This window comes from Mus caroli, unplaced genomic scaffold, assembly GCF_978045245.1.
Source record: "Mus caroli unplaced genomic scaffold, Mus_caroli_1 scaffold_2, whole genome shotgun sequence".
Classification (NCBI taxonomy): domain Eukaryota; kingdom Metazoa; phylum Chordata; class Mammalia; order Rodentia; family Muridae; genus Mus; species Mus caroli.
This window is the reverse complement of record NW_028227257.1, coordinates 109,621,574-109,693,662: the sequence shown is the minus strand read 5'-3', so window position 1 is coordinate 109,693,662 and position 72,089 is coordinate 109,621,574. Positions and strand designations below refer to the sequence as shown.

Here is a 72,089-nt window from a genome sequence, read left to right as displayed (position 1 = left end):
AACTTCCATCAGGGAGCTGCCTACCCACCCTGTTAGTCTGGGCTGGTGTCCTTCCCCATGTACCTACAACAAAACAGTATTATTCTTTTGCTTGTACTTAAATGTCTTTGTTACAACAATTTGTCTCCTTGTCTGGCTCCCTCACCAGATAATAGACTCCTTAAAGCTAGGAGCTGTAATTTATTTCTGTATCCACAGTGCCTCACAGAACACTAACAACTTGGTGATACTGAAAATGTGAGGAATAATTAACTAATAGTTCTTATTAAAACCCAAACCAAGTGTCCCCACCATCTCAAAATTGCTCGGTGTCAGTTCCTAAGTGTGTGTTCTGTAAAAGTGCTTTCAGCTAAAAATAGTAACATCCATCTTGTTCATTCATCTTATGCACAAGGCTTGGCTACAGGTGACTCCAGGATCGTCCCAAAAGAAGCATGTTCCCTCTGTAGAACAAATTCAAAGGGGCGTGACTCAGGTTTTACAAGTAAGCCGGGAGGAGAACGTGCTCCGCTACGTTCTCGGCAGGAATGACGCTGTTGGAATATTTTTATTGGAAAACCCCACTCAAATATCTGTGGGAACCATCAGACTCAGGGAGGGACCCCTCTGTGCTCCCAGAACACTGTCAACAAACAGTGCCTGTCACATCATGTCACATGTAAAGGACGTGGAAGACGTTTGTCTCTTCCATTACCCGTGATTATTATCAAGAGGACAATTCCGTCCCCTTTTCTGGTAGGGGTGTTTCAGGAAATTTTCGACTATCATAGCAACGTGGGAGAATGATCCTGTTCATGTGTAGGAGCCAGAGATAATATAAGTATCCCAGTGTGTGTAGGATAGCCCTGTACTGCACAAGAATATCCTGGCCAAATGCATACGCTGACCTCCTTAGCAATCAGACTTACTTTCTCTTTGATTTCCCCTGGGCTAAGAGAAGCCCAGGACTAAAAGAAAAGTCACTTTGAAGAAACTGCAAGGCAGTATGAGCAGGAATACTTTGTCATTGTAAGTCACGGGGTTTAAAGAATCAATTACTCTGAAATCGCTTTCCATCGCAACGTCCATGCCACTCTCTTAAACAATTGATGAAATATGAATAATGAAAGAATGGAGTTATTAAATCCCGATATTTCTTTGTTGAGTTGGTCCAGGGAAGGTTAATTCTAGTAGAAATAGCCAACCAGCTCTTCATCGGCACCCTCCTCTTCAGCCCACCCATTGCTGGGTATCTTCTTTGTACTCTCCTGCCCCCAGCCCTCGACTGCCTCCATCTGTACTGTCTTAGAGACAGACATCCTTGCTTAAGTATCTAAGGGGCTACTCTTTCAGAGGCTGAGGTCTTAAATGTTAGATCTAGTAATCCACGTGGCTTCTAGGTAAGACTTCTAAATTTTCTTCCTTCCAAATTTAATACCCTGAATCTATGGCATTAAAAGCATATATGGTCTTTCCTAAACATATTCATGTCTCTAAGCCATTTATGAGCAATGACAGCTTTTAGGCTCTTTTGTTTTGTTTTGTTTTGTTTTGTTTTATTGAGACAGGGTCTCACTATGTAGCTGTCCTGGAACTCATTATATAGACTAGGCTGGTCTTGAACTCACAGAGCTCTACCTGCCTCTGCCTCTCAAGTGCTAGGATTAAAGGCATGCAACACTATGTCTGGCCCAATTACATCTTTTAAAAGCACTGCATTAGGCTGAGTATAGGGGGTGTGTGATATTAATCCCAGCACTAGGGAGGCAGAGGGCAGAGAGGGCAGCACTAGGGAGGCAGATTTCTATGTCTAGTCCCCATAGTGAGTTCCAGTTGAGCAAGGACTACATAATCTACAAAATAACACCGTTTCAAGGTGGCAGGGGCAGTTGGGAGAGCAAACTAATATGGTTTTAGTATCATGAACTGAAGCACAAACATTTTGGGGAAGGGTGCCCGAGAACACTTCATTCGTGTGTGTGTTTGTGTGTGTGTGTGTGTGGGGGTAATTTTTTGAGTTGTTGGCCTTTGAATTACTCCAATCATGGATTTTAGGTCAGCTCTCTACCAGACTCTCGATCCCTTCCTGGTTTTGTTTTTGTTTTTTTAAATAGCATCATTGAATGTTTCTGCTTCTGCTATAATGGCTCCTCTAGGAGAACAAGAAACCTGTTCCTTTATTTAAACTGTGTATCTCTAGAACTAGGAACTGTGCCTGCCACGTAGAGGTGCACGTTAAAAATGAATGAATGAATGAATGAGTGAACAAATGAGTGTATGAAAGAGTAACCTGCAGATAGGCCTTTTTGTTTTGGTTTGGTTTTTGTTTTTTGAGACAGGGTTTCTCTGTGTAGCCCTGGCTGTCCTGGAACACTCACTTTTGTAGACCAGGCTGGCTTCGAACTCAGAAATCTGCCTGCCTCTGCCTCCCAAGTGCTAGGATTAAAGGTGTGCGCCACCAACACCCAGCTCAGATAGTCCTTTTTTATTTTGTTTATTTTTATTTGTGTTTGCCAAAATGTATGTGTGCATGCCTGGTGCCCTCAGGGGGCAAAATTGATCTCCTGGAACTGGAATTACAGATGGTCATGAGCCACCATGTGAGTGCTGGGAATCAAACCTGGGTCTTTTGCTAGAGCAGCAGGTGCTCTTAACAACTGAGCCATCTCCCCATTTAGTTTTCTATAGGGGTTTGCTGTTGCTGTTTGTTTGTTTGTTTGTTTGTTTGTTTAGACAGGGATGCACTGTGTAGCCCAGACTGGCCGCAACTTGCTACATGGACCAGCATTGTCTCCCACTTGTAATGATCCTCCTTCCTGTCCCTCTCAGATGCAGGAGTCACAGGCATGTGCCACCATGTTTGGTCTGAGGTTGAATTATTCAGGATGAAATAGTTTTTTCTACAATCAGAGGACACTGAATAAAGAAAGGAGACTGGATGACACCGAGAACGTTAGACCGAATCATTAGACTGAAGTCATGACAGGGCCAAGGAACAGGGACCCAAAAGCATACCATGAAATAGAAACTAAAAATAACTGAAGTTCCAAGAGAAGGCTCAACAGGTAAAGGTATTCACCACCAAGCCTGACAGCCAAGTTCAGTCCAAAGATCTCATATGGTACAAGGAGAGAACCAACTCTTGCAGGTCACCTTGACTTCCACATATGTGTTGTGGTGCATGCACATACACATCATCACATATACATACATACTAAATACATATAAGTCTTTAAAAAAATCATTGAAGTTTAAGAGCACCGAGAGTAATGAAAAGCCAGATGAAATCCATGTGTCCAATCCATTCGGTTGACACAGGAGAACTCTCTGGTAGGCCCTCAGTAAAATTGTGGTAAGTTCTGAAGCATCAGTCTGAGAGCTCCAAAACACTGTGGCTTATGCAGTGACTGGACAGACTTAAAAGCTCATTTTATAAAGTCCTAATAGGCACATGAAGACCCACCAATATACCTTATTGGGACACAATGCAGAACACTGTTCATGACATATAAAAAAATTACAACAAACTCATCTATATCGTTTGTGTTTAATAATCAATTCTAGCTTACAAGGAGGAAAATGAAGATACATGAAATAAAAAGCTATTGTAAAAATGATCTGAAGTCAATCAGCATTGTATCCTAAGCGAGATTTCCACGTAACCAGACTTGAAAGTCTTCAGAATTCAGAATTGAAGCTGGGACTTTGTGTGCCCTAGACAAATGCTCTGAGCTACACTCCCAATCCTGTGCAACCAGATAGTTGCAATGAAATTTAAATTAAATGTAAAATTAGCTCAACTAGTAGACGTATAATTTTAAGATTTCAAACATCTCTTAACTGCAAAATGTCAATGAGAGATAGATTGGCATATGGGAACACAGCTTATTTATTACATAAACCAATTCATTTATTTAAATGTTAGACGTTCCGTGGATGGCAGCTAAAGACATTCTGTCCCTGGATCCTTAGTCCAAAATCTCTACCATGAGAAATGGTTCGATGTAAGGAGGCATTCATTAGCAAATGACAGGAGATGTACCCTTCCTCCTCCCCCTACATCCCAAGAAGTTGCAAGGTTAAACAGTGACAAAGACCACAGGTTTCCTGTGGCTCTGTCTTAGCATGTGACTTTTACCCTCATACTGTCATTTTGTGGTCAAAAGATGGGTATCTCGTCTTTAGTATGATACAGAAATTCCAAACAAGAAGAAAACAACACAGTGAAAAAAAAAAAAAAAAAAAGAACGTGCTAGCTACAGATGGGAAAGAGGCATGTATCAGAAACCTCCATTAAGCTACATGGATGCAGTGGTGTACAGCCGTACAGCAGCCTTCCAGCACTTGAGAGGCAGAGGCAGGGGGTTGCTACAAATGTGTGTGTGTGGGGGGGGAGCGCCAGGTTTTGCCAAGTCTACATCATAAGACCCCCGCCCCCCCCCAAAGCCTCCATTTAGTGAGGGAAAGATTCTGGTAATAAATTCACAGGTCATATGTTTCTGTCAGATTTACACAATGAAGACATTCTCGCTGCTGTCAGTAACGTTCCGCTTTTTCACAGAAGCTTCTCTGCTACCCTTGGAACGGCAAGGCTACTTGGGAGCTCAGATTATGGGGAAGTTAAACTGAGGATACATTCAGTTTGAATTCAGTGGGATATATTTAGGAGGTTCACAGTCACTTCTGCGCGCACACTTGAGTTAGTGCCAGCCATGAAAGCGCAGGGATCTTTTTCAGGAAAATCCCTGCTGCCCACTGCGGTTACTCATCTGGCCCCGTGGAAGGAAGGTAGAGAGCAGAGGGCTCAGCATAAGCTCCTTCCCGAACTGCAGGGAGAGCACAGAGATAGCAACTGTTAAGTGAGTGTCTTCATTCATCGAGGATTCCATTAGTCACCGACAAGAGTGCTCAAGATGCTCTGAAACCTGACAAAGAAACTTGATACGGGTTTCCAACATCTGACATTAATCGGAAAATTTTACATGACATTCCCATTAACTTAGGATGTTGCCACGATTCGTGCATGATTTATCCACACTGAAACTCACGTGGAGATTTGATTTTCAGTGTAAGGATGTTAAGAGTGAGTTAGGTCAAGGGGCTGTGCCCTCGTGGGTGGAAGAGTGTTTGGACTAGCCACACTAGGGGACTAAGCACCAGCCAGGTGGCCTGGGAGTGAGGTGGCCTTCTTGGGACTGGATCAGTTTCCTTGGGAGCAGACTATTTTAAACCAAGGTGACCCTTCATGCTTAGCCTCTTCCACAAACACACTCTCTACTCTCAAAAACACTCCTGCCATCTGCAGCGAGACTCATACCAGAAGCTAGGCAGATGCTGTGCTCCACCCCAGGATATGAGAACTGAGCTAAACAAGTCTATAATCTTTATTCATTGTCTAGCCTCAGGAATTTTGTTACAGCAACCTAAAGGAACTAAAATAAAAAGACTTAGAAGATTCTCTAAGATTATAGTCCATAATAAAACAAATCCACTAAAGAAAATCTGGATGATCCTTCTACGTTATGTAAGATGCTCTCTAAAATGTGAGCTTTTTACCTGTGCCTGAGAGTTCATGCGCATGCTCCCAGCTGACAAGAGGAGGGTTGCTGCGAATTTGAGGTCAGTTTGGACTCCACTGAATAAGATAATGCCTTAACAGCAAACAAATAAATAAAGGAAATTTTATACAGTGTTGGAATTGCAGATGGTGCCTCCATGCCTAGCAAAGAGCAACATTTGTTTCTAGTTTTGTGTTTTCTTTTCTTTCCTTTTGTTCCCAGTGAATTCCCTTTACCTCTTTCCCTGTAAACCCCCTTAGCTTTCATACCACTGCCTGTGTGCCTCCAGGGTCCCCGAGAGTCCCGAGAGTCCTCATATGTAGAGCAGTCTCCAAGTTCCTTTGGGTTGCTTTCACATTCTTGAAACTTGAAAAGTATTAGTGTCCATTCAAGAATTAGAGCTGGCCCCAGAAGCATCCAAAGTGCCTCTCCTCCCGAGCCATACCCTTAATGCATTTGGTACTCCTAAGTGAAGGAAGACTTTAGGCTTCAAGATAGGCAGAGGCAGCAGCAGCAGCAGCAGCAGCAGCAGCAAAAAAGGAACAGAGTTTTAAATCCTCTTCCTTCTGCCACTGATAAGTAAAACTCTTGGCCCCATTGTCCCTTTAGAGTTCTGTCTTGTTACTGACCCACATAGCAGTCATTCTACCTGGGCACGAGAAGGGACTTACACAGCAAGGCCAAAAACACTTGTCAAACATCAGTATCACGGAATTCTGACTTTTCATTACACGGCACAGGGGAAGTGCTGCATACTGCAATTGTGCACGGTGGTTAGGTCAAGGTTTTGGAAAGCCCAGAAGCAGGTTAACTCTGACTCAGCATTTCCCGATCTAATTTCACCATGGAATCTTTTCTTCACCAAGATGCATTTTGAGACACTTTTCTCTAAACAGATGGACAAACCATTATCATTTCCATATAGTGGAAAGACTTAGATTTTTAGCAAGCTCGAGGTCATATGACAACCTAATTTATACCACTGAATTGTCCAATACATGGCAGCTGGCTGAGAGCTTAAGATGTGGGTCATTTCCAGCTTTAGCTCCTAGGTCTTAAGTGACACATATGTGTGTTGGGGTGTGTGCACACAAGCACACATACCCACTGAGGCCAGAGGCATTGTGTCCCCCAGAACTGGAGTTACAAGCAGTTGTAAGATGACTGATGTGGGTGCTGGGAAATTGAATGGTTTTTACCTACAAACAAAAACACTATTGTTTTTGTTTTTCAAGACAGGGTTTCTCTATGTAGCCCTGGCTGTTCTGGAACTCACTCTGTAGACCAGGCTGGCTTCTAAACCAGAGATCGGCTTGCCATTGTCTCCAGAGTGCTGGAACTAAAGGCATCCACCACCGTTGCCCAGTAAACAGTGCCCACTTTTAGCTGCTGAGTGCCCACTTCTAACCTCTCTAGTCCCAAAGTCTAATGTCTTGTCCACTGTTGTTCTGGCTTCTTTAGAGAGAGTGGGTGTCATGTACTAGGCTGGCCTCCAACTTGCTAGGTAGTTGTGATCCGTCTGCCTTGATCCTGAAGTACAGGGATTGCAGGTTTGTATTTCTATGAGATTATAGTGTGATTTAGAATTAGCAGCCCAGTGGACCAATAAATATTAATAATATATACTTAATTTTCAGGTATGAAATCTGTTGAATGTTAAAATCTTGCTTATTTCCCTTAGTTAACAATACATTTCTTTAAATAGTTAGAAAAGAAACGGTGTTGAAATTAGCTCTCCCGGCCCTTCTGCTCAGGCTTGTATAAGTATCGGTAACCACACATTTGGCTACAGCAAGGCAACCTGTGAACGCAGCCATATGCTGATATAAATTACATCCTTGAGGCCGGCAGCCACACTTAGAAATATCAGCACCATGAAGAGAATGACTCCCACTAGGACCCTATAAACCCCAAAACTCTATGCCTCAGATCATATAAAATAAATCAAATACGTCCCTGTGGTCTGCCCATCCCCCTCTTACTTCTCCCCCCACCCTTTTCTTTCTGGGCTGGAAATAGGCAAGGCCTCATATATGTTACTAAAAACTCTGTCACTGTTTTGTTTTGTTTTGTTGATTTGTTTGTTTGGGTTTTTGGTGGGGGAATTGAGAAAGAATGTTATGCTTTGTTTTGTTTTGTTTTTTTTGTTGTTGTTGTTGTTGTTGTTTTGAGATGGGGTCTCATGTAGTTGGTCCAGTCTGAACTGAACTCACTCTGTCGCTGATACTGCTGCTGGGGTCATAGCCTTCATGCCACCACTGCTGGTTTTGTTTATGGCTTTAATAAAGTAACTGCTATGGTCATGACGTGTGGGGCTTCCCACTTCTTCTGTTCAAAGAAAAAGTCTTAAATATCAGTTTATGAAAAGCATAGGCCAGGCTTGCTACTGTATTTCTGAGGGAGGCTGAGGAGGCTGAGCATCATGACAGGTCCAGGCTGGGGCTGTAAAGCCAGCCAGGCCCCTGTGAGGTCCTTACAGACCAAGTGCCCCTGGATGGTGAGACTAAGGTAAAAGGTATCAGCTGCAGAGCCATTCACCCAAGAAAATATTTCTATAACTTATGGAGGGGTTGGATAGTAAGGTTGTTAAGTTGCATTTCTCCCATGGACTCACACAACCATGAAACTCTGGGAGTTTTATTTTGTTTTGGTTTTCAAGACAAGGTTTCTCTGGGTAGCCCTGGCTGTCCTAAAACTAACTCTGTAGACCAGGCTGGCTTCAAACTTACAGTGATCCATTGGTCTCCTCTCTAAGTAGTGGAACAAAGTGGTGAGTGCCTGGGCTAAGGGTGTGTCAGGCTGCTGGAAAACTGGGATGTGCAGATGAATTTTTTCAGGACCCTTTGTACAGGGAGGTTTGTTTAAAGGCTATTTTGAGAATGTAGTAACTGGACCATGAAACCTTTGAGACATCATCATTAATTAGGCACAGTACTAGAGTGGATGTGCTGGACTCCAAAGATGGACTTCTCTGTATAGCGTCAGGAACCTTGCATGCAAAACAGGGACTGTGGGGAACCAAACGGCCAGCATTCTCAGACCCACACCTAGGCAGAGGTGCAGCTTGGGAAACAGAAGCTGGTGAAGGCCCCCTGTTGGAAGCTGAGTTCCAGAGCCAGTTCCTGGACCCTATGCTCCTGGAGGCTCACCGGGCAGTGTTGAGTGCCAACAAGTATGATGACTTAGACATGACGATGGTTTCCCTGTGACAACATGGGCTTTGTCTTTGTGGACAGGTCTGAACACACCCATGGGGCACACAGAACAGACAGCCAAGACAGACTTGGAGAAGAACACAGTCAAGTCCCTCTTGGATAGCTGGAGGCTGTTTTCCAATGTGCAGACAAGTAGATCAACATGTGGTCAAGTGGGAAATCACCTGTAAGGGCTTAGACTGTTTGTCTCTGAAAACTGAAGGCTCTGCCTGCAGCCAAAACTTCATTTTTGATGGCAAATACACTGCAGATCCAGAGCTGGCCTTTGCTTGTTTTTTTGTCATTTCTGATAGTCTCAGGGTCATCTATCACATGAGACAGCAAACTTGGCCTTGCTTGGCTTTGGAAATAACCTTCTATTTGTCAATCACTCCTGCTGTATTATGGGCTTGGAGATGGAGAGGTTGATATGTAATGGCCTCTGCCACAGTACGGGACAGTAAAGAGGGCTCCCTGGCAGATGAGGCGCCCTGGCTGAACACAGTGACATAGGTGTGGTCATTTGCCACCAGCATGCTTGACCACAACATTCACGTGGAAGAAGCATGGCTGATGATGCCTCTAGGCACCACCTTGGTGACAGAGCTGTGGGTGTTGGATGCAACTTCAGTGGCAGATGACTGTATGAGCCAAAGATCTCACCTCATTTCTCTGTTTGCTGGGGTCGTGAGTGTGTGTGTGCATGTGTGCATGTGTGTGCTTGTATGGGTGTGTCCATATGTGTGTGTGTTTGTGTCTGTGTCCGTGTGTGTGTGTGTCCGTGTGTGTGTGTGTATGATGTGATTGTGGGTTTTTTTTTCAAGACAGGGTTTCTTTGTATAGCCCTGGCTGTCCTGGAACTCACTCTGTAGACCAGGCTGGCCTTGAACTCAGAAATCTGCCTGCCTCTGCCTCCCAAGTGCTGGGATTAAAGGCATGTGCCACCACTGCCCAGCTTGTGTGTGTATTTTTTTATCAACACATTATTGACTTTGTTTATGCTTAGTTGTGTAGTCCAAAATAAGAGATTATGCTTCAGATTCATCTTTCTCTCCCTTTTTTTCCTCTTTTTAGTGAAATACTGGTTTTTAAGTAAAGAAAGTTAAACGACCTGCTAACCAAGTCAAGAAATGTGCATTAAAAAAAAATCCCTATTCATATTGCTATGTAAATGTGTAGGCAAGCTTTGGAAAACAGCCTCAACAGTTAAGGCTCCTACATATGGTTGACTGGTTATGGACTATACAGCTCATACAGCTATACATAGCAGCCCTATGCCACTTCTTCACTGGGGTTCTGGCTTCAACCTCCCATACATACAGAAATGACCAGTCTGAGGAAGAGGCATGCGTGAGCAAGGCTGACTGGGTGGGACATCCAGTCCCACACTCCACCAGGGAATAAAGTAGGTTTCATAGTGAAAAAGAGGTCAGAGACATTTAAGTTCAATAAAAATTAGTGCTGAAAGCCATTGAAATAATTTTTCATGGAGGAAAAAACTGACTCCATTTCGTTAGATTAGAAAAAAAAAAAAAGAAAACAAGGAAGGGAAGCTTGAAGCTCAGCGTTCTTGGCAATCATGGCGTGAATCAGAGCTCAGCCCATTTTCTGCCCCCCGATCTAACTCAGCCCTTTCCTGAATCCATTCAAAATGCAGAGTGTCGGAGGCTGACAAGCTGGAGTCAGCCTCCAGTCTTGCATTTTCATATAGCTGCTGACAGGAGAGCTGGAACTAGCGAAATTCTTCCGTGCCTTGACATCGAAGATACGAAACCCTCTTCCCAACCAGATCATGTCAGACTCGGGGAGAACACACTTCCGTATAATGAATAATGCAGCAGGAGACAGTTCTCAACCTAAATAGTTCTCATTTTCCAGCGGCCTGTAATGAAATCCGCCTTTGTCTCTTGCTCCTGAAATGGTGCATATTGTTCCCAAATAATCACCGTTCGTTTCTCAAGACACTGTTGTTTTATACTGTTTGTTTGCTCCTGTGAACAAACACCTCGGAGTGATTCTCATTAAGATCACAATGAACTAAGAGGCATAGGAGCTGCCTTACTTGAGCTGTGGTGGATTGATTTCATTTTAAATGCAGGATGGGGAAATGTCTTCCATTAATCACAAAACACAGAATATACAAGTCTTTCTTTCTTTCTTTCTTTCTTTCTTTCTTTCTTTCTTTCTTTCTTTCTTTCTTTCTTTCTTATTGCTCTAAAAAAATTGTCCTGGCTTCCTGGGTTGTTAGCCAAGATACTTGGTCTCCCCCCCCAAATTTTCCCATGTCACAGCCCTCCCACTCCATTGAGTTTTGAGAATAAGAGGTTCTAGTGAAGGCAGAGCAGGAGAATAGAGCTCCTCTCTGTGGGGTGAACAAGGACATCCCTTTAATCAGCTCTGAAGGCTAAGCAGCTTTTAGTTAGAATAACTCTCAAAAGCACAGTGTCTAAGAGTAATCTGGAGGCCACTGGCTGACACAAGAGACTTCAGAATTCAATGGGAAAGACTTTACCATAGGGTTAGAGGGGTTTGAATGATCAAACTTGAAGTAAGAAAATCACTTGTCCTAACCCCTTAGGATTCTGAGGAGGGCAAGCCACTTGAGCTCAGGAGATTAGGGCCATCCTCAGCAACATAACAATACCCTGTCTCATTAAAACAAAACAAAACAAAACAAAACACAAAGATCAGGGCTGGGGAAACAGCTCAGCAGTTAAGAGCACTGGCTGCTCTTCCAGAGGACCTGGTGTTCAATTACCAGCAACCACTTGGTGGCTCACATCCATCTGTAGTTCTAGTTCCAACTGATCCAATTCCCTCTTCTGGCCCCTGAGGGCACTGCATGCACATAGTACAGATACATACACGTAGGCAAACACTTAGGCACACAATAAAAATAAATGCTCTTTAAAAACTAAAATGAAAACCAAGAAACAACAGCAAATCGTGTGTGTAGCATGAACATGACCTTGGCTCTGGGAGTTTACTTAGTGAGGTCATTTCATGTTTTTCTTCATGAAAACTTATTTTCAGAGTTGTGGATCTAGCTCATTAGTAGAGTGCTTATGTAGTGTGCTTGAGGCCTTAGGTTGAAGTCCCAGTACCACAGAGAAGAACACAGAGCAGCATGGCCCACTTTAGTCTTAGTATTTTTCAAAGTAGCAAGCATCTTGCTAAATGCTTACATCACATTTGGGCCTTTAGTTAGACTAGAAAGGCTAAATGTTTCTTATTTTTCAGAAAGCAAGATCCCCAAAGTATGATGGAAGAGTTCCAGGCCTGCCAGGGTCCTAAACATGGACGTCTGAACTTCTGTGACATAGTATCATAGTAGACACTTCTATCAGAACCACTTGGGAATTAGCTAGAGCATTCAGGCATAAGAGGCACCAGACATTTCTCTTGGATATGCAACTGTTTTTTGGTGTGTTTATTTCTTCATCTTATAGGATACTGGCGAGCAGATAACTTTTCAAAACTTTTTGGTATTTTAAAAGGAACTAGTCTGAGTGGGAGAGTTAAGTTAACCCACAATGACTAGTAACTGCCAAGTAGCTGCACAGCTTGGACATTGCTTGCAGTGGTAGTCAATGACCAACAGGCTCCCTTCTTTGAGAACATGGGGACTGCTAGGGTAACAGGGAAATGGAAAAAAGGTTGGTTGGCTTTTAATCAGAAACAATACTGTTTAAGACTAAAGCCCCCTTTCAACGTATACATAAGCATACTGACTTTTTGGAGGCTATGCAAATCATTATTGATGGGTTTAGGAGGCTACAGTGATAGCTCAGTAGGTTAAATAATTCCAACACTTGGGGGAGCTGACACAGGAGGATTCCTGGAGCTTGGTGGCCAGCCAGCCTAGCAGAATCCACTAGTCCCAGGTTAAATGACACATGTTTCAAAGAATAAAGTGGAAGGCCAGCCTGGTCTACAAAGAGTTCCAGGTCTACCAGGGCTACCCAGTGAGACCTCATCTCAAATAAAATGAGATGAAATGGTCAATGGTAAATAGGTAGGAAAGGCTTTAAGTTGTCATTAGTAACCTTAGCAACTAAGGAAGAAACCTGGTACCAACCGCTGACCTCCACACACACAGGTACATGCATGCAAACAAATACCCATCATGGAAGGCTCACACGGGAAGGACGAGATTTTTCTTCCTGAGATACTGAGGTGGACATATTCCCAACACTGCCTCACCCGACTTAAAAGTGTGTTTCACTCCAGCCTGAATATACATTAGTTCGCTTTAATTATCTGCACACTGCTAAGTTTCACTGTTTAAAAGGGTTTATAATTTCAGTCTGTGTTTTGATGGTGTTTGCAATTGCTTCTAGTGCGTGGCCTGGAGTCTATGCTTCATTCTCCACATTGTTAAGATGACTGGCATAGAGCACATTTTACAGTTTTGGTCCAGTGACCTGGGGTGCATTAAAAAAAAGTAGGCTTGGCCTTAGAAATTTAAATTTAGGCAAGGCAATGAAACTGACAAAAGTTAAAATTATTTGTGACATTTATAGGAGATATTTTAAAGTCATCATCAATATATGAGACTCAAGCAGCTTTTAATTTGTATTTCCTTACTTTTAAATTTTTCTTTCTTTATTTGTTCATTTATTTAAGACATCATCTCACTATGCAGTAGTCCTGATTGGCCTGGAATTTTTTATGTAGGTCAGGCTTGCTTCAAACTCAGAGAAATCAACATGCCCCTGCCTTGTAAGTGCTGAGATCAAAGGTGGGTGCCACCATATGTAATCGGTGGGGGTTTTAACTTTTAAATTATTAATATTATTTTATTTTATTGTATGGATGTTTTGCCTGCACATGTGTACATCTGCGCATCATGTGTGTGACTGGTGCCTTCTAAGGCCATAAGAAGGTGTCAGATTCCCTAGAACTGGAGTTACAGATGGTTGAGAGTCATCCAGCAGGTTCTGGGAACCAAACCTGGGTTCTCTGGAAGAGCAACAGATGCTCTTAACTGCAGAGGTATCTCCCCAGATCCTGACTTGTATTATTCTTAATCTACATAAATAATTTTTAATAAGTCAAATTGGGCCCTTGAATGAAACTTTATATTCCAGTACAAGGATGAAACCCAAGGCTTCATGACTGTCAAGAAACTCTCCTTCAGTCCCAGCCCTATCTGTCTGTCTATCTGTCTATCTATCTGTCTATCTATCTACCTATTATCTATCTATCTATCTATCTATCTATCTATCTATCTATCTATCATCTATCTATTCATCTATTTATCTATCTTTGTGTGTATGGACTTGTTTATGTGCACATATGCATGCCACAGCGGTCATGTGGAAGTCAGAGGATGACCTACATAATTCTCTTCTATCATGTGGGTTCCGGAAATCAAACTCAGGTCATCAGGCTTGGCCGCAGCAACTCCTGACTACTGGGCCCCCTTAAGCCCCATTTTATTTTATTTTATTTTACATTGTCTGTCTCTTTCACTCTGGTTCATCATTGTAAGTTCTTGTGTACTTACAGTTTGCAATTCGTCCTGAATTCACTTCACCAGTGTTTGTGAATTAATTATTGTTTAAATGTGATTTCATTGTTAACTAGTTTGCAGTTAATATTCACCATCCATCAATCATTATCAGACATTCTTTGAAATCATCACTTGAAGAGACACTCTTTAGTAAGAGCTACTGACTCAACCCAACGTCACCACACAGAATTTGAGAGGAGAACTGGGTCACATGTAACCATTTGGTTAGGAAAAGCCCTTCGTGAAATACTTGACAGGTGACTGTCCAACCCACCACCTAGGCTCGGCTCACGGGATCTGTCGGCTGCTCCAAGCACTAAGAATTCCCCTCACAGTGTGCTGAAGTTTGTCCCCGAGGCACACTCCTACCTTCCTTCCAACCTTAAGTGCTCAAGTGATGTTTGCTTGCACCTTGTCTTCATTCTTGAAGGAGAATTACTCCACTATCCTGAAGTCTCACTTTTTCTCCTGCTCGGCTCATGCTGTAGTATGTGTCCACAGAAGAGGATAGTAAGACCCTCAGCATCTTTGGTCTAGATACAACTAACACACCCATCTGTCTGTCTGTGTCTGCCTGCCTGCCTGCCTACCTACCTACCTACCTACCTATCACCCCTCTAAACAATTTACCTCATACTAAGGCTCACATAGAAACTGGAGTTTGGGCTTATTACAAGGCTTTGTTAATCTTTACTGAGCTCCTTCTATACCAAAGGCAGATAAAGTATTGGAGTCAGTGAGAAAGTTCGGTGGATACAAGTGTGTGATTCCTGGAACCCAAATGGTAGAAAGGGAGAACTGATTCCTGCAAGTTGTCTTCTGATCTCGTGTGTATTTCTGGTGTAAGTTTTTTGGGCCCTGTTTTTTGAAATCAATTTGATAAGTCCTTTATTAAGTGACTCCCAAGTGGCTTCCTTGGTCAAGGAATGGGGAACCTTCCTTCTTTCAGAGCCCACAGTTGGAGTTTACAGTTGGGAACCTCCCGATAGTTTGGTGTAAGTAGCTTTGTCAGACACTCGATTGTTAAGTGTGCCCCAACTTTGCCTTTGGACCACTTCTTTTTGGCCTTGCTCTAAGATTTATTGGCTGGGTCTTTGTCTTTCTTAGGCAATTTCTGGTTTTTGGTTTTTGTTTTGAGACAGATTTTCACTATGTATCCCTGGCTGTCCTCTAACTCGCTCTGTAGAATAAATAGGCTGACCTCAAACTCAGAGATTTACCTGCCTCTGCCTCCTGAGTTCCGGAATTAAAGGCATGCACCATCAGGTAGGATGACATTGCTCAGAGAAGCAACAAACCCTGCAGCCTTGCTAATATATCAGACAAAAACAACCCATCTCTTGGTTTTTGAGACAGGGTCTTCTTATGTAGCTCAGGCTAGCCTTGAACTTGTGGTCCTCCTTCTGTTTCCTGAGTGTTGATATTACAAGCATTATTACCATGCTTTGCCTCTTATTTCTCCAAATGGTTTCACAGTAGGTGTGATTAAGCCAATGTTGTATTTAGGGAATTAATTTAAATATAAAACCCAATTTCATATTTATCTGATAAATTTTTAAGTTTGGCCTATTTTTGACATTATTTCAAATTTTAGTTCTGGCACATCATAAATTTTGTTCTTGTGTTTTTATTGGGCAAAATATTTATTTAATAGCTAAAGTCACTTTTGAAGACTGCTATTTCTGCAGAATAATAGCTTTTAGCTTTTTTTAGGGCCACATAGATTTTGAGTGTTCGATGTAAGCCATGACCTTTCTCTGCGGAGGAGATGTTATGCAAACATCCCATGCAGTTTTGAACACAATCTCATTCAGCAATGCATCAATACATCTAAAATACAGTGAGCCTCCAGATTAATAGGCCATTGCTATAGAATTTGTAACACTCCATTGCGAAACTTGCTAAAAGAGTTATGGGGAAATTGAGCATGGCCACCTCTTCTGTGTAAGTTCTGAAAACTTGGGAAGGTGAAAGCACCTCTTGCATTATAGAAGTGTCCCATACCAGTGAAAATATATTTTAAAAATGTTTTAATGTAGTAAAAGTTAAAACTAGTCATCAGTTACTGTTAGGGTATAAAACAGGTTGAAGGTCCCAAGCTGTTGGTGGTCTGGAGAGGTGACTGGGTCATAAGGGTGCTCATTCAATGGATTAATCCTCTATTGAGTCCATAACCTGGTGGTTCTCAGCCTTCTTAATGCTGTGACCCTTTAGTTCCTCATGGTGTGGTGACCCCTAACCATGAAATTATTTTTGATACTTTGTCATAACTGTACTTTTACTACTGTTGTGAATTGTGATGCAAATATCTGATATGCGACCCCTGTGAAAGGGTTGTTCAACCCCTCTAAGGGGTCACGACCCACAGGTTGATAACCATAGCTATAGCCAAGTGGGCTCTTTGGAGGTCTGCCTGGCTGAGTTACCATACCCCTGCAGCAAGGCAGATTAGATCCACATTGTAGTATGTCAGAATTTCCTCTAAGGAAATTCTGAATTCTATAATGCAAGAGGTGTTTTCACCTTTCCAAGTTTTCAGAAGTTACACAGAAGAGGTGACCATGTTCAATATCTCCATAACTCTTTCAGCAATAATGTTGAATAACGTTCTATTGCATACTTTACTCTTAGTTTATCCATCCACCTGTTGCTGGATACTTAATTTACTTCTACATTTAGCTATTGTGAATTCTGCTGCTATAAGTATGAGTGCGAAGAATGTGAGCTTATTCTAAATCTCTTGGAGGAAATTTGACGGTGTTGATTAAAATCGCTACAGGTTAGTGACTGGTGAAAAGGGGGTCATAAAAGTAAAGATAGCTACAAGTTAATATTTACAAGCAGAAAAAAAAATTAAAACTCACTTGTTAGAGCAGAGAGGTTTTGAATTAGATTGGAATATCAGTTACATGTGGAAAAAAATCAACATTCAAGATTTTTGGGAAAGATATGTTTTCTAGCTTTGCCATCAAATTGGGGTAGTAATGCTGTCATCCTGGGCGCACAGGAACTGAAAAGGAACACTCTAATTTGGAACCTTGGTGTGTGCCCAGATTTTGGTCTTTAATCCTCATAAACACTAGAAATATCTAGTGTCATGTCTGGTAGGAGAGAGAAAAAAGTAGGCTTGAAGCAGCGTAATGGTTTTAGAAAGCAAGGATGTTGTTTAAATGTCAGGGCCATGTGACACAGCAAAGAAGCAAACTTAAAGGCATGTTTGATCAAATTATATCACCTATATCTATCTAGCTCTTACTTTCTGTATAATTCTACATGGCTGAAATCAGTTACATCTGTGACGATCCATGGGTCTGTTAGAGTCCACACAAAAATTTAAAACCACATGTAGAAATTTTTATTGCAATCATGATGCTAAATATAGTTGGCACAAAAGAACATGCATAATTTTAACATATTTTAATAAACAATTGACCTTCATAGTGTCTGTTTCTTGTATTAAATATATAATTACAGATTTATTGATTCTAAAGCATCTGTCTACTCATTTGTTTTTACATTTTAACATCTCTGAAACTGAGGTACAACTTCTATACTGATGACAATGTCCATATTGTCATCATTGGTTTGGTTTTTGAGATGAGGCCTCTGTTGCCTGGGCTTGTCTTGAACTCTTTCTTATACTTTCAAGGAGCTAAGAATACAAGTGTGGGGGCTGGAGAGATGGCTCAGTGGTTAAGAGCACCCGACTGCTCTTCCGAAGGTCCGGAGTTCAAATCCCAGCAACCACATGGTGGCTCACAACCATCCGTAATGAGATCTGACGCCCTCTTCTGGAGTGTCTGAAGACAGCTACAGTGTACTTATATATAATAAATAAATAAATCTTAAAAAAAAAAAAAAAGAATACAAGTGTGGGCCACTGAGCCCAGCCTGAGGGCTTTTTTATTGCAGTTGGTGGAGAATTGACTTTTCGTACTTGGAACTAGCTGTCTGCCATCTTCTCACGTAAGCTGAGGGATGGATGTGCATTGTTGGTACTTGCCATGTTAAGTTTAACCACTATTTGAAATGCTAAGGAATTGCATGTACAGGCAGGCAACAAAACAGGACCATGGATATGTAGATGTTACTAATGAAGTAAATTATCTTCAGAGGAATGTCAATGTATTTCCATCGTTTCTTTCAATGAAGCAACCAAGTGCCTTATGGGATCTGAGAGAGTAGTTAAGGGCTTACCTTAGAGCTTGTTACTGACATATGCATGAAAGGATTCTTATTATACAACAAGTAACAGCGCTGAAGGCAGAGAAAATGACCAAATGCACCACAATAGATAAAACCACTCAGAACAATAAGCAAGTGTAGCTGACTCTTAGGTCACAAAATCTGTCACAACCTAAGTAGGTCTTTCTTTCTTTCTTTCTTTCTTTCTTTCTTTCTTTCTTTCTTTCTTTCTTTCTTTCTTTCTTTCTTTCTCTCTCTCTCTCTCTCTCTCTCTCTCTCTCTCTCTCTTCCTTTCTTTCTTTCTCTTTCTTTCTTTTTTAGAGGTACACAAAATAATGAAGCAGACAATAACCAACAGGATCTTATGTTGGGTGAGGTATGACATGTAATTTTCTGAATTTGATTAAGAAAGGCAAGTCACAGTCATATTGAAATGAAAAAGTAAGAAGTCTCCCAGGGACAGTGGAGAGATAATGGCTTGGCCAAATGCTCTAACAAGGGAGGCTGGTAGCACAATCTCTGTCTTTTGTCACCATGGAGATGAAACTTTTAACAGCCTGTTGCTTCTAGAGCTTTGTACTTCTTACATAAGTCCCCAAAGTGCTAGAACACCACACACTATTTACCAGGAACATGACACTGCTTTATGTAACGCTGAACAAGCAAACCCAAAAGAACACATTGTTGTCTTACTTTCTTGACTCTCTCTTGCCTCTTGCCCCCTTGCTCCCCCTCTCTCCCCATTCCCTTCCCCCCTCTCTCCCTGTGACCATGGCCGGCCTCTACTTCTCTGCTCTCTCCTTTTCTCTGCCTTTCTCTGCCTCTACTACTCTCTTAACTCCCCCCCCATGCCCTACATAAACTCTATTTTATCCAAAAAATCAATCAAACAAACAAAAAACCCCATACACATCGTTTCAGAAAAAGGGATTGGCTCCTAAGAAACTAAAATCTGTGTAACAATGTGGGCATAATAGCCCACCTGACCTCACCAAAGAAGGTATAAGGTTGGAAGATAAACGTGGAAAGGCATTCAATATATCATTGCAGAACTGCAAGTTTAAACAACAAACATCACTACACACTTATCAGAATGGCCACAGCTCAAAATACCGACAGCACCAAGTGTTGATTTGAGTGTGGAGCACCTGGAACTTCATTCACTGATGGGGGTGGGGGGTGGAGGGGAGATTGCGGGGTGGGGGTGCTCTTGGTCAGTAAGATCTGAGTTTGTGCCTCTACAACACAAGCATAATGGTACACACATGTAATCCCAGCACTGGCAGAGCCAGGTGGCTCTGTGGGGCTCACTGGGCAGCCAGCCTAGCCTACTTGGTGAGTTCCAGGTCATCACAAAACCAAGATGGACTGTGCCTGTCCACCACCTGGAGTTGACCTCTGGCCTCCACATGCACACACATACACATGCATGCACACATACACACACAGACAAACACACACAAGATAGTTTCTCACAAAATTAAACATACTCTTAAACATAAAATTTAGCAATTCCATTCTTTAGTGTATATCCAAATGAATTGACGTTTACCCCCCAAACTCTGCACATGGTTGTTTTTTAGCAAGTTTATTTATGATTGTTAAAAACTTGGACACATGGGGTCGGAGAGATGGCTAAACTCTTAAGAGCATTGGCTGCGCTTTAGGGCACAGGGCTTCAATTTCCAGCACCCACATGGTGGCTCACAACCATCTGTAACTCCATTCCCAGGGACTCTAATGCACACACATGGTGCACACATATACATGCAGGAAAAACATCGATACACATAATAAAAAAAAAAAGAAAAACTAAAAAAAAAAAAAAAAAAGATTAAAGACAAGAAAAATGTATCACATCCAGACAACAGAATCAGATGCAATGCTAAAAACAAAGGAGCTGTCAAGTCACAAGAAAACATGTGGGAAACTTAAAATATATTATGACATGAAAGAAGTCAAATGAAAAATAAGACTTTGGGTTGAATGGTTCTATCTACATGACAACCCAGGAAAGGCAAAACTATGAGAACAAACAAACAAACAAACAAACCAGACCATCGAGCCATTAAGTGTAGAATAGGAAAACAGAGAGGGCTGGGGTGGGTGGGTCAGAGAGTCTGATGCTTTCAAGGTCACCATGTACAACCTACATGGCATACTAGCAGGAGGTGGCCCCTGATGTAGGCTATGGACTTTGGATGAACAGGATTTGGCAAAAGTTAAGCGTGACAAGCGTGCCACACTGGTGGTGAGCAGCCAGGCCAGGTTGTACATCCGTGGTTGTAGGAGGGTAGACCGTAACCTCTGCTCCATTCTTTGTGAATCCAAAGTTACTCTGGGGAAGAGAGGCGATTTAAAAGGGGCTGGGGCTGGGAAGGGTTGAGTCTGCAGGCAGAAGATGCAAGCCTGAGTCACCACCAAAGATGTAAGTACAACTCCATTCAGCTGACAAACCCTGGCCCAAAAGATCCTCCTGCTTCAAATTCTGGATCTGGTTTCATTTTGGTTTGTTTCTGCTGTGTCGCTGGATACTGGAAATCGCCTTCGGCATATTAGGCAAGTATTACAACACTAAGTTTCAGCCTCAATAATTTTTAAATTAATTGAGACAAAAGCTTCAAGAGGTTGTCCTGCGTGGGTCTGAACTCACCATGTCACCTAGTCAGGACTAGAACCTGTGACCCTCAGTCCCCCTGAGTAGATGTGATTGTAGGCTGGTGATACCAGGCCTTATCTCTTTCTTTCTTTCTTTCTTTCTTTCTTTCTTTCTTTCTTTCTTTCTTTCTTTCTTTCTTTCTTTCTTTCTTTCTTTCTTTCTCTCTTTCTCCCTTTCTCCCTTTCTCCCTTTCTCCCTTTCTTCCTTTCTTTCTTCCTTCCTTCTTTCTTTCTCCCTTTCTCCCTTTCTTCCTTTCTTTCTTCCTTCTTTCTTTCTTTCTTTCCTTCCTTCCTTCCTTCTTCCTTCCTTTCGCTCTCTCTCTCTCTCTCTCTCTCTCTCTCTCTTTCTTTTTCTATAGCTTTCGGTATTGGTAAAATTACTGAAATTGTGGGAAAATTTAAAAAAATAGTATTATTAAAACCTTTAGAAATAAAGAATAAATATAGAGAGAACATTTTGTCATGAGCTTAACTCATGCTGTTGTTATTTTTAGGTAGTAAGTTTAGGTTTTATTATTACTGCTGTTTAAGGCATTTGAAATATCATAAACAGTCCTTCACTCTAAATTTACAATTCAGGGCCTGGAGAGATGGCTCAAGGGCTAACAGAGCTTACTGCTTTTGCAAAGGACCTAAGTTTGTCCCAAGCACCCACATACGGCGGCTCATAACTGCCTGTAATTCTAGCTCTAAAGGTGATACGATGCCTCTGGCCTTAGAAGGTACCTACACACACACATACTCACACATGCACGAGCGTGCATGCACTCCCAAACTCACGCTCATACACATAATAGAAAGAAATATTTAAATTTACAATGAAATGCTGTCATTGAAGGGATTTTAATTCAGTTTAGAATCAGAGTTAAAATGCTCGCAGAGACTGACCTTCTAAGTTTATTAGCCCCCTGCATTTGCAACATTAGTTAGATGATAGACAGCTCCCCTCCTAGCTCAGTAGCCAGCTTGTCAGGAAGCTTTCCACGGTAGAAATGAACACTGGTAAAGACACACGTATTTCTAGATCAACACCATCAATGGAGAACTTTCTAAAGGAGATCGATAAAATAGGATCAACAGTTTAGCTAGAAGGACATCAGCTTGATGTTGCTAACTGTGGTAAAAATGGAAACTACCTAAATGTTCAAACGCCCAGACATCTAGTACCTACAAATATACCACCATTGACCTCTCCCTCTCCCCTCCCCCGCTGTGTGTGAGTGTGTGTGTGTGTGTGTGTGTGTGTGTGTGTGTGTACCTGGAGACTCCTGGTTCAGCTAGGTTTGCTGTCTAGATCCCTCCAGGGATCCTTTGGTCTCTGCTTCCCGACACAAGGCTCATAGGCATGTGCCACTACTCCTAAATTTCATATGGGTGCTGGAGATCCAAACTCAGATATCTAATGGTGTGCTACAAACACTTTGCCAACTGAGCCATCTCTCCAGCCCCTGACACCCGCTCTGTAGGGGAAGGTGTGAAGCATCAGCAACCTTTGCTGCCAGCAAGATTGCAAAATGGCAGGATCCCTCCTCCGGAAACCTGGGCGTGCCTATCAACCCTACAAAGGTGGTGTGAATTCAGCCTGGGAATTTATCTTAGCATTACATCTGCACTGGGAAGAGATGGCACCTGCAAGTTTATTCTTTGCCCCTCAGTTCTTAAAAGTAGAAGATTAGAAAAACCTTGTCGGGGTCACTGGCTGGATTAAAAACTAGAACACACACACACACCCACACACACACACACACTCGCTCTCCCTCCTGGGAGAGAATGGGGAAGCCCCCACAATACTGAAGATGCAGAAGCTCCATAACTGTGCTCAGGTCTTTAGAATGGAAGGTGCTGAGCACGGGGAAACAGCAGCTTCCTTTTTGTGTAAGAAAGCGAGGAAATCAGAGCGTGTTTGCATTTGCTTTTATTTGCATAAGAAAATGCTGGAAAGATACACAAGAAACCAATAAAAGAGGTTGGTTCTGAGGACAGGGAAGGAGCCCGAGGCTTTGAAACATTTACCTTTCACGCTGTTTTAATTTTGAAACCGACAAATGCTTTTCCTATTCAGAAAGTGGCATTAAAAAGAAGATAATTGTTTCAGAAATACTTATGCATTTGTATCTAGAATACTAGATAGTGTCAAAAATGGAGGAGGTTGTGTTTAAATCTACAGAGATATGTTTAAAAAACGCCATAATAGGCAGGAAACGTACAAAATATTCTGAAGGATTCTTTTTATTTCTTTAGTAGGGTTTCTTAAAAGTACACTTATCTAGCATATTTACAAAAATATCCTTTTGTAAGTCCATCTGTTGAAGTCCTAACCTCTAGGATCTCAAAACACGACTACAATCAGAGACAGGATCTTTAAAAAGGCCTCTACATTAAAATGAGGTCAGTACATGGCGAGGTGTGTGTGTGTGTGTGGGGGGGGGATTTAGCGATGTGCACAGAGGGAACACCGCATGATGACAGGGGAGAGAGGACCACACTCAAGGAGAGAAGCAACCTCTCTGAAGAAAACAATCCTGCCAGGCCTCAATTTCGAATGTGAAGCCTCCAGAACTGAGATAAGAGAAATTTCTGTTGTTAAGCCCTCAGTCTGCTGGACCATTATCTGTGCCCTAGGGAACTGGCACACTCTCCATACGCACTCTCAAAACACTCAGGAGTGTGGGCCCATTGGAGACAGAGGGGTGTGTGCTCTTCATACCTTCTGCTAGCTATTATACCTAAGGGAGTCGAAATAAGGGATCGAATCCTCATTTGCATCTATTTACATTTTCTTTATGTTAAAAGCTGGATCTGAATGTCATTATGCTGCCATTAATAAGTGAACCAAAGGATTCTTCTGAGTCAAATAAGCGCTGTGTTGGAAAGTGACCACTGAGGTATATATTCTAGCACCCCCAACAAAGGAGCAAGAGAGTCTTACTGCCACCCACACTTTCATGGTCAATACTGTGCTCTTTCTGGGTGACTCTGGCTGAACAAGGCTTCCCATCTCTTCCCAAAACCCCAATCCTGACTCTTAACACTTTGGCCTTTAGCTTGCTCTCCCTGGGACCATGCTTAGGTGATGTTTTAGGATTGTCTTAAAAACACGCCCCATCTTCAGAATGGACAACAACTCCACTGTGCAGATAAAGGCAAATCAAACAGCCAGCCAGCCTTAGAGCCCAGGGATACACACTCTGCAGCTTCTCCCACATTCTATCTTTGCATCTGTACAATCTAGAGACTTTAAACTGGACCACTTTACCGGGCAGAACTTGATGGCTATTTAGTTGGGGCAAGGTCAGCTCACTAAGCATGCTCTGAAATGTCAAGAGAGAAGCAAGAGACTGCAGCGAGAAAGGGCAGTTAGCTGCCAGTCTGGGAGAGCAGCAGTCTGACCCAGCAGGAAGGACAGCAGCCGCCAGCCGCCAGCAGTCAGCCTGGAAGGCAGTTCTTCACATCCAGATCCATCATCTCTGAGGATCTTTTTTTTTTTTTTTTTAATATTTTTATTACATATTTTCCTCAATTACATTTCCAATACTATCCCAAAAGTCCCCCATAGCGCCCCCCGCTTCCCTACCCACCCATTCCCATTCTTTTGGCCCTGGCATTCCCCTATATTGGGGCATATAAAGTTTGCAAGTCCAATGGGCCTCTCTTTCCAGTGATGGCCGACTAGGCCATCTTTCGATACATATGCAGCTAGAGACAAGAGCTCCAGGGTTCTGGTTAGTACATCATGTTGTTCCAACAATAGGGTTGCAGATCCCTTTAGCTCCTTGGGTACTTTCTCTAGCTTCTCCATTGGGAGCCCTGTGATACATCCAATAGCTGACTGTGAACATCCACTCCTGTGTTTGCTAGGCCCCGGCATCGTCTCACAAGAGACAGCTATATTTGGGTCCTTTCAGCAAGATCTTACTAGTGTATGCAATGGTGCCAGCGTTTAGAAGCTGATTATGGGACGGATCCCTGGATACAGCAGTCTCTAAATGGTCCATCCTTTCATCACAGCTACGAACTTTGTCTCTGTAACTCCTTCCCTGGGTGTTTTGTTCCCAATTCTAAGAAGGTGCACAATGTCCACACTTTGGTCTTCATTCTTCTTGAGTTTCATGCGTTTATCAAATTGTATCTTATATCTTGGGTATCCTAAGTTTTGGGCTAATATCCACTTATCAATGAATACATATTGTGTGAGATCTTTTGTGATTGTGTTACTTCACTCAAGATGATGCCCTCCAGGTCCATCCATTTGGCTAGGAATTTCATAAATTCATTCTTTTTAATAGCTGAGTAGTACTCCATTGTGTAAATGTACCATAATTTCTGTATCCATTCCTCTGTTGAGGGACATCTGGGTTCTTTCCAGCTTCTGGCTATTATAAATAGGGCTGCTATGAACATAGTGGAGCATGTGTCCTTTTTACCGGTTGGGACATCTTCTGGATATATGCCCAGGAGAGGTATTGCTGGATCCTCCGGTAGTACTATGTCCAATTTTCTGAGGAACCGCCAGACTGATTTCCAGAGTGGTTGTACAAGCTTGCAATCCCACCAACAATGGAGGAGTGTTCCACTTTCTCCACATCCTCGCCAGCATCTGCTGTCACCTGAATTTTTGATCTTAGCCATTCTGACTGGTGTGAGGTGGAATCTCAGGGTTGTTTTGATTTGCATTTCCCTGATGATTAAGGATGTTGAACATTTTTTCAGGTGCTTCTCTGCCATTCGGTATTCCTCAGGTGAGAATTCTTTGTTCAGTTCTGAGCCCCATTTTTTAATGGGGTTATTTGACTTTCTGGAGTCCACCTTCTTGAGTTCTTTATATATATTGGATATTAGTCCCTTATCTGATTTAGGATAGGTGAAGATCCTTTCCCAATCTGTTGGTGGTTTTTTTGTCTTATTGATGGTGTCTTTAGCCTTGCAGAAGCTTTGTAGTTTCATGAGGTCCCACTTGTCAATTCTCGATCTTACAGCACAAGCCATTACTGTTCTATTCAGGAATTTTTCCCCTGTGCCCATATCTTCAAGGCTTTTCCCCACTTTCTCCTCTATAAGTTTCAGTGTCTCTGGTTTTATGTGAAGTTCCTTGATCCACTTAGACTTGACCTTAGTACAAGGAGATAGGAATGGATCGATTCGCATTCTTCTACATGTTAACAACCAGTTGTGCCAGCACCATTTGTTGAAAATGCTGTCTTTCTTCCACTGGATGTTTTTAGCTCCCTTGTCGAAGATCAAGTGACCATAGGTGTGTGGATTCATTTCTGGGTCTTCAATTCTATTCCATTGGTCTATTTGTCTGTCACTATACCAGTACCATGCAGTTTTTATCACAATTGCTCTGTAGTAGAGCTTTAGGTCCGGCATGGTGATTCCACCAGAGGTTCTTTTATCCTTGAGGAGAGTTTTTGCTATCCTAGGTTTTTTGTTATTCCAGATGAATTTGCAGATTGCACTTTCTAATTCGTTGAAGAATTGATTTGGAATTTTGATGGGGATTGCATTGAATCTGTAGATTGCTTTTGGCAAGATAGCCATTTTTACAATGTTGATCCTGCCAATCCATGAGCATGGGAGATCTTTCCATCTTCTGAGATCTTCTATAATTTCTTTCTTCAGAGACTTGAAGTTTTTATTATACAGATCTTTCACTTCCTTAGTTAGAGTCACGCCAAGATATTTTATATTATTTGTGACTATTGAGAAGGGTGTTGTTTCCCTAATTTCTTTCTCAGCCTGTTTATTCTTTGTGTAGAGAAAGGCCATTGATTTGTTTGAGTTAATTTTATATCCAGCTACTTCACCGAAGCTGTTTATCAGGCTTAGGAGTTCTCTGGTGGAATTTTTAGGGTCACTTATATATACTATCATATCATCTGCAAAAAGTGATATTTTGACTTCATCTTTTCCAATTTGTATCCCTTTGATCTCCTTTTGTTGTCGAATTGCTCTGGCTAGGACTTCAAGTACAATGTTGAATAGGTATGGAGAAAGTGGACAGCCTTGTCTAGTCCCTGATTTTAGAGGGATTGCTTCAAGCTTCTGACCATTTACTTTGATGTTGGCTACTGGTTTGCTGTAGATTGCTTTTATCATGTTTCGGTATGGGCCTTGAATTCCTGATCTTTCCAAGACTTTTATCATGAATGGGTGTTGGATCTTGTCAAATGCTTTTTCCGCATCTAACGAGATGACCATGTGGTTTTTGTCTTTGAGTTTGTTTATATACTGGATTACGTTGATGGATTTCCGTATATTGAACCATCCCTGCATCCCTGGGATGAAGCCTACTTGGTCAGGATGGATGATTGTTTTGATGTGTTCTTGGATTCGGTTAGCAAGAACTTTATTGAGGATTTTTGCATCAATATTCATAAGGGATATTGGTCTGAAGTTTTCTATCTTTGTTGGGTCTTTTTGTGGTTTAGGTATCAGAGTAATTGTGGCTTCATAGAATGAGTTGGGTAGAGTACCTTCTGTTTCTATTTTGTGGAATAGTTTGTGAAGAACTGGGATTAGATCTTCTTTGAAGGTCTGGTAGAACTCTGCACTAAACCCATCTGGTCCTGGGCTTTTTTTAGTTGGGAGACTATTAATGACTGCTTCTATTTCTTTGGGGGATATAGGGCTGTTTAGATCATTAACCTGATCTTGATTCAGCTTTGGTACCTGGTATCTGTCTAGGAACTTCTCCATTTCATCCAGGTTCTCCAGTTTTGTTGAGTATAGCCTTTGGTAGAAGGATCTGATGGTGTTTTGGATGTCTTCAGGATCTGTTGTTATGTCTCCTTTTTCATTTCTGATTTTGTTAATTAGGATGCTTTCCCTGTGCCCTCTAGTGAGTCTGGCTAAGGGTTTATCTATCTTGTTGATTTTCTCAAAGAACCAGCTCCTTGATTGGTTGATTCTTTGAATAGTTTTTCTTGTTTCCACTTGGTTGATTTCACCCCTGAGTTTGATTATTTCCTGCCGTCTACTCCTCTTGGGTGAATTTGCTTCCTTTTGTTCTAGTGCTTTTAGGTGTGTTGTCAAGCTGCTAATGTGTGCTCTCTCTAGTTTCCTTTTGGAGGCACTCAGAGCTATGAGTTTTCCTCTTAAAAATGCTTTCATTGCGTCCCATAAGTTTGGGTATGTTGTGGCTTCATTTTCATTGAACTCTAAAAAGTCCTTAATTTCTTTCTTTATTCCTTCCTTGACCAAGGTATCATTGAGAAGAGTGTTGTTCAGTTTCCACGTGAAGGTTGGCTTTCTATTATTTATTTTGTTATTGAAGATCAGCCTTAGTCCATGGTGATCTGATAGGATGCATGGGACAATTTCAATATTTTTATATCTGTTGAGGCCTGTTTTGTGACCAATTATGTGGTCAATTTTGGAGAAGGTACCATGAGGTGCTGAGAAGAAGGTATATCCTTTTGTTTTAGGATAGAATGTTCTGTAGATATCTGCCAGATCCATTTGATTCATAATTTCTGTTAGTTTCACTGTGTCCCTGTTTAGTTTCTGTTTCCATGATCTGTCCATTGGTGAAAGTGGTGTGTTGAAGTCTCCCACTATTATTGTATGAGGTGCAATGTGTGCTTTGAGCTTTACTAAAGTTTCTTTAATGAATGTGGCTGCCTTTGTATTTGGAGCATAGATATTCAGGATTGATAGTTCCTCTTGGAGGATTTTACCTTTGATGAGTATGAAGTGTCCCTCCCTGTCTTTTTTAATGACTTTGGGTTGGAAGTCAATCTTATCAGATATTAGAATGGCTACTCCAGCTTGTTTCTTCATGCCATTTGCTTGGAAAATTGTTTTCCAGCCTTTCATTCTGAGGTAGTGTCTATCCTTTTCTCTGAGATGAGTTTCCTGTAAGCAGCAAAATGTTGGGTCTTGTTTGTGTAGCCAGTTTGTTAGTCTATGTCTTTTTATCGGGGAGTTGAGTCCATTGATATTAAGAGATATTAAGGAAAAGTAATTGTTGTTTCCTGTTATTTTTGATGTTAAAGTTGGCATTTTGTTCTTGTGGCTGTCTTCTTTTAGGTTTGTTGAGGGATTACCTTCTTGTTGTTTCTAGGGCGTGGTTCCTGTCCTTGTATTGGTTTTTTTCTGTTATTATCCTTTGAAGGGCTGGATTCGTGGAGAGATAATGTGTGAATTTGGTTTTGTCGTGGAATACTTTGGTTTCTCCATCTATGTTAATTGAGAGTTTGGCTGGGTATAGTAGCCTGGGCTGGAATTTGTGTTCTTTTAGTGTCTGTATAACATCCGTCCAGGATCTTCTGGCTTTCATAGTCTCTGGTGAAAAGTCTGGTGTAATTCTGATAGGCTTGCCTTTATATGTTACTTGGCCTTTTTCTCTTACTGCTTTTAGTATTCTATCTTTATTTAGAGCATTTGTTGCTCTGATTATTATGTGTCGGGAGGTATTTCTTTTCTGGTCCAGTCTATTTGGAGTTCTGTAGGCTTCTTGTATGTTCATGGGCATCTCTTTCTTTAGATTTGGGAAGTTTTCTTCTATAATTTTGTTGAAGATGTTTGCTGGTCCTTTGAGTTGAAAATCTTCATTCTCATCCACTCCTATTATCCGTAGGTTTGGTCTTCTCATTATGTCCTGTATTTCTTGGATGTTTTGAGTTAGGATCTTTTTGCATTTTACATTTTCCTTGATTGTTGTGCCGATGTTCTCTATGGAATCTTCTGCACCTGAGATTCTCTCTTCCATCTCTTGTATTCTGTTGCTGATGCTCGTATCTATGGTTCCAGATTTCTTTCCTAGGGTTTCTATCTCCAGTGTTGCCTCATTTTGGGTTTTCTTTATTGTGTCTACTTCCCTTTTTAGGTCTAGTATGGTTTTGTTCATTTCCATCATCTGTTTGGATGTGTTTTCCTGTTTTTCTGTAAGGACTTCTACCTGTTTGATTATGTTATCATGTTTTTCTTTAAGGATTTGTAACTCTTTAGCAGTGTTCTCCTGCAATTCTTTAAGGGATTTTTGTGCTTCCTCTTTATTGTCTTCTGCCTTTTTATCAGTGTTCTCCTGCATTTCTTTAAGTGTGTTATTAAAGTCCTTCTTGAAGTCCTCTATCATCATCAGGAGGTATGCTTTTAAATCCGTGTCTAGCTTTTCCGGTGTGTTGGGGTGCCCTGGACTGGGCGAAGTGGGGGTGCTGGGTTCTGATGATGGTGAGTGGTCTTGGTTCCTGTTAGTAAGATTATTACGTTTACCTTTCGCCATCTGGTAATCTCTGGGGTTAGTTGTTATCGTTGTCACTATTTAAAGATTGGAGCAGAAGCTGTGTTCCACTCACCAGCAGTCTCTAAATCCTGCGGCGGGGGTCGTGGGTAGCTGACGGTACCCCGGTGCTGGTCCAGCCGGAAGAGGCCTGTGGTCCTACTCAGGCCGTTTTTCTGCTTCCCTAACTAATGTAGTCTCTGGTCCCGCGTGCAATTGGATTGGAGCAGAAGCTGTGTTCCACTCTCCAGAAGTCTTAAGATCCTGTGGTGGGTGTTGTGGGTAGCTGGTGAGTGTCAGCTGACCCTGCGCCCCAGCTGCCCAGGTGCTTTTCTGACCGGAAGAGGGTTGTGGCCCTATGTAGGCCGGATTTCTCTCTCCCCAACCAGAGCAGTCTCAGGTCCCGCGTGATTGGACTGGAGCAGAAGCTGTGTTCCACTCACCAGCAGTCCCAAAATCCTGCGGCGGGGGTCTTGGGTAGCTGGCGGGTGTCAGGCAACCCTGCGCTCCCGCTACCCTGGCGCTGATCCGGCCGGGTGAGGCCTGTGGCCCTACTCAGGCCGGTTTCTGCTTCCCTAACTAATGCAGTCTCAGGTCCCGCGCAATTGGATTGGAGCAGAAGCTGTGTTCCACTCACCAGCAGTCCCAAAATCCTGCGGCGGGGGTCGTGGGTAGCTGGCGGGTGTCAGGCAACCCTGCGCTCCCGCTACCCCGGCGCTGATCCAGCCGGATGAGGCCTGTGGCCCTACTCAGGCCGGTTTCTGCTTCCCTAACTAATGCAGTCTCAGGTCCCGCGCAATTGGATTGGAGCAGAAGCTGTGTTCCACTCACCAGAAGTCTTAAGATCCTGTGGCGGGTGTTGTGGGTAGCTGGCGAGTGTCAGCAGACCCTGCGCCCCAGCTGCCCAGGTGCTTTTCTGACCGGAAGAGGGTTGTGGCCCTATGTAGGCCGGATTTCTCTCTCCCCAACCCGAGCAGTCTCAGGTCCCGCGCAATTGGACTGGAGCAGAAGCTGTGTTCCACTCACCAGCAGTCCCAAAATCCTGCGGCGGGGGTCGTGGGTAGCTGGCGGGTGTCAGGCAACCCTGCGCTCCCGCTACCCTGGCGCTGATCCGGCAGGGTGAGGCCTGTGGCCCTACTCAGGCCGGTTTCTGCTTCCCTAACTAATGCAGTCTCAGGTCCCGCGCAATTGGATTGGAGCAGAAGCTGTGTTCCACTCACCAGCAGTCCCAAAATCCTGCGGCGGGGGTCGTGGGTAGCTGGCGGGTGTCAGGCAACCCTGCGCTCCCGCTACCCTGGCGCTGATCCGGCCGGGTGAGGCCTGTGGCCCTACCATCTCTGAGGATCTTTGCTGTGACATCCTTTTGGTGCATGGAAACCTCCCTTCAGGTTGATTTCCCTGCTTCTTGTCCCCTGTCACATTCTTGGAAACTAAAAAGTTCTTTGAGAGAGACAGCTCTACAGTTCAGAGAACTTGAATTCTGCCAGGCTGTACACACACACACACACACACACACACACACACACACACACACACACATATATACATCACAGTTTGCATTGCTGGAGTCTTTCATGGGGGAAAAAAGTCATAGCTGTTGTCTTAACACAAGTATCATTTTACTACCTGGTCTGATTGGTTCACTCTCTAGAACAGGTTTTGCCTGTAGGAAGGCATTTGGTTCCTGTCACGAGTTATTTGAAATATTTTGTCAGGGCCAATAGTCCCTCTTCCTTTTCTTGCACAACTAGGATCACCAATGTAGTTGTGCGGCTTCCCTGTATTTCTATGCACCAGAAATGTACTATATAAAGGATTTGAACCCGTGAACCCTTTCGATGCTAGTTTCTGTGGACCACCCTCAGCTCAGTAGTCAGCATGATCAGTCCATCCAGAGATACCAATTTAAATGGATGCTGTCTCTTTTTTCCCTTGCTGATTAAAGACCAACAAACCTCGCCAGTGTGGAACTCCAGAATTCAGTTAGCCTCTTGTTAACTGAAGCTTCCCCTCCCTGAAAAAGGTCATTTCTACATGAAACAGTCTTAATGACTGAATGAATGATTAAAATAATTTAATAGTTGTGGACAGTAGGAATCACCGCACACTTATCCCGGGCTAGCTTCAGCCTACTTTTGGTTTGGCCTATGCTTGTGACTACTAGGAAAATACTTTGAGAATGTAGAAACTGAACCCCAGCTCAGAGCCCACGTATGTCCCCAGATGGCCCTGAAGGCCGATATCAGACATCTGCTTTGCTCTCGCTAACCCCTTGCCTCTTTCCACAGATGTATTTTAAAAATGCTTTGATTTCTAACTTTCTTCATTCTGTTCCTCTGGCCATTATCAGTTTAGAATATGGTTTTACAGGTGACCTAAGTTTGTGTTCCTAGCTATGGATGCTCATGTTTGGCTAGAAATAGTCTATTGAGGAGGGAGCCTGTGTATATTTGTGTGCGTGTATGTATGTATGTATGTATGTATGTATGTATGTATGTGTCAGTGTGCATGTATGGACTGGAAAGAGGTATTCTTGTCTCTCTGCTTCCAATCTCTGTTCTGGCTTCTACTGCTTTTGTGACATGTGACGCTGACCCTCCTAAATTCCCCAACCTCTCTTCTGTTGGAGTTATCTTCCTATCTGGAAATAAGTTCTTCCTGTTGGATCTCACTGACTATATCTCGCCTAGGTAAGCAAGCACTTTCCCCCAAAGGCAGAAGGAGCCATTCTGCTACCCTTCCTGAGTCATCATGAGTGTGGTGTGAGGGAGAAAGATTGAACATCGAGAGATTTCAATTCCAGCACCACTCCCTGGACGACCGGCTGGTGTGTCCTTGGAAAAGCAATTTCAGTCCTTTCTACCTCACCCTGCAGTTTTCTAACTGTAAGAAATATCATAAATCCATTTTGTCCTCATCATTTCTTACCATCAAAGAACATTTATCAAATGGCTTCCTGGTGACAGCAGCTTGCAGGGTAGGGTAGAGAGCCGAGGCTCCTGTTCCTCAGGGACCTTGCCTAGGACCCTGGGCCGCCTCATGTAATTATTCAGAGAGCTGCTGTTCTGTGGGAGGCATCACACAGTAGGAAGCTTTATGGGGAAAAGCTACATTTATTAAATATCTTTTAAAGCCTAACCTTTATCCTAGTGGTATAGCTAATATACTTTTTTTGGTGTAAAAATGTCATTTGTTTTATGAAAGTATGGCTATAGCAGATGATATTTTGTAAAATTATCCTTTTTACCAAAATGAAAAAAAAAAGTTTTGCTCTTTTAAAACAACATTTTTCCCCTAAAGAGGCTTTGCTAGTGGGGGCTGGAGAGGTAGTTTAGTTAGTGAAATGCTTGTCACGCAAATCTGAGCAGCTGAGTATGGACTCCCAAATCGAGGGTGAAAAAACAGACATGCTGGTGTGTGCTTTAAAATCCTGGTCCTGATGATATAACACAGGAGGAGGATGGGAGCTTTCTGCCTGACCATCTCACTGAATTCATGAGCTCCAGGTTCAGTGAGAGACCCTGTCATGAAAAATAAGATAGAGAGCAATTAAGGAAGACACCTACCCTGACCTCAGCAAGCACCGTTCTCCCGTGGATTCTGTATGGTTCCCACCTTCAACTCCTGCCTTCAGCTCCTGCCTTCAGCTCCTGCCTTCAGCTCCTGCCTTCAGCTCCTGCCTTCAGCTCCTGCCTTCAGCTCCTGCCCTCAGCTCCTGCCTTCAACTCCTGCCTTCAGCTCCTGCCTTCAGCTCCTGCCTTCAGCTCCTGCCTTCAGCTCCTGCCTTCAGCTCCTGCCCTGACTTCCTTTGAGGATGAACTGTGTGATGTGAGGGTGTAAGTGAAATAAACCCTTTATTTCCCAAGTTGCTTTTGGTTATGGTGCTGTTTTATCCCAGCAATAGAAGTCCTAACTAAGACATCCTCTGGCCTCCAAGTGTACATGCATGTGCATGTGCACACACACACACACACACACACACACACACACACACACCACAAAGATTGCACACGGCACATCTCACAGTGACTATATAAGGGCTTTGCAGATGAGCTAATTCAAGTCCAAGCTTAAAGACACAACTGTGATATTGTTCTGTCTTTCAGAAGACGTTTGAATCTCTTATCTAGATGCAATCTTCCTTTTGTGACTCAACAGGAAGTAACTTTAGAAAATTCTGAGCTGGTGGTCTTTAGACAAAGTAGGACCTTACATCTGCCCCGCCTGCTAGTTTCCATGTGCTTGGGTTAGTCACTCATTCCTGTACCTCAGCTTCCTCATCTGTAGAATGGGTTTTGGTAAGGTCTACTAATAATTTACCCTTTCTCCTAGTGAGATGGCTAAGAAGGACATGTCTGCTTGAGTGATCCTCTGCATCCCCACTCTGTTCCCCAAGTTCTGGTTGTATGCAGCTCCAGAGCCCTGTCACTGTCCCCACTGTCACAGTGAAATCCATCTGAAAGCCAACTGGCATAATCAGAAGCTATGTCGACAGTGGTGAAGAACCTGGGCAGCCACCTGCCACTCACAGGCACAGGCACACAGAGGAATGAGCATTCTTCCAGCCACTTTCTAGGAATGAGAACTGATCACAAGAATACTCAACTCAGCGCATAGTGAGTTCCAGGTTACCCTGGGCTACATGCACAGTGGGACTCTGCCTCCAAACAACAACAATCAACTTCTGTATATAAGAGTGCTCAGAGAGACAGAACCAATGAACTCTGTGCACAGACGACACAAGGGACGTATCCATTTAGACAAATTGGGGTGATGAAATTTGAGTAGCTGACGAGTCCTAAGGCAGGTGATACCAGGATACTCTAAGTAGGCTCAATCCAAGTCTTAGAACCAGGGAAGCCAACAGATAACTTACAGCTCAAGACCAAAAGCCTGAGAACCTTGGCCGTAAGTCTTGAGTCCTAAAGGCCAGAAAACATGGGGTTCCAATCCAAGAGATTATTGCAGTCTTTGGGCAAGGGGAGGGGTTTGTGGAGAGTGGAAGCCAAGTAACCTCTGTGTTTCTTCTCTTTCCCTTTGGGCAGCCTATGGAATGGCACCTGCCCACTCTGAGGGACAGTCATCCCTATGTAGCCCACTCAGACACACATGACCCCCCCCCCCCGAAACACTCTTACAGACCTCCTGGTTCTGTATTCAGGTCTCTAGATGATCCTAATCTAGTTAACTCGACGTCAGAAAGCTAACCATCACAGGCATTCTTCCCTTTTGTAGACCCACCTGACACAGGTGTGTAAGCTCCCCTGAGTGGCAGAGGGGGGCATTTTCTGGATTAATCGTCCTTTGAGGGAGATCAGCTGTGGTGTGGAGCTACTCTAGCAGCCCCACGAGGCATCAACTTGTCCATCATGTCAACATGGCACTTTGGAGGTGGGACATTCAGGATCTATGACCGTAGACAAAGAACTGATCAACAAGCTAGGCAAGCTTCCTCACCTACAAAACAATGAAGATAATAAAACAATAATGCCGTTACTGGGGTTTGAAGGCCTTAAGTTGGGAGGGTGATTTATGGCTGTGACTTGGAATTTTGTTACTTGGAAGAAACTTTTTTTTTTTTTTTAACAGAAAGGATTTATTTTGGCTCATGGTTTCATAGAATTTAGCCCATGGGTAGCTGGCTTTGTTGTTCATGAGCTGTGGTGAGATAGCACACCACAGTGTACATCTATAGTAGAGTGAGGTTGCTCATTTCACGGTGGCCACCGAATTATGAAGTCATCAGTGGGTTAACCCACTGAGCAGTTCAGAGCCCTCATGATCCAATCACATCTCAATGGCTACATCTGCCATCTGGGGACCAAGCCTTCAATAAATGAGTCTTGTGGGGTAGGGATTACCTCACATCCAATTAATAACAGGACAAGAACTAGGGAAGCATAATTGTGCAGCCCCTGGACCCACTACTTAGTAATCCAGACCCACTGCTTCACTAATGCACACGACCAAAGCCTCTCAGTGATGCCACCTGGCTCCTCACCTGAACTTCAGATCGAGTATCGATGGATAGGTTCTTTTTAAGTACTTGGACCTCAGAGGTCGAGTGCTTGTGTGGCACGCTTCAGACCTTGGTTCATCCTCGAATGCTGCAGACTGTTTAAAAACATCCAGTGATCCATTGCCTAACAACCAAACCTCAATTTAGTGCACTTCACAATCCAATCCAATCTAAACTCTCGAGTGTCCTTGACCCTCCACCCCTTTTCGTGGCTGAGACATTAGATCACTCAACTCCAGCTACGATGCAGGATGCTAGGAGGCTGGGCTGCTGCTAGGAGACATTTGTGGTCTCCCAGCTGCAGAGGCTGGCATTGCAACATCAACACGGAGCCCTGTGATTTTCAGATATCTGCCTTCTCATATGTCCTCACATGACCTGTGCGCATGGACAGAGACTGAGATTGATTGACCTCTGCCCTTTTTCTTCTTCCAACGACATTAATCCTGCCAGACTAGGGCTCCGTGCTTACCAGACCATTTACCTCTAGTTACTTCTTGAAAGGCCTTAGTTTTACAGTGTGGGGAGGAATTCAGTATATGGTTTTGAATGGAAGCAGTTCAGTCACTAACAGACATTTACTTCTTGCCAAATATCCATGTACTCAATGCAATACTTTCCAGGCTCCTTAGAGCCCATCGGGGTTATGGGCACTAAGGAACATCTCTGAATATCTTGAACCACTTGGCTGTTAGCTGTTTCTCTTTTGAATAAAATCTGTGAGAGCTGGTGCATGACACTTCAGTTCTATTTTCTGTTCTCTTCATGACCTGGAAGCTATGCAGATTCAGCTGGAAGGGAGTATAGCCTTCTATTAGCCTGAGTCAGAGAATGGATATGTTGGAACACAACCCCAGTTTACTTACACTGAATACACGCCACAAACATACCTTTGAGATTTCAGCGTAAATTTGTAATTAATTGCAACCTACCATTTTCTTCCTTAAAAACAAACAAACAAACAAAAAACCCCCAAAAAACCAATTTATTCATTTTTCTATGTGTATAATTGTTTGGCCCAGATGTGCATGAGTGCATGGATGTACACGGGTCCCTGATACCTGGAGGTCAGAAGAGGTCACTGATCCCCAGCAACTGGAGTTATGGATGGTTGTGAGTTATCATGTGGGTGCTGGGATTTGAACCCAGGTCTCTGCAAAAATAAGAAGTGCACTTAACCACTGAGCATCTTGTCAGGCCCTCTGCTATTTTCTCAGTAATCATTAAACCCATCCTTTGAGACTAGCGAACTATCAAGAAAACAAAAAGCAATGTCACATTCTTGGCTCTGTGTTTCTAACATTGTTAATGTGGCAATATTTTCCCACATTGATATGTAGTTACAATAAGATTCTTATTAAAATTTCAGCTTTTTTTTTTTCTTTCAGAATTTGACAAACTAATCGTAAAATGTATGTGGAAATCCAAGGGACACAGAAGAACTAGTGACCCTGAGCAAACAAAGTGGCAAGATTCCCATTTCTCAATTTCAAATTATACCACAAAGCTACAGTAATCAAAAGAGTGTGGTACTTGACTCAACAGTAGACACTGATGTTAATGGAGTAGAACTGAAAATTCAAAAATGAATCTTCCTATCTACAGTCAACTGATTATCAACAAGGGTTCTAGAAAATTCAACAGAGAAAAAGAGCCTGTTTAATAAATGATTCTAGAACAATCGGAGAGCCACATAACAAAGAAAAAACCTTCACTTTGTACCTCACAGCACTAAACAAATAAACAAACAATGTTTTAAATTAACTCGAAATGAGCCCAACAAAGTGACTCATCCCTCTAATTCTACTGCTTGGAATACTGAGGCAAGAAGATCACGGTGAATTTGAAGCCAGCCCAAGTTACAGAGTGAAACTCTGCCTCAACAGACAGACAACTTACTCTAAAAGAATCAAAGTCCCAAATGTAAGTTCTAGGTGCAATCCATGAGAGGATAAGCCACAAAAGAAAAATAACCTAGGCATCAGTAAATTAAATTGTGTTCCAAAGAATACCAGTACTTTTCATATGGAAAGTACATGCCTTAAGGCCATCCTGGGCTATGTAACAAGACCCTGTCAAAAACCACCCTGGCTCAGTGGTTAAGAATGTTGTTTGAACTTCCAGAGGACCCAGGTTCAACTCCCAGCATCCACATGGCAGCTCACACCTGTCTGTAACTTAAGTTTCAGGAGAATCTGAGACCCTCACACAGACATATATGCAGGTAAAACATAATGAACATAAAATAAAAATAAAAATAAAATTTAAAAAGATACTTAAAAAAAACAGGTATGGTGGCACCCAATCAGAGGCAAATAACTCTTTGAGTTCAAAACCTGCCTTGTCCACATAGCTGGCCTTGGGACAGCCAAGGGTTATATTTTAATTGGGTTATATTTTTTATTGTCTCAAACAATAAAAAAATGAGAAGCAACTCGTACACCATAAGAAAATGTTTCCAAAGTATATACCTAAATATGTCTTCTATATAGAATATACACAGCCCTCTTGTATATAGAATATATATAGACTTCTTGTACATAGAATATAGACAACTCTCTTATACATAGAATATACATAGCCCTCTTAGGATACAACAACAAAAAGAAATACCACTCAGCCGGGCATGTAGTGGCACACATGCCTTTAATTCCAGCATTCAGGAGGCAGAGGCATGCCAGCCCAGTCTACAGAGTGAGTTTCAGGACAGTCAGAGCTACACAAAGAAACCCTGGTTTTTTTGGAAGGGGGGGGGCAAAAAAGAACTCTATTTAAAAATGAGCAAGGCCTGGGGCTATAGCAGAGTTGCAGAATATGTACTTACTATGCACAAGCCCTTGGTCCAGTCCCCAGAACACACGTGCATACAAAGGGGTAAAGAACAGTAATTTCTCCAAAAAACAAATATATGACCTACTAAGTCAGTGGATAGTGGCACACGCCTTTAATCTCAGCACTTGGGAGGTAGAGGCAGGAGATCCAGGCCACCTTGGTCTACATGGTGAGACTCAGGCAAACTAAGGCTACAGAGTAGGACATTGCCAAAAAAGAAAAAAAGAGGAGGAGGGAGAGAAGGAGGAGGAAGAGGAGGAAGAAGAAGAGCAAGAAGAGGAGGAAGAGGAGGAAGAGGAGGAGGAGGAGAATGGGAGGAGGAGAAGGAAACAAAAGAAAGAAAAGAACTGAGGAAATAGTTCAGTGGGCAAAGTGCTTGCTACAGAAGCATGAGGGCCCTGAGTTCAGATTCCTATACTCATTCAAAACAACACAACAACAAACACAACTGCACATGACGGTGTGTATCTGTAATCCCAGCATATACAGACATGAGGGTTTTAGAGGCCTCTACAGCTCCAACAGCTCTACAGGAAATGACTGTCTCAGAAAATAAGGTTGAAGGGCCTGGAGAGATGGCTCAGCAGGTAAAAGCACTGGCTGTTTTCCCACAGGACCCAAGTTCAATTTCCAGCATCTACAGATGGCTCATAAACATCTGCAAACATCTGCAACCCCAGTTCCAGGGAATCTAACGATCTCCTCTGGCCTCTGCCAGAATATCATGCATGTGCTGCAGACACACATACAAGCGCATACATTTTCACATAAAATAAAATAAAGAGGGGCTGGAGGGATGGCCCAGCAGTTAAGAGCACTGGCTCCTCTTCAGAGGACCCAGGTTAAATCCCCAGCATCCACATGGTAGCTCACAGCTGTCTGTGGCTCCAGTTCTACAGGAGCCAACACCTTTCTGGTCTCTGAGGTACATGCATGTAAGGCACAGGTATATATGTAGACAAAACACCCATATATAAAAAATGAAATAATTTTGAGAAATTAAAAAAATAATTTAAAAAAAGGTAGAAAGCAATAGAGAAGTCACCTGACCACATATACACACACAGGCGAGTACATCCACTGACATTCACACACACACACACACACACACTTAAAACTGAAAGAACACCAAAATGCATAATGTCACTAGTCATTAGGAAATACAAAAATAAAAACCACAGTGAGACAGGATCTTACCCGCACTGGGACAGCTAAGAGAAAAAGGGGAAATGACAAGTGTTGGGAAATGTATGAGAAAATCGGAAGCTTCACACACAGCTAGGAGAAGGAGAACGTTGTGCAGCGCTTTAGAGAGCAGCCAGACAGCTAGCTCCCTTAAAACTCAACCACAGCGTTCGCATGACCCAGACTGTCTACTCCACAGTGTACAGCAGAGAGAATCAGAGGCTGTCTATTATAAATGATGTAATGCACATTACAATAATGATTGTAATACACATGATAATAACAAATAAAATAACAATAAAGATAATAATTTCTAATAAACAAAAGTAGGGAAGCCCCCAGAGACCCACTGATTTGGTGAGCACACACACACGTTGCTTTCTGCCCTTACAGTTTCTCTGTTTTGTGGAACAATCATCCCACAGCCCAAACCTAGGAACCAGTGTCTCTTGAGGAGCCGTTTATCATTTTATCATTGCTAAATGGGGTTTAGAAACCAAGATCCAGGCATGGGTGTGCTCACAGCTACTGAACATTATCAGTGGGCACAGCTCGATATTCTGGTATTAGTTTAAATTTTAAAAAGAATCCTAATTCATTAAACTTATAAAATACTCTCCTACAATCTCCTTAACACTCTCTCTTCATAGATTATCCTTGGTATTGTTCCATCCCCTACAACCCCAAAGAAGCAAATTGCATATAACTCCTGGGAAGTACTGGCACACATAGGACACATGTTATACTTAGAGCATGTAAGACACTTGGTACAACCACACAACCTAACCTATTTTGGCTGTCACAACCCAAAGGCTGAGTACAAATAGTGGCTTTACTATAAAGAGCAGGAAGTATTTGCATATTATAAACCAGGAAGGCATCAAAAGAGCAGAAGACCAATCAGAAAATTCCAACTGGCAGAGTTTTCTAAATGGCATCTGGTTCTCAATTCTGACTTAACAAGGGGCAGTCTCTATATAACAGATACCAAAAACCCCATGAGAAACAGGGTAACAAGGGCCATGTTTTCCACATAAAAATCACTTCATGCGAATATGAGGACTCCACGTCGCTGTACAGATTTATGAAGGAAACAGAATTCTTAATAGCACTTCGGGCATCTGCTCCTATCATGGAGGGAAAGTACTTCCCAAAGCAAGCAGACAACATTTGCCTAGAACCTGCTATTATTACACTCTGTGCATATGGTAGCTAAAAACTCATTAGTTTTATAATTCTGGCTGAAGTTGGCAAGCCACCTCCAGAAATATTTTCTACAAGGGGAGTGACAGATGGCAATTCCCTTTGTTATAGGATGAACTGCACAGGGCAGTGGTCACACACACACACACACACATACACACACTGCCGCCGCCACCACCACCACCACCACCATTCAAACCGCATGTGGCTTCTCTTATGTAAGATAATTAATTTGTTAATCTTCATGTTACTGGCCTCCTTTTCATCGTCTAAGAATACTTTCTTGGTCAGAGTTACATAATTTCTCTCAAATAGACTTAGAAGGCAGGCATGGTGAACATGCATTTATTCTGGGACTTGAGAGTCTAAGAAGGTCTGTGGGTTCAGAGACAGTTTGGGCTATGTAATAAATCCCTGTCACAAAACAAGCAAGCAAGCAAACAAACAAACAAATGCTCGATTTGAAACTCCAAGTCAAATGCAGTTAGAAATACATTTCAGCATCCACCACAAAGTGGACACAGTCGTCCCTTGATAGCCATGTAGGAAATGGTTGCAGAAGCATTACCCCTCTCCATTCCTGGGAAGAACAATATGTGAATACTCAGGTTTTTATAGAAAACAAGCCCAGGTCCTCCTATGTGGTGCCTTTTCCTGTTTTTACTCTTGCAGTGCTGCTGGGAGTCAAATTCAGACGCTCACTAATGCCAAGCAAGCACACTACCTCGGTGCCACACCCATCCCCTCACTGCTTAGGCTTAAATCACATCTAGGTTATTTATAATTCCTTCTCAATGTGAATGTCAGGATTCGTCATACCGAGTTGCTCAGGGAACAATGACAAGAGAAAGAAACCCTGTGCCTGTTCAGCACAGACACAGTCACCATAGCCTAAAGACACCATCCATGAACCAACCCTCTTTGAGTACTGAGCATCTGGGAGAAGGCAGGAGTCTATGGCAGGCTTGTTTACACCCTACTGCACTCACAGGGCTTCAGCCCAGTCAATGGCAAACACAAGGTTTGCTTATAACAAGTTTATTTTTGTTGTTGTTGTTTTGTTTGTTTGTTTTTGTTTTATGAGACAGGGTTTCTCTGTGTAGCCCTGCCTGTCTTGGAACTCACTCTGTAGACCTGGCTGGCCTCGAACTCAGAGATCCGCCTGCCTCTGCCTCCCAAGTGCTGGGATTAAAGGCATGAACAAAAGTTAGGTTCTTGTTGAGTTGCTCAGGCTGGCCTGGAACTGACTTTGTAGCCCAGGCTGGCCTCCAATTTATAATCTTCCTACCTCAGCAACATAAATGCTGTATGTTAAGTACAAGTTAACGTGGCTAGCTCTTTCTAGAACATTCCTGACTTCTTCTTCTTCTTCTTCTTCTTCTTCTTCTTCTTCTTCTTCTTCTTCTTCTTCTTCTTCTTCTTCTTCTTCTTCTTCTTCTTCTTCTTCTTCTTCTTCTTCTTCTCCTCCTCCTCCTCCTCCTCCTCCTCCTCCTCCTCCTCCTTCCTTTTTTACAAAGGTTTTCCATCCACAGTAGGTGGAATCCTTAGATGCAGAACCTGATCAGGAACTTGAGAGGCTGACTGTACACTATCATTTTATAGAAACAAACAAACAAAACCGATAGAGGATAGAGTTGATGAGGTGGCTTACTGAGTAGAGGTGTTTTTTTCACCAAACCTGATGACCTGAGTTCCTCATGCTGGAAAGACAGAACTGACTCCCAAAAGATGTCTTTGATATCCACAACAGTCCATGTCATGTCTGTAGACATGGGCGCATTGGCACAACTAAGTAAATATAAAACCAACTGACCAACCTGTGAGTAGTCTTAGTTTCTCTCCCGCAACTTTGATTCCTTCCTTAGGGATTGTTGTCTTTGTTCGCCTTTCCAGCCCATCCCAGGTTATGCCCACTCTCACCCCTCTCGCATCCCATCCGCAGCCCCTCCCCTCCCCTCCCCTCTCCCAGAGTTGATTCTGAGCCCAGCCTCAGCCACTTAAATCAATGAATTAGAAACCCTCATCTCTTGTCCTTCGTGATTGGTTCAGAGGTGATCATGTGACCCATCTTGTACGAAAGTGGTTACGGTTATGGAGGGGATATAGGTGTGGCGTTCCTTCTGGGAGCTTTGCTACTCCTGGAGGAAAGCACATCTGGCCGATGCAGCCTTAAAGGGAAAACAGAACCAAAAGATGCCCAGCTTCCTTCCAGGAACCTGGACTGAAACCATTTTCACACCACCAAGCCCTGGGCCTTCTCATTTGTGTGATTCAATATTTTTTTTTTTTTTTTTTAGCTGACGTTCTTTCCCCTGTGGCTTTCAGTTCTCTGACTGACGCACTCTCTATTTTAGATTAGCCAAACAGCTAGAAAAATCCTGCATTCCTGTCTGGCCTTATCTCTATGACTTAGTCATTGAACCAGGAACAGCACAAATAAAATCTCTTCCAAATATAGTACATATTCTCAAAGAATCTCTAAGCATTTGTAAACCTTAGAGAATAGATCCTGGAGTATTTGAGACCTCTTGGAAGGATGCTATTAATACTTAGTTTACAGTTTGCACTTATGGTTTGCAAGAATAGGTTCCACGATAGCAATCTTTCAGGGCATCTTACTGACATCTTTGATAGCCACAGTCTTTCTTTCACTAAAAAGTATTCACACTGTAGATATAGCTGTGGGAGTTGAAGCTTCGAGATACTAATTTTTCTGAATTGACTCAACTCCTGTGTGAATACTGCTCAAGTTCATATCTTCCTCGTTCCAGAGTCTAGCCTTGTTGCTTGTCTCTTTTGATAATCTTTCATCTTTGAGTACAGGCTTTGAGTCCACGAAGGGAGACATTTTGTTTGTTTGGTTTGTTTTGTTTTGTTTCAAGACAAGGTTTCTCTGTGTAGCCCTGGCTGTCCTGAAACTATTTGTAGAACAGGCTGGCCTTGAACTTGGAGATCTGCCAGCTTCTGTCTCCAAAGTGCTGGGATTAAAGGCACTTGCCACTATGCCTGACTAAAAGCACACGCTTTTTTCTCTTTGAAGGGAGACATATGTTATTAACCTAGTGATGTAACTTTGTAAAGAACGTTTCCTGTATTACTCTTAGAATGTTTCCTTGCTGCCTGAGCCTGGCTCACCAATGTTGTTCTTTATGAGATCCTCATTGCCTGGAAACAGAAGCTGACCTGGTGCAGCTGATGAGATTTATATACTTGGGAATTTCTACCTAGTAGTTGATCCTCCTCCTCCTCCTCTGTCATCATCATCATCATCACTATGTGGGTATTTGCATGTGTCTATAGTGGGTAGGTAAGTGTCGGTGTGTAAAGGTCACAGCAGGTGTGTGGAGCATCTGGAGTCATTGCCATCTGGAGTTGTTCCCTTGTTGTTTTGTTGTTTGTGCAGTTTTCTTCTGTTTTTGAAATAAGATCTTACTATGTAGCCTTGGCTGGCCGGGAACCGCTGTGTAGACCAGGCTGGCCTCATCCTCTGCCGGGATTAAACATACACCACCACATCCACCTCCCTTGTAGTTATTTTTATACAACTAATATCTGTATAAGATCAAAAGTTTCCTATAAACTGAATGTGGAGGCACACAACTGTAGGAGGGTAAACTGTGGGGGTTTCAGGGTAATCTAGGCTGCATCTAAAAACAAACAAATAAACAAGCATAGCCTCTAAGGTGGGTGTGGTGGCACATGCTTTTAATCCTAGCAATCTCAAGGCAGAGGCAGGAGAATCACTGTGAGTTAGATACCAGCCTGTTCTATATAGGGCATTCCAGGTGAGCCAGGGCTACTTAGAAAGAGCTTGTCTCAAAACAAACAAACAAACAAACCCTCAGTCAAAAACACAAACAAACCTAGTTCCCTACTCAAACATTTCAGTAAATATCATCTTGGACATTATTGAAAACTTCCTCTCTCACAGGTTATTAGTATTTATAATTCTATGGTTATACATATAGCTCATATATTTTGGCTATAGTAATCTCACAATTTATTGGTTCCTGTATTGAAAAGCATTTAATCATTTGTGCTTTGGGTATTGTAAACGTTGCATTTGTGACAGTCCCAGAATGTCAGCTCAATGTCCTCCTATACAGTGAGAGAATTTCTTGATACCTCTAAGTGGAACTTACCGTTTATTTTGTCTGGTTTTCTACTTTCTGGAAGAGAGCAATGCAGTATAATATTTTCTTTTTCCTTCCCTCTCCACATCCCCTGCTCTCCTTTGAGACAGCATCTTATGAAACCGGAGCTGGCCTCAAACTCACTGTGTAGGTGAGGTTGGCCTTGAACTGGCGGCTCCCCTGCCTCGACCATTCAAGTGCTGGAATTACAGGTGTGAACCGCCACACTCAGTCCAGGCTGTTACTTCTCAAAGGTTTGCTGACACCAGACTATGAAATAAGCAGTGTATTATTTGGGAGATGTGTTGCTGGATTTTCCCTGTCCAATCACGTTAGGGCAGGAGGAGGCTTGTGATTGGACAGGTGAGAGGGAGGCGGAGCTAAGAGTTGCAGAGAGAGGGAGCCTGGCAGGAGGAGAGAAAGAAGGCAAGATGGAAGCAGATGTGAATGTGTCTTTAGCCAGCCACAAGTGGTTATGATAGCATAAGGTTAGAATCATTAGGATAAAGCTTTTACCATTATCAATTAGCTCTGAAATTATTTGTATTGGCATCTTGTAAATTGTGTTTTTAATGTTACAAAAATCTGATTAGTTAACTACAAGCTTTAAGAGTTTTAGTTCTACTGAGTAATTGGGTGATGTGATGGCTGACCGTGTGGGGTGCGTGGGGCCTTGCGTGGTAGTGAGAGCAACTTGGAGGGCGCCCCACTAGAGAGTTGGCAGGCAGAGAGACGGCTGAGTTAAGATCACGGGGCAAGGAGCCCTGTGGCCGGGTTGCGGGCATTAGCTCGGGAAAGTGCCGGCTCGGTTTTTTAATATTTTCCGCAACAGAGATGGGCTTACTTGTTTTTCTTTCTTTCTTTCTTTCTTTCTTTCTTTCTTTCTTTCTTTCTTTCTTTCTTTCTTTCTTTCTTTCTTTCTTTCTTTCTTTCTTTCTTTTTTTACTGTAATTAAATTTCTTCATTGTTTATAAAGACATTAACATTGGAAAACTCCCTCTTTAGTCATGTGCTCAGAAGAGCATCACGTTTCAGTTTGGTAAGGTTAAACGGTCAAATGCCTAAAAGTTCAGATGACTCGTGGCTTCTGCAGCTTTCTATTTTCTCTTTAACCTTTTTTTCAAACCTCGTTCATCGCTAATATCATGATTTGTGCTTCCTGGGTATTCTGCTTTCTCACCCAACATATCTCTATCTTATTAGACTTAAAGATCAGAAGTGTCACCTCAATTGCTTCCTTATTGTTCCGTTTTCATTCAGTTCTACTCAGTTGGATTGCTTATGCTCAAGTCTTTGAGCTGCTCCTCTGCTCAGTTTCTTGCTTCGTGTGCTGACCGCTGAGCTCCTGGCCCTCCGATGGTAAGTGGACACACATCTAATAACTGTTCTTCTCCTGGCTCTGCCCACATTTAAATAGGTAATATTCTCATGTTCACTTAGCTCTACATTTTCTCACTTGTTTCTTTCTGTCTTAACTTAGTTGAAAAGCAGATTATCCAGAATCTGTCTTGCTAGCTTCTCCAGTGCTTTTTACCAACTGTCCTTTTGGGGAGTTGTATTTGGGGAGCCTCGGCTTTCCAGTATGCTATACAAGCACACTGTCTCCAAGCTACACCCCAGCCATTTTTTAATGCTTTATTTTAAATTTATTACAAATTTAAATTTATTTTAAATTTGATTATATTTTGTCCAGAGAGAACATATCATTTAAAAGGCTCTTTTCTTTTTTTTAATGATATCTGACTTGGTTTTTAAAAACTTTGTGTGTGTTTAAAAAGAACAACTCTCTCTCTCTCTCTCTCTCTCTCTCTCTCTCTCTCTCTCTCTCTCTGTGTGTGTGTGTGTGTGTGTGTGTGTGTGTGAGAGAGAGAGAGAGAGAGAGAGAGAGAAAGAGAGAGCATGCATGCATAATCTTTCCAAGGCTGTTTGTCCTTGCAGCGAAATAGAGATACACATATGTCTTATATGGAGTAAATCTAAATCTGTGCAGACATCAGATCAGGTGTGGCAGCAGACCCAATGGTATTAGTTCTCAGAGATTAGAAGTGCTCTGCTTGATCTTATTGCCTCTAAAGGTCCCAATTCTTAAATTTATGAGGCAAAGAGATTTCGTTTTCCTTGTAATTGTGCTACTTCCTGATGTGACTGTGTGGTAAACGGGGTCCCAGGAACCAGGCCTTCTGGAGAGCATGTGGATAGCAGAGGAGCCCCTGAGATGCCTAGCTGGTCAGTCCCTGCCCCTGAGATGCCTCACTTGTCAGTCACTCTGGGCCCCTCTCCTTGTTCTTTCTGGGCCTTTTCTGAGAAAACCATAACACCTCCTGACTCTGATTGTTCATTGACTGTTGTCCAAAGTCTGTGCCCAGCCACTCTGTTGCCCTCCCTTCAGAACAATTCACTTTAGCAGCCAAGCTCCAGATCCACTCAATTACCATGTTCCTTCATCTCTTCTTAATTAGCTTAAGTGACTTCTTTACTAAACCCTGCCGCTTTACAATCTGCCCTGGCCAACCTGCGTCTTCAAAGAGATTTTTTTTCCCTTTTAGATCAAAACCCTTTAAATGTTTCTTAACAGAACCATTTAAAAGTAAGTTATACTATGATAAAGGTATAGACCTAGTGTTCCATATCCATCAATTGATTGATGTTCTCAAATATGGTATTTTCAATGGAGACGATGTGAGTCAAATCCAATTTTCTCCCTTTGACACTGTAGGAAGGAGATGAAGCATTTGACTAGAGGCCTAAAACCCATGATTTAATGAATGTGAGGTGCTCATTACAATTTAACAAGTCAGAAGCTGAAAGAAACTAAAAAGAAAGAAGAAAAAAAATCATCCAGAGAATCCACCCTTCTAAATTACAAACGCAGACTAGTACCTTCTCTCTTTGGGCAACATCATATGTGTAATGTTGAACAGTGTGAAGGTTTCAAAATCATGGAAGCCTAACCGTGATTCATTATATATAACCTCAATATAATATATTAATACCCTGTGGGAAATTTCTCAGTTTCTCCTAATGTCTCTTGCTTGCTTGATTTTTGTAGGTAAGCCAGATGTTCCACCATCCTTCTAATGAGCCTTGGACATTGAATATATTGAATTTTTTAAAACAGGGATTTTGACAAAGCTTTTGGTAAATTTTGTGGTTAGTTTCTAGGTACATGGTTCAGAGGAATTTTGCTGCATTGTTTAACTTCTTTGTTTTATAAGCCAGATTTATGGTTTTGAGTTATAATATAATGAAAATATGTGTTTGCTCTTTTTCTGAACTCTTGGAGTGGTGGTTAGAATGTCTTTTATAATTCATATGTGAATTCAGTTATCCAGAATTGCTGTTATACAAGGTGACTCTGATGGGGGAGGGCATCTCTAGGTAGAATCAGCATTGAGCCTAGACACACTAGAAAGCCCAAACATGTGATTAAAAGATCGACATTTTAGCCTTCACTGAGCAGAGGGAAGCCACAGAGGGAGGCCAGTCACCGGTGGACAAAGATCTGATTAACTGTGCACATGTAATGAAACTTTGTAAAAGCCCTCTGTACTGGGAGATTTTGAGACCCCCTAGGTTGGTAACACTGTCATTCTGGGCGAGTGGTGTCCCTAAAGAGGAGGCAGAAGCTCTGCAGTCACCTTGCCCAGAGTGCGACTCCTGAATTTAGCTGTCCCCAGATAGCGTTTTGTAAACTTAGAATAAACTACAATCTTTTTTTTAAATATTTTTTATTACATCTTTTCCTCAATTACATTTTCAATGCTATTCCAAAAGTCCCCCATACCCTCCCCCCTACTTCCCTACCCACCCATTCCCATTTTTTTGGCCCTGGCGTTCCCCTGTACTGGGGCATATAAAGTTTGCATGTCCAATGCGCCTCTCTTTCCAGTGATGGCCGACTAGGCCATCTTTTGATACATATGCAGCTAGAGTCAAGAGTTCCGGGGTACTGGTTAGTTCATAATGTTGTTCCACCCATAGGGTTGCGGATCCCTTCAGCTCCTCTGGTACTTTCTCCAGCTCCTCCATTGGGGGCCCTGTGATCCATTCACTAGCTGACTGTGAGCATCCACTTCTGTGTTTGCCAGGCCCCGGCATAGTCTCACAAGAGACAGCTATATCTCGGTCCTTTCAGCAAAATCTTGCTAGTGAATGCAATGGTGTCAGCGTTTGGATGCTGATCATGGGATGGATCTCTGGATATGGCAGTCTCTAGATGGTCCATTCTTTCGTCACAGCTCCAAACTTTGGCTCTGTAACTCCTTCCATGGGTGTTCTGTTCCCAATTCTAAGGAGGGGCATAGTGTCCACACTTCAGTCTTCATTCTTCTTGAGTTTCATGTATAAACTACAATCTTAATTAAAGTACTTTCTGAAGCTTTGTAATGTGTTCTAGGAAATCTAGCAAAGGTGAGGAAAACTCACTGGAACTCCTGAATCATCTACACAGGTATGATTAGCGTGGAAGCCCAGGATACTCTTATAACCGACATCTGTGAGGAGAAGGTCTTTCGGGGCTGAGCCCTTAACCTGTGGGGGTCTTTGAGAATTCTGGACAGACAGTGTCAGAACCAAACAGACTTGCAGGATACCCTCTTGGCTTGAGAAAACTAGCAAATAGTTTTGGAACAAGGTATTTGTTGTTGGAAAAGATATCATAAAGGTGGTGTCAGACAAAAGCTACATGTGGATATAATACCTAAGGTTAGATCCAGTTTCCCTCAGTTGGCCAGATGATGCCACATTGGGGGAACTGTCCTGACTATGTTGGCCTGCTCATTCCTTCTTTGTCTGAGTCTGAGCTCTTAGGAGGGTGTGATGGTTCTTAATGCATGTACATTCACTTTCCAGGGTAGATCTACAGTCTTCAGACCTAAAACAGGAGTGAAGAAGAGATCCACCCACCCTTCTTTCCTTTCTTCTCTCCCTCCTTCCCTCTTTCCCCTTTGGTTTGTTCAAAAGCCCATCAAGCAAAGGTTATTGAGAAGTAAAGAACTAGTTCCCTGCAGCCAGGAGGGGACTTCAAAAATGATTTGTCCAAGAAGAGATTTAAAAAGAAAAAGAAAATTAGCTATGAAAAATAAATTATAGCCAATTACATATAAAGAGCCACTGAACACTACAAAGTCTATAACTTTTTCTTTTATCAGTGACTTGCCATATTGTAAAGGAGTGTTGAGGTGGCCAGCTCTAGCTCCACTACTGACAGAAATGACTACAGCCACACAAACTTATCCCACTCAACCCAAAACAAATGTTCTGCTGAGATTCTCTTTGATAAACTCCCCAAATGACCATGGGGTCTCCAAACCCAGCTGAGCCAAGTGAGACTTATGAAAGGGAAAATGTCTGAGTGGTAAGAGATGATTGTCACAAGTATGGTTGAAATGGTGTATCTTTTCAAATTTTCCAAAACCAACGGATGACTAGCTGCATCCTTGGAAGAGGTGCATGAAATTGAAGGTTTTTGAAGATCAGACCTTCTAGACTGTCTTAGTCAGTGCTCTACTGCTGTGAACAGACACCACGACCATGGCAACTCTTATAAAGGAAAACATTTCATTGGGGCTGGCTTACAGTTCAGAGGTTTAGTCCATTATCATCAGGGTGAGAAGCATGATGGCATGCAGGCAGACGTGGGGCTGGATTGGCAGGCAGCAGGAAGAGAGAATGATACTGGGCCTGGCTTGAGCATCTGAAACCTGAAAGCCTACCCCCCCAGTGACACACTTCCTTCAACAAGAGTACACCTACTTCAACAAGGTCACACCTCCTAATAGTGCCCCTCCTTATGAGCCTATAGCAACTGGTTTTTTATTCAAACCACCACATAGACGTTCCACTGAAGTGTCCTTTGCCAAGCACAGGGCCAAGGGCAAAATAGGTTCTTAGAAGCTTGAAACTGTACAAAGGCTAATTCGTCTGGGCACAGGCTCTGGGGTATGGAGTGGGGGCAGTAACAGCAATAGGGACTGGGAAGGAGTAAATGCGTTGAATCAATGCTAAGTGGGGGACTGTCATTATGAAATTTGTCCCAATGCAGGGAGGGAAATAATAGGTCCCTCCAGTTAGAGACAGTCGAGTGACTAAATCTTAACAGCTCCGAAAATAGCTTTTACAGCACATACCTCATAGTCTCTCCTTGCTGCCTAGAAGCAAAGTGAGGGCTAGCAAGCCCTATGGACAACAAGGGGGCCTCCTCCTCTCCTCCGGTCTTATTTGGGGTATCTTCTCAGACACCCAGTGTCAGGGCCCCGACAAGCAGTCATTGTTTGAGACTCTTTAACAACTGGGGTAGGATGAGGCCTCTCTTGTCTCCGGATCAGGGCTGAAGTTCTCAGGCTCATCAAATAAAGATGTGAAAAGAAGCTTTAAAAATGTAATTGGCACTCGCGCGCACCATCGGGAGGATGCCTGCACAGACTGTTCAGGGAGAACTTCTGATACCAAAAGGGATTGACATTTCCAGAACTGGAAAGAGGAACCTTAGATTTCATGTGAAGATACGCTTTGTCCTGATAGTTTAGATCGCTGATGGCCTACCTGGAAAAGGGGAAAAAAAAAAAAAAGAGCTACTCGGTTTCCCTATCCCTTACGGCTTGTGCTCTGATTGTGCCCCAGCTTGACATGAGGACAAGATGTAGTTTAGTTGGAAATTAGGAGTGGGTGTCAGTCAGAGTTGGCTGATAAGCAAGTCTAAAGGTTAGGAACGTGCCCAAAACAGAGGCCAATTCTTTAGGGTGTACTTACAGTGTGTGTGTGTGTGTGTGTGTGTGTGTGTGTGTGTGTGTGTGTGTGTGTTAAGAGTTCACATACAAGAGATCAATCCTGGGGTCTTAAGAACACTAAGAAAGCACCATATCAACTGAGCCTAACCCACAGCCGTTGTTGGGGTGTCTTAGCTTCTGAACCCCCCTTCTTGTATTTGGGGAGTCATATTTTCTGAGTCGTTCTGAAAACAGTTCCTGCTGTTTAAAATGCCACTTTAGAAGCAGAAAATGCCAGTTCTTCCTTTCTCAGCTCCCTCACTGGAAAGTGACAAGTAGGCAAAGCCACTTAGGAACACCTGCTGGTGACATGGAGTCAGCGACACAGACACAACTACTCCGGAGGACACCCCCCTCCCCCAACACCCTGACACACGCTGGCCACAGTCAGCTCGTTTGTTTCTGTAGTGTGAAACCCATGACTGAATTGTAGCTTCTGACACACTGGTCGCAAGTGAAATTCTATTTTAAGAGGCTTGAAGGGCACTGAGAAATTTATGTAGTTCATGTATTTAAATATGAATTTGTGCTGCGTTTTTAAAACGGTGTTGGCTGTGTTGACCACTGGTCTTCATAACAACCTGAAATAACTGGGGGGAGAATCCTAGTTTATAGCTCAGGGCGTGGAGCCCCAAAGACCCTCAGTGCCCTGCCCAAGCAGCAAAACCCATCCAAAGGCAAAGCTGGGAATGAAGAGGCCCAGCCCTGTGACCTCAGCCCTGTGACCTCTTTTTCCCCTTTGTATATGATCATTGTGCAAACATAAGAAACACGTAGAAAAGGCCAGCTCATCAGAACTTCGTCCCTAAAGGACCAGAAAGGAACACCATCTGAGGTATCTGCTGTGTCAAGGAAGCCACCAAACCCCAACAGGACCAGGACCTTTGAGTCTAACAGTTTTATTACCTTCAGGCAAACCTTGACATCTGTCTTTCTACGAGCCAGTGTTTTAAAAGAATAACTCTTGACTGTAATCTTAGCCCTGGAGACTGAGGCAAGAGGGTTGCCAACAGTTTGAAGCTATCCAATTATACATGATCTGCAGGGTAGCCTGGGTCACAGGCTGGGACCTGTGACGTGGCAGTCTCAGGAGGATTTGGGTTTGAGGCTAGCCTAAGGTTTATATTTGAACCCTTGTCAAGAGTACAGTGGCACATGCCTTTAATCCCAATACTAAAGAAGCAGAGACAGGTACATCTCTGGGAGTTCAAAGCCATCCTGGTCTACATAGCAAGTTCCAGAGCAGTAAGGACTATATAGAGAAAAGGGGGGGGTGCAGGGTTGGGGTTGGGGGAGCGAAGAGAGAGAAGGAAAGAAGGAGGGGAGGGAAACCTATGTCAGGTTATCTTAATGGGGGTACTTACAGCTAAAGCACAGCAAGGAGTAGTAACCAGAGAAGCTTTCTGGTAAAATTTCCAGGGAGGCCGGGCAGTGGTGGCGCACACCTTTAATCCCAGCACTTGGGAGACAGAGGCAGGCAGATTTCTGAGTTCGAGGCCAGCCTGGGCTACAGAGTGAGTTCTAAGACAGCCAGAGCTCCACAGAGAAACCCTGTCTCTAAAAACAAAAAAACAAACAAAAATTTCCAAGGAGAGATCAGCACGGAATAATATATTCAAGAGAAGCATAGTCTATAGAATGCGCTCTCGCTTCCACAGAAGGCTGTGGCTTCATATACAGACTTGGCTCTGGAAACCCGAACAGTCATAGTTCCCAGGGTATCAACCTCCACACTGTAATGTGCACTTAATGAGACTTTCAAGGAATGCTCCTTAATATGGAAGAAGTGCTGTCTATAAGGTGATGACTGCAGCTATTGCAGGCAAACACTGAGAGTTCAGCTGTTGTGTTAAAAATAAAAGGTTGGGTTCCATCTCTGAGTTTCTCATAGATTAGATTACATTCACAGTGACGAATCACATGCATTCTGGAAGCTCTCCTTCTGGGTATAACTGTTTAATTCTGTTCTTTTTGCTTTTTAAAATCTAGGTTCAGTTTTTTTGTGTGTTTTGTTTTGTTTTGTCTTGTTTTGTTTCACAAGACAGTATCTCACTCTATGGCCAAGGCTGGCTTGGAGCTAAATAGCCCGAGGCAGCCTTGAGCGGGAGACCCTCCTGCACTGGCCTCCTGGGTGCTGGGATTACAGGGTGGGCTATGACATTGGAACTCGGATTCAGCTCATGTGTGTGGCTTGTGGTTTTTATGCTGTGCTCCCTGAGACATAGATTATACACTTGAGGCTGAGCCCAGAGCAGATGATAAACACTGGTTGTGGTGGGCTGCAGGAGACGGAGGAAGAAACCCAGGAAGAGGGACAATTCATTTCCTTCTTTTCAACAGACTTAACTTAAAATCAGTTTTAGATTCACAGAATTGCACGAGGCTTTCAGGGGACTCCGATTATGCCTCACACCTCAAGATCCTCCAGGACATTTGCTGAAATTAATGACGGGCACAGTCTATTATTCACTGGAGTGCAATTTAGGTTTCCTCTCCTGTCTGCTCTGTGCTGCAGGATCCCCCATTACCTTTAACTGGAACAGGCTGCGACAGCTCTCTGACATTATTTAGGATGCTCTTCCAAGGAGGAATGATCCTCCAGCGGAATTTGCTTGATGTTTTCCTCATGATTCAACTAGGGTTAAGGGCAAGGGGCAGAAGGACCCCAGAGGCAAAGCACAGTCCTCTGGAGATTGCATTAAGGGCATCTGTACATCGCCTAGGAGTCACTACCACACACATTTGGGGGAGCCACTTCCCCCCTCCCCAGACCTTAGGCATCATTGTCCACGTCTCATATAATCTTGATTTGCTTTCTCTTTCAATTAGCCATTTTATTATTTCCGACTGAACTTGGAGATCAAATAGAAGTGGATGTTCTTTAATGCAAGCAGGGCCTTCTGGTCCAGAACCAAGGAAGCTCCTCACGCAAGCCACTGCCGCTCATCGCTCCCCTGACAAATCAGATCGCCTCCTACTAGTGAGATGATTCTTATGCCAGAGTACACACCAGGTGAATACTGTCAGGAGAAGACAAGGAAAATCGACACTTTTGACAATCATATGGTCCAGTACATTTTTAGACAGCTTTAGTTTGGCTAAATATAGTTGTAATCTATTTCTGTTGCTAAGCATTGCCATTTTTATTAGGTGAGGTACTTGGTTTGAAAATGCAGAGTCCAGATCTCATCGAGAACTGCCTGGATGAGAAGACTCGAGGCATCAGTGACTCTGGTAGGTCTGAGCTTGCCTGAGCCGTCTTTTCTAAAGAAGCAATGGAATACACTGCCCTGTCGCGTAGCCTACTTTACTTCGTCACCATCTCTGTGTCTTGTGCACACATCGTTTCTGTCAGCACCACGGAGCTGAGCTATGACTGTGGCTGCTCGCCTGTGGCTGTCTACAGTCACGTGCTGCTGCAGGTGACAATCAAACAAATGGTTCACTCAGAAGAGCGAGGGCGATCTGCAGGAGAGAGAAGCGAAAATTATACCAGACCCTCCTTTATGAGGAGACTCTAGCACTACATCAGACAGCCCTCTGCAGTCTCTGGTTGCTGAGAGTTGTGGCAGGTGATACAGGCAAGTTTATGTAAGAAATTCTTCTCTGGCAGTTGAAGAAAAACAGAGTGGCTGTCTTGTCTCACCGTGGCTCATGAATACGTGCCTTTTGAAACAGATCCCGACTAAACATACCGGTCAAACTTCTTATTTCCCAATCGGACACCAAAAATGGGTCACTTGAATAGAACATGTATGTTCACCATTTATGTATGGTCCACCACGAAGCATCGTTTTTGAGTAGTTGGGCTTTTTTGAGATGTCTGTGCAACTCACATTGAAGGATACAATAAAATGTAGGTGCACAATCAGACCCATTTGTGTGTCTTTTGTCTGTAGCTATGTTCAGGCTGCTGTGGCAGAATGGGGTAATTATAAGGAAGCTTAAAATTCTTACCAGTGTCTTACTGGGTTCAATATCATAGCCTGGGTGGCTTAAAAATGTGTTGGTTTTTTTTGTTGTTGTTGTTGTTTTTTTTTCAGAGCTCTGCAAACAGAAAGCCCCAGGTGCGTGCACGTGGCTGATTCCTGGTCAAAGCGCTTTCGTTTGGTTATAGGTGACTGTCCCCCACTGTGTCCTCATGTGGCAGAAGGATACAGCTAGCTCTCTGATACCTGATATCACATAAGAGCCCTAATTCCATCATGAAGCTACCTGACCTCATTTGACCAATAGCCTCCCCAAGTTTACCTCCAGTGACTATCACCTTGAAGGCTATATAACTTCATTCTAGAAAAAGGCTGAAAATTTTGAATCATCACATGAAAACATTTATAACCCAATGAATTAAAATTCAATCTCTATAACTAAAAAAGTCGAAAAATAAATCTGAATACACATATACTCATATGTGCACAGGTACAGGTACTAATGCTAAGGATATTCAAATAACTATTGTTATTGTATTAGACATAAAAAAAAGCTAAATCAAATTTCTAAAGATTAAGAACTTTAAAAGCTTACAGTGATGAGATTTGTGGTGGTTTGAACAGGAGTGGCCCCCATAGATTAATGTTTGAATGCTTGGTTCATAGAGAGTGGCACTATTAGGAGACGTGACCTTGTTGGAGGAACTGTGTCCCTGTCGGGGTAGGCTTTGGAGTCTCTTAAATGCTCAAGCTCTGCCTAGTGTGGAACGCAGTTTGATCTTGACGCCTGGGGATCGAGATGTAGAACTCTCATCTCAGCTCCTTCTCCAGCCCCATGCCTTCCTGCGGGCTGCCATGCTTTCCACCATGACGATAATGGATGAAACCTCTGAAACTTTAAGCCAGCCCCGATTAAATGTCCTTTATAAGAATTGCTGTGGTCATGATGTCTCTTCAAGGAGTAAAATCCCAACTAAGACAGAGTTCATGGCAAAAGATTGTGAACTTGAAGACAAAGCAGTAAATCTGCTTTTATAAATATATAAGGCAACAGATCTAAATAAATCTAAAATTAAATCCCAGAAGGAAAAACTTTCTACAGATGAATTTAAGTCCAACTGTGAACTGTATCGTGACCTCAGAGATGAATAGACGTGCCACTGGTGTCCTACGGGTGTGGGAAGGACACACAAACCATCTGAAGAAATTGAAATAGTTCAGCTTTGCTGAAAACCCAAAACAAACGGGTAGAAGAAACACAGGGAGGCCTAAGCACAAAGTCTCCTGAGGAAAACCCCACAGAACCATATCAGAGTCAAAGAGCTCAAAAAAAAAATCAGTAATGAAGATAAAACATTGAAAAGCAGCCAGGAAAAGGAGGCAGAAGAGCAAAGACAGGGTTTGTCACGGATTCCTCCTGAGAAATAACAGGAGGCTGAGACGACGGAGTGGCATCTTTAAGCTATTGGAAGAAAAATAAACTGCCATCTAGATATTTAGTCCAGTGAAAATATCTCCCGAGGATAAAGGTGCATCAACAGAGTTTCCTGATATGTAAAAGATGGAAGAATGCATCATGAACAGACCTAACGTACAAGAAACAGAAAAGGAAAAAAAAAAAAAGAAGAATAAGAAATTCAGGCAGGAGGAAAATATCACCAGATGGAAATATGGATCTAGACAAGAATGGAGCAGGACGAAAAGGGGTAACACTGTGGGGAAATATGGAAGGCTGTTTTGTTCTTAAAATCTCAGAGTCTTTATAACGTTAAAAGATAATTGATGGTTTAAGTATAAATACCACTGTATTCTGAGTGTTATTATAGGAGATGCCTAAGTAAAACACTGAAAACAATAGCACTGATGCCAGGAGGAAGAAATGGAGGACAGCCCCACCAGACTCTTAGACTATGTGACTAGGGGTAGGCTAGGTATACATACTATTTTCCAGTTTTTAAAAATTATCTTTTATTGGTTACTTGGGAATCTCATATTGTGCACCTCAGTCGTGCTTAGCTCCCAATCCTTTACATGTCTGTATCCCATTCTGACCTCCCTTCCCACCCACCCTCCCCCAAAATTAAAATGGAGAAAGGAGAAAAAGGAAAAAACCCCCCACCAAATCCATTTTGGATTGTTTGTACACTTACTGGAGCATGGTCAAATTCCTATTGGCCAGCCCCCCCAGGGAGGATGAATCTTTCTCTGCCTGCTTTCTTGCCAGAAGCCATCAGCTGAAGAGAGCAGTGCCAAAGTGGGCTGGGGGTCAGCTCTCATGCACCCACATGCTGTGGGCCTTCACCCAAGGACATTAACATGGCTTTAGGCAGCCGCTCAGACCACAAACATCCGATTGGGCTTGGGTGGGAACACAGGCCATAGATCTCAACATGGCCTGAGGTGGCTGCACATCGGGATCGCTCCCTGAGACAGCAATGCCTGCGGATATTGTGGTGATTCGAATAGGTTTGGCCCCATAGACTCACATGTTTGAGTGCTTGGCCCACGGGGAGTGGCATTATTAGGAGGTGAGGTGGTGTTGTAGAAAGTGCAGCCATATGGGTTTTGAGATTTTCTCTGCTCAAGCTCTGCCCAGTGTGGAGTTTAGTCTCCTGGCTGCCGGAAGAAGACAGTCTCCTGCTGCCTTGAGGATCAAGAGGTAGAACTCTCAGATCCTTTTCCAGCATCATGTCTACCTGCACACTGCCATGCTTTCTGCCATGATCATGGACTAAACCCCTGAAACTGACAGCCAGCCCCCAATTAACTGCTTTCCCTTAAAAGAGTAGCCTTGGTCACGGTATCTCTTCGTAGCAGTAAAACCCTAAGACAGACATCAGGCAGCAGCACAGGCTGCGGACATCCACGTGGTTCTCAGACTGGGGCAGCAGCAGGGACCACCAACATGGCCTCCGGTGGCATCTTGGACTACAGGGGTCCTTTAGGAAGGCCCAATCCAGAAAGTGAACCTTTTCTCATCTCGGGTCTCCATCGTTGCCCAGAGTCAGGGGGAATCCTGCTGCTGGGTGTCAGGTTCAAGGGCTGAGTCTGTGGCTGCATAAGCTCCAGGCTGCTGCTATAAACCATCACACTGACTGACTCCACTGGACCACAAGTCCAGCTCAGCCCTCTCTCTCATCTGTCACCAACGTCATGTCTCCAGTTCCAGCTCTGTCCATGCCGCACACTCTTTTCTTGTTTTTCTCATCTCCAGCATACATTTGTTCATCATAGCAGCACAATTTTTGTATCTATAGTCCCTAAAACACCCACAAAACCAGCAGCATTAAGGGTAGTAAATTGATAAAAAAAAAAGGAAGGTAGAATCATAACATACTTATACAGTTGAAAAATGAAATCAGTAAGTTGTGAGACAAAAAGAAAATAAAGGGAATCAGGAATATAGGTTAAATGGAAGCTGGGCATAGTGGCTTATACCTATAATCCTAGCGTTTGGGAGGCTGAGACAGGAGGGTTAGCACAATTGTGAGGCCAATCTGTACTACATAATGAGTTCTAGGCCAGCCTAGTCTGTAATATAAAGCCCTGTATAAAACAAAGCAGAAAGAATCTAAAAAGAAGAAGAAGAAGAAGAAGAAGAAGAAGAAGAAGAAGAAGAAGAAGAAGAAGAAGAAGAAGAAGAAGAAGAAGAAGAAGGAAGAAGGAAGAAGAAGGAAGAAGGAAGAAGGAAGAAGGAAGAAGGAAGAAGGAAGAAGGAAGAAGGAAGAAGGAAGAAGGAAGAAGGAGAAGAAAGCAAACAGCAAGATGGCTGTCTTAGTTAGGGTTTTACTGCTGTTAACAGACACCATGACCAAGGCAACTCTTATAAGAACAACATTTAATTGGGGCTGGCTTACAGGTTCAGAGGTTCAGTTCATTATCATCATATCAGGAACATGGAAGCATCCTGACAGGAATGGTGCAGGAAGAGTTGGGAGTTCTACATCTTCATCTGAAGGCTGCTAGCAGAATATTAACTTTCAGGCAGCTAGGAGTAGGATCTTAAAGCCCATACCCCCAGTGACACACTTACTCCAACAGGTCCACACCTAATCCTGTCACTCCCTGGGCTGAGCATATACAAACCATCACAATGGTTAATTTGGGTATAGCAATAATCATATGAAACGTAAATGGACTAAACATGATTAAAAGTCAGAGACTAGCTGGTCATGGTGGTACACATACGTAATCCCAGCACTCAGAAGGTTTAGGTAGGAAGATTGTGAGTTCAAGGCCAGCTTTGGGTATGTACTAGTCAATTTTAAAAGTCAACTTGACACAACCCAGAATTACCTGAAGAAAGAGTCTTCCTTTTTTCTGTTTTATTTATTCCTCTCTTGTATATTACATCTGACTGCAGTTTCTCTTCCCTGTTCTCGCCTCAGTCTCTCCTCTCTCCTCCCCTTTACCCTGGATCTATCCCCACTTCACCTCCCCTCAGAAGAGAACAGGTCTTCCAGGAACATCAACCAAATATGACAAAGCAAGCTACAATAAGACCAGGCACATATTCTGACAGCAAAGCTAAATGAGGCAACCCAGTAGGAGGCAAAGGGTCCCAAAGGCAGGCAAGAGATTCAGAGACAGTTCCCGCTCCCACTGTTAGGAGTCCCACAAGAACTATACAACTATAGCATATATTCAGAGAACCTAGGTCAGACCCCTATAGGAGGCTCCTGGATCTCTGTGACCCTACTTGAGTTGGGGAAAAATGCTTTCTCTCTATGTCAGCCTTGGCTGTCCTGGCCTTGCCTTGTAGATGAGACCGGCTTCTAACTCACAGAGATTCATCTACCTTTGCCTCCCAAGTTCTAGGATTAAAGAAATGAGTCACCACAGTTAGGGAAAAGAATCTTACTGAGGAATTATCTAAATCAGATTGGCCTGTGGGCATATCTGTAGGGGATTATCTTGATAGTTAATTGAAGTGGGAAAACTGGACTCTGAACTTTGTAAGAGTGAAGAAATCCAGGGGAGATCAAATAGCTTCGAGCAGGCTACCCTGTGGCTTTGCTCTCTCTGTGTTCCTGACTGTGGAGATGCTATGACCAGCTGTCTCAAGCTCCTGTCACTGATGTCTCTGCAATTATGAACTGTAACCTCGAATTCTAAGCCAAATAAACTCCTTTCCCCATTAAAGTGCATTCAGTCAGAGTATTTTATCACAGTAGCAGAAATGAAATTAGAACAGACACTCAAGCAAGACTCTGTGTCCAAACAAACAAAAATAAAATAAAAAGTATACCTGAACATAATACAATACAGCAGAGAGAGAGAGAGAGAGAGAGAGAGAGAGAGAGAGAGAGAGAGAGATTAAATGAGAATGAAATCCAAAGTAAACAGAGAAAAGAAATGATAGAGACAGGAAATGAAATAGGAGGAAAAAAAATCCAAAATCTAATTTGTCATTTCTGTTTCAGAATAAGGATTTTTGGAAGATATATCTGAAAATGAATTTACACCATATATGCATATATTTTATATAATATATAAACTTACATTTAATGCTCATATAATATTAATATAATTTATTAAATATAATATAAATATATTTTAATATAATTGTCAATATATATTGGAAATTCTGAAGATTCAATAGTATAAAACGTATTTAAATGAGCCAAGCGTTTTGAAGAGATCTTTAAGATAAATAAGCACACAAAGCAAAGAAGAAGATTCTTGATGCTATCAGCTGTTTGGAAACTCCAAACCAAAACTATAACTAATGGACAGTTAAAGCTAAAGAGATTGGCCATCCTGAAGATGTAGCTCAATGGCCACGTACTTGCTTAGCAAGACCCTGAGTTAAACCCACAATGCCACACCAAGGAAGAAGCCAACCAACCAACACAGGTGCAAAAACAGAGGCAGAGGAACATGAATACCCAGGCCTTGCTCGTTGGAAGGAATATGAAGGCTACAGCCCTTTTAGAAAGCAATTTGTTAGATTCTTTAAAAAAAAAAAAACACACACTCCATTGTATCATTGTATCAGCCATTCACTTCTAAGTATTTACCAAAGAGAAAAGAAAACACATCTTCACAGACTTGGACATGAATATTTCTAATCTCTTCTTTTGTAGTAGCCTCAAACTGGAAACTACTCAAATGCCCACGGATAGGTGTACAAACTGGTACATCACACACTGGATGTTTTCTGGTCTCTTCACACAGCATAGAGTTACAGCCAGCACACTAGCCTATAAGAGAAAACAGGTTAAAAAGAGAACAGAGTTACTCAGATAGTTTAACCTAACAATCATTCAGAAACGAAAAACCAAAGATCCAGGGAAAGCTGCCATAAAAAGGAACAAATTAAGTTTGTCATGGTGGTACACTCTCGTATGTGATGATACACACTTGTAATCCCAGTTCTTGGTAACTGAAGGCAGGAGAATCATAACTTCAGGGCCAGCCTGGGCTACATGGCTACATAGTAAGACTTGTTCCCTCCACACCTCCCTTAAAAAAAATAGATTAAAAACAAGAGAGCCTGCAATAGGAGTTTATTTATTTTGTCGTCTAGAAAGTGAAAACTAATCTGTAGTTTTAGAGGCTTCTGGTAGACGAGAGACAGCAAGACAGAAGAGGGAGAATATTTCAGAGTAGGAGAAAGCTGGGGGGGATTTCCTCTCTCTTGATTGAGGTGACAATGTTATAATTACATTCTTATGTCAAAACAGATCAAATGATACATTTCAAATACGTCTTAGTTATTGTGTATCTATTACACAATAATAAAGTTGTCAATCATGGCTGTTGTGTTAAATACACTGAGTCTGGTCTCTGGATTCTTTTCCAGTCTGATATTCAGTCAGCCCTCAGAATCATTTGACCCAGGAACTAACTGGTAGGGCTGTTTCTTATTGACTGATTGATGATTGATGATGGATTGATTGCTCTTCCACAAGGCTTTGCAGAAATGCAAGATGACAGAAGGTGATGATGAAGGCTCCCGGTGCTAAGCTTTTGCCTCCTCTCCCAGGCCTTTGGGGTTTCTCAGCTTGAGCCAGTCTAGGGCAGGTTTCTTCCTTTTGCTTTCTAGACAGAAACATAAAGGGTGAGAGCATGATTTCTAAACCAAGCAGGGCACTTGCAGATGTTCCTGTCTCTCGGCACATGTGTAAAGCCTGTCTTCTGAGAAAGGACAGAGAGATTATGTGCCTTGCTCAAGAACAATAGGCAATGTCACAGCCTGTTAACTCCGTGGCTTCCCAGGAGAAGAAAGAATTTTTACAAAGAGATGTCAGAAGGTCTTCCTGTGACAACCCTCCTCTGTATTTAAGCCAGTTCTCTCTCCACCCCCTAGGGCAGCAAGCCTTATCTGTAACTGTAGGATGGAAGGTTTTCTCTTATTAAAAGAATCTCAGGCATGGCAAGAATGGAAAGTATTTTGGTTGGGCAAGGTGGGGGTGGGGTGAAGTCACATGACTGCATACTTGAGTGGTGTAGGGAAGAAACCCATAGCCATCACATGTACTGCCAGCCAGTATGTTCCAGGAGCTATTCGCTTTCCAGAGTCATTTGGCAAGCAGGTAAACTGTAGCCAGATTACTGTAAGGACCCCAAACAGCCAGTGGGTTCCACTTCAATGGCCTCTTCTCTGCATCCTTGCATTTATAAGGGTGTTCGTATGCTTCCATTTGCATAGTGAGCGGTTCCTCTCGTTCCCTGTTTCCATTGTAGACGATCAGATGCATCCTCTGGCTCCAAAGCCTCCATCCCAATAGGCCACGTGGAGGCTGGACCATAATGTGATATATGACCTGGATTTTAAAAATCAAATCTGGCTATTGTCTTAATTGCTTTTTCTTTTCTGTGAAGGAAATATATATACACACATGACAGAAATAGCTGAAGGAAAAAAGGCTTCTTTTTAGCTCATTTCTGTCCCTCGTGGTAGAAAAGGCAGGTAGGAGTGGCTGTATTGTCCACAGTGATGGGGCGTGACTATAGAACAGGAAGCAGATAAACATGGACCAGCAGCAGAAGTGGAGTAACCTCCAGAGGTCCGTCTGAGTGACCTACTTCCACCAGATAGGTCCCATGTTCCAAAGCTTTCACAACCTACCAAAACAGCACCACCAGTTAGGGACCAGATTGTCAAAAACAGGTCTGTGAGAGACATTTCTGACTCAAACACAGCAGCTGTCTTTCTAGCCTTCTGCACATATGGAAGGAGGGGAGCCCTTACAAGGAGTTGCTCAAGACAGTAGTCTGTATTGCTGGCCAGACATGTTCAGGGAAAACAGCCTTTGGCCTCAGTCCTCTGGAGAAGGCTGGCATCTGTGTTCTGTTTCCTGAGGGTAGGGGACAGGTTGGCTGAATGGCTGGGAAGACATGTAAATTATTCCTGAACATTCATTCCTATGAGACGCCACGAGAACCTGGACAGTGGATAGAAATAAAACTCATCCTCTGATAAGGTTGCCTGCCTTTCCTCAGAAAGGACACCCTGGAGGACATTTTCAAGAGCTGAAGAGAATGAAAAGTACTACTGTTATGTCCATTGCTTGGTGGCAACTGTGATTGCTATATTTAATTGCTAAACTATGAGGGTTTAGATGAGAATACCTCTCCCCTTACCCCCCCCCCCAGGCTGATGTTTGAATGCTTTGTCCCCACTGAATAGAATTGTTCAGGAAGCATTAGGAGGTATGCTCTTGTTGGAAGTGTGTCACTGACGGTGGGGGTGGGGTGGGGGTGGGGTGGGCTTTGAGGATCCCTGACATACACCCACTGCTGTGGATCAGATGTAAAGCTCTCAGCTACTGCCCCGATGCCTTGTCTGTACTCCCACCATGATGGTCACGGACGAACTCTGAAAATGTTAGCAAGGCTCCAGCTAAATGCTTTCTTTGGTAAGAGTTGCCTCGGTCATGGTATCTCTTCACACAGCAGAACAGTGACTAAGACATTGATGTAATCTAGAGTAATCTGCGAAGAAAGTCTCAATGAAGACTTGTTTGGATTGAGTTGGCCTGTGCATATACCCAGAAGGGATCTTCTTAACTGTGTTCGTAGAAGTGGGAAGACTCACCCTGAACGTGAGTGCCACCGTTTCATGGGCTGGGTCCTGAGCCTGGTGACTAGGAGAGCAGCCAAGCACCAGCAAGCACACAGACAAGCATTCTCTCTCTCTCTGCTCCTGACTGTGGATGTGACCGGCTGCTTCCTGTTCCTGCTTTGACTCCCCTGCAGTGTTGCACGGGGACCCAGAGCTGTGGGAGAATTGAATCCTCTCCATGAAAGCTGCTTTTTCAGGACGTTTTTATCACAGCCACAGGAAATGGAGCTGAGACAGCAACACTGGGAGCTCAAGAGATGGCTCAGCGATTAAGAGCACCGGCTGCTCTTGCAGAGGGCCTGGGTTCAATTCCCAGCACTCACACAGTGGTTAATAATTTCTGTCACTCTGACTCCAGAGAACTGGACATCCTCTGCTGGCCTCCTCAGGCACTGTGTGCACATGGTACACAGGCATACACGTAGGCAAATCACCTATACACATAAAATAAAAATAAATTTAAAACATCAACATGAGGTCAATTTATTCTTTAGGGCAGATCATCAACTCCAGAAATTCTCCTGACACAAGTGATGGTCCCGCGCTACCTCCCGCCAGCAGGAATGATGCGGCACACAGGATCCTTCTGCAGTAAAGCTTTAATGCGTCTTGAGAGGGAGAGCATCAGCTTACAGAGCGAAGACCCAAAATGGCAGAACCCCGTCCCTTTTATGGGGAACTGTCCTTCGCCTCGGACGTGTCGCTCCCTGATGGGCTGCAGCCCATCGGCCGAGTTGTCGTCACGGGGAAGGCAGAGCACATGGAATGGAAAACTACCCTGGCACATGCGCAGCTTGCTTGTTTATTACTTAGAACACAGGATGTCAGCGCCATCTTGTAATGGCGAATGTGAGGGCGGCTCCTCACACACAAGAAAAACATCAGATGTCAGTGTAGAAATGGAAGGCACAGTCTTTCCTTATCCATCACAGGGGACACAAACCTATGACAAGACAGATTAACAAGGAAAAGCTAGACAGACTAATGTAGTCAACATTTTGTAGCACATAAGCCATCAGAAATGAAGGCCCAGGCAGGCATGGTGGCACCTGCTTGTAGTTTAAGCACTCAGGAGAGTGAGGCAGTAAGATTATGTTAAGTCTGTGCTCCAGAGTAACCTCCTGTCTCAGAAGAGTCAACAACAGCCAAGGCAAAACTAACGCAGTAACAGAAACTGCTTTGGGGCAGATTAATGAAGCGTGGACATTAGTGAAGACCATGATTGAGCAAAAGTGTATCCTGGCCTGTTGACAGGCTCAGCTCCTTGTCTCCTCCTGCGAGGGCTACTGGTTCAGATTCTTCTTGGGTTTTCTGTGGAGGCCAGGTTTAGGACAGGAATATTTGGGGATTTGCCTTTTGAAGAGTGAGGAGAAAAGGACCAGAGACCACTCCAGGCTTTTATAGCTTGTTTAACAGGGGAGGGGCTCTCACCCTAAGAGTCACCTTGGGGACAAGTGAATCTGATTACTTTCTTTCTTTCTCTCTCTCTCTCTTTCTTCTTGGTTTTTTTGAGACAGGGTTTCTCTGTGTAGCCCTGGCTGTCCTGGAACTCACTCTGTAGACCAGGCTGGCCTCGAACTCAGAAATCTGCCTGCCTCTGCCTCCCAAGTGCTGGAATTAAAGGTGTGCACCACCACTGCCTGGCTTCTTTCTCTTTTTAATTACAGATTTTTACTTTATTTTATTTTATGTGTATGGGGTTTTGCCTGCATGTCTGTCTGTATACCACATGCATACCTGGTACCAGTGACCAGAAGAGGCCATTGGATCCCCTACAACTGGAGTTATGGTGGTTGTGAGCCATCCATCATGTGGATGCTGGAGATCAAGCCCAGGTCCTCTGCAAGAGCAGCCAGTTACTACTGAGCCACTTCTGTAAGCCCTACTTTTGTTTCCTAAAGGTCACTTCAGGGGAGACATACCTTGACCTGGAGAGCAGGCAACCAGAAAGACCTTGTTCCTGGAATTACAATCTTTATTTCAAAGTATTCAAGATTCTACTTTGCCATTCTTTGAGGTATCATGCTGTCACAAGTAAGCTACATCAGAAACGTTGATGCTTGAGTTCTCTGTGATGTGAGACTTCATTTAATAATAATAAAAAAAATCTATAGGAATGTCTGTTTTATTGGCTTTGGTTAACCAAATGCCACCGATTTTTCTGGGTAGCAGTCATGAGCTCTATCATTACAGTCCTAATTACTGATATTAAGCTCTTAGGCCATGCACTAGACGTCACATAGCAATGTGTATATAAGACACCAAATGACAATAAGAGGGTTAAAGAGGTTCAAGGAGACCTTGCTGAAGGCAAGATCAGAGAAGTGAAACAGACTCAAAGAAAGATACTGCAGGTGACTAGATATAAAAGGAGAAGTGAAACCACTTCAGAATAGGCTCAAGACACAAGGCACAGGGCTGGGTCTGGACAAATGAGGGTTTGACCAGGTCACTTCAAGCAATGGAATCAGAGCCTGAGCCCCAGGGACAGAAACCAAGTCAGGAATTGGTGCCTGTGGGTCATGCATGCCCTGGAGTGCTTGGCAATTGGAGAGTGAGTGCTGTGGTGCCCAACTGGGACTGTCTCTCTGGTGAGGGGGTTGTATCCATTCTTGGTCTGGTATGTTTGATCCCTTCAAAGTCCTGGCTTTTATTACACCTGTGTATGAGTGTTTGTTTGCATCTATGTCTATGTACTACTTGCGTGCCTGGTGCACTTGGAGTCCAGAAGAGGGAATCGAATATTCTTGCGACTGAAGTTACAGACAGCTGTGAGCTGCCATGTGGGTGCTGGGATAGTACCTAGGTCCTCTGCAAGAGCAGACAGTGCTCTTAACAGCTGACGCATCTTTCCAACTCCTCTCATATCTCCATGTTGTCTTAGTTAGGGTTTCACTGCTGTGAAGAGACATCATGACTACGGCAACTCTTACAAGAACAACATTTAATTGAGGCCAGAGTACAGTTTCAGAGTTTTAGTCCATTATTGTCATGGCAAGGAACATGGTAGCATGCAGGCAGACATGGAGCTAGAGAAAGAGCTGAGAGCTCTGTATCTTGATCTGAAGGCAGCAGGAGACTGCATACCACACTGGGCATAGTTTGAGCATATATAACCTCAAAGCCTGCCTCTATAGTGACATACTTCCCCCCAAAAGGCCACACCCACTCCAACAAGGCCACACCTCCTAACAGCGCCACTCCCTATAGACAAACATTCAAATATATGAGTCTTTGGGGGCCATGACTATTCAAACCACCACACACGTGTTTCTGATTCCATTCCATCAGTACAGAGGAGGCAATATTTTATTTGCATAAATAAGTTATCGGTCTGTGCCTTATGGTTTGTGCTAGACAGATGGTGCTTACTTACTTATGTCATTCTGCATCAGAGTCTGTACTCAAAATGGAGCAAATTGATGCTTTATAAAAGGGAGCCGGTAGGGGTTAGCCTGAGAGCTAATGTTTTATGCACTGTGGAGCAACTTTGACCAAAGTCCAGCCTGAACAGTAGTGTTCTGCTCAGCATGGTGTATGTAACTCATGGCAGGGCCATGCCTGATCTCCTCAGCATGGTGTATGTAACTCATGGCAGGGCCATGCCTGATCTCCTCAGCATGGTGTATGTAACTCATGGCAGGGCCATGCCTGATCCCCATGTATTTTTCTGAGCCTTGACACTAAAGAACATTAAAATAAGCCATATTGCTGATGCAATGCTGTATGAATATAGCCCCAACTGCCTGAGGACAGAGGCAGGAGGATCCTGCCTGAGAAATTTCTGGGATTACCTGAGAAGAAGAGAAGGCTGGGGGTGTAGCTAGATGGCAGAGCTCTTGCCTACCATGCCTGAGGACCTGGGTTTGATCCCTAGCACTGCTAAAACAGAAGTAACATAGATTAAAAATAAACAAAGCAAATCCATACTGATCAGCCGTAAGTGAACATCCATGCTTAAATTTTAGCCATCCTCAAAAACAACAGTACCTAGAGAATATTTTTGAGCAAACGTTAAATGAAAATTTGACTTGAGAATTGAGCGCATAACCATGGAAAATCACAATAGAGAGAGAAGACTAAAATCAAAGTCTTCCTTCTCTGTTCTCTGTTTCCGAGCCCCCTCCAGGGAGCAGTGTTAACAGTTCTTTAAATATGCATGTCATATACATAGCAAATATTCTAGATGGAAATATGTACGGCATACATATGTAGCACACATCCTTTCTACTGTTATGGATTTCTTTGTACATACAAAGGACCATGTTGTCTAAGTTATGAACTGAGATTATGACTCATACGAATCCTGCTGCATTCGTCAGGGTCCTGGCAACAGATGGCATGCTGAAACTGTGAAATCGGGTAGTTTTAATAAAACGACTGTTTACAAAGTTGCAGGCAGGTTAGGAAAACCAATAAAGGCTAGTGCTGGTAGAGCATCCAGGGTTTGTGCTATTTAAAACGTAACTGATTTAAAGAATGCTCTTTAAGAAAAAGGATACAAAATTACTGATGGAAAAATAGGTACAAAAATAAATTCAGGATGAGAAAGAAAGCATAACAGAGCTTAAACTCATCAAACATCACAAAATCTAAATGTCACTATCATATAACTACCAGTCACATCTCTACTGACTTCTTTCCAGCTTTGGGGGGGGGGGGTTATACATGTGTGTGTGGTATGCATGTGTGCAACTGTGTGGTATGCATGTGTGTGAGAGTGTGTGAGTGTGGGGTATGCATGTGTGTGTGTGAGTGTGGGGTATGCATGTATATATGTGAGAGTGTGTGATATGCATGTGTATGAGTGTATGGTATGTGTGTGAGTATGGGGTACGCATGTGTGTGTTTGTGAGTGTGTTGGAGGTGTGCATGTGAGTGTGGGTATGTGTCTGTGTGATTATATGATATACATGTGTGTGAGTATGGTGTTTGCATGTATGTGTATTGCTATTCATATGTGCAAGAGGGAGGTTGCATGTATGTGATTTTGTGCACATGGAGGACAGAGGACAGACACTGGATGACCTGTTTTATCACTCTGTAGTAATTTTTTGGCAGGGTCCCGCTGATGCTGAAGCTAGGCTGGCACCTAGGGAGTCCCTGAGAAGAATCCTCCTGAAGACTTCTCCTGTCTGTCTCCCTGAGGCCTTGGTTACAGGTACACATGGCCACACTCAGTGTACTGCATGGGTGCTAGGGTCCAAACTTGGGTCCTTGTACTTATCCAGCAAATTTTCTTACCCATCAAACCATCTCTTCAGCACACTCTTTTTTTCCCCTCTTTGATCATATGAGATTAATTTTTTTTTTTTGTTTTTTTCAAGACAGGGTTTCTCTGTATAGCCCTGGCTGTCCTGGTACTCGCTTTGTAGACCAGGCTGGCCTCGAACTCAAAAATATGCCTGCCTCTGCCTCCTGAGTGCTAAAGGGACTAAAGGCGTGTGCCACCACGCCTGGCCAAGATTGACATTTTTGTAATAGAAAGAATGGAAAGCTAAACTTTTCTTTCACGTATAGAAATCTGACATAATTCTTTTTAGAGGTGCACAACTTTGACATTTTAATATGACATGGTCACCCACAAAGTTCAGGCTCAAACACCATGCAGCCCAATTGCCAAAACATGCAAATAAATAGATTGCAAAATCAACTGAAACATTCTAAGTAAGTTTAAGGTTTTGTGTTGGGGCACGTTCATAGTTATCCTCGGCTGAACAGGACCGAGGCTCCAGGACAGTCTGCTTCGGGTATATTTTCTATTCAGTGGGCCTACGAATGTCTCCCCACAAGGGAAGGAAGGCACTGCAGTAGTTCGGCTGGAAAACAGCTCCATACTCTGTTTTGTTTTGTTTTGTTTTGTTTTGTTTTGTTTTGTTTTGTTTTGTTTTGTTTTGTTTTGTTGTCTTTTAAAGATTGAGGTATTTCACAAAGCTAAGGACACACTCCATCCATCTTCCACATGCAGGAACTGTTCCGTCACCTCCTTACCATCAAGTACTCGGTGTCTTGCTCACTTCAGGACACAACTGAAGTTCCTGTTTTTCAGCCCCATCCCTTCTCACCTTCTGCCTTCATCCCTCATCACATACCAGTAATGCCCAGCTGCTTCCAGTTCTGGGACGTGGCGTCCTCAGTCCCCAGCCTTTGCACGAGATATTCTCTATGCTTAGAATATGCTCCCCAGCTTCTCCTCCTGGGAAACTGGCTTCCTGCCTTGAGTGGCAGACAAGATCCCACTCCCCTGCAAAGGCTTTCTTCTGTGCCACAAAGACGCAATTGATTGTAGGTGAGGCTCCTCAGTAGCCTGCAGAGTTTCTGAAAACCATGAACTTCTCAGCCTTCTATGCTGTCAGCCCTGCAAAGAGCCTGGCACACAAGTAACCACTCTTTAAGGGCATGGTTTGGTTTTGTTGAAACAAGTTGCCACTACCTGCACCAGAATTGCCTAGAATAATGATTGTCTTGACTCAGCCTCCCAAGTACTGGAACTATAGGGCTATTCCAACATGTCTGGTCAATAAACGGGCTTTAAAGACAATCATAGAGCAATTGTTACATGCCTAAGCTTGAGCTAAAATCCTGTCTCATTTTGTACCAATGGAAATCTATGAAGCACAATATTATTATTCTCTGTGT

At 43.0% G+C, this 72,089-nt stretch overlaps 1 long non-coding RNA gene across 2 annotated transcripts; it reads left to right on the top strand.

The window, feature by feature from the left end:
• Nucleotides 1-46,095: 46,095 nt before the first annotated feature.
• Nucleotides 46,096-56,300, top strand: LOC147005898 (uncharacterized). Of its 2 annotated transcripts, XR_015045290.1 has the most exons (4): nt 46,096-46,172; nt 46,945-47,043; nt 55,281-55,464; nt 55,602-56,300. It is a non-coding gene; the product is annotated as an uncharacterized LOC147005898 (long non-coding RNA). The 2 variants fall into 2 exon arrangements; XR_015045289.1 differs by having other exon boundaries at nt 55,281-56,300.
• The last annotated feature ends 15,789 nt before the right edge of the window (nt 56,301-72,089 follow it).